The sequence below is a fragment of the Staurois parvus genome, unplaced genomic scaffold (assembly GCF_062004578.1).
Source record: "Staurois parvus isolate SC_StPar_1 unplaced genomic scaffold, SC_StPar_1.0 ptg000657l, whole genome shotgun sequence".
Lineage (NCBI taxonomy): Eukaryota > Metazoa > Chordata > Amphibia > Anura > Ranidae > Staurois > Staurois parvus.
The window spans coordinates 2,800,275-2,871,869 of record NW_028318453.1 but is presented as its reverse complement, the minus strand read 5'-3'; the positions used below and the strand labels follow the sequence as shown (position 1 = coordinate 2,871,869).

At 41.1% G+C, this 71,595-nt stretch overlaps 1 protein-coding gene across 1 annotated transcript; it reads right to left on the bottom strand.

Annotated features, from left to right (window-relative positions):
• Positions 1-32,800: 32,800 nt before the first annotated feature.
• LOC149448776 (sulfotransferase 6B1-like) lies at positions 32,801-69,786 on the bottom strand. Its single transcript, XM_089694265.1, has 7 exons — positions 69,574-69,786; positions 47,845-47,954; positions 45,870-45,959; positions 43,995-44,121; positions 43,316-43,410; positions 36,557-36,713; positions 32,801-34,961 (listed from the first exon to the last, which is right to left on the bottom strand). The coding sequence occupies exons 1-7, from the start codon at positions 69,776-69,778 to the stop codon at positions 34,831-34,833; spliced, it is 915 nt and encodes a 304-aa protein (XP_089550391.1). The 5' UTR covers positions 69,779-69,786; the 3' UTR covers positions 32,801-34,830.
• Positions 69,787-71,595: the final 1,809 nt, after the last annotated feature.

Below are 71,595 nucleotides of genomic sequence, written 5' to 3'. Positions count from 1 at the left end.
GTTTGATTCCCAGTTGAGCGAAAGTGGTTAAAATTGCATAAAAGTTTCCAGCTTTAGGTCCTGTATAAAGTAAGGTTACTAGTTTTTCAAAATTAAAGAAAGGATATCCTACTGACCCTTTCCACTTTTAAACCACTCGCGTCATCACCCCCTTTTTTTTTTAACAAGCCCTGAAACAATTGGTCACAGACCTTTAGAACAAGAGGCAGACATTCAAGGTATAAAGGCAAAATTCTTTAGACACCATTGTGGGTATGACCAAATTGTAGTAACAGTGGAAGGAGTAGTGTAGTAGAGCTCACATCAGGAGTAAGTCACACAGAGGTCAGGTCAGAGATAAGTAACCCAGAGAGAGCAGAGGTCAAGAGTAAGTCATGGAGAGAGCAGAAGTCAGGTCAGCAATAAATGATGCAGAAAGTGCAAACGTCAAATAAGGAGCAAATAACCCAGAGAGAGCAGGTCAAGTCAGGAGAAGGTTACACAGAGAGATCAGAGGTCAGGACAGGAGTAAGTCATGCAGAGGTCAAGTTAAGAGTAAGCATGGCAGAGATCAGGTCAGGAGTAGGTCATGCAGAGAAAGCAGAGGTCAGGTCAGAAATAAGTATTGCAGAGGTCAGGGGTAAGTATCACAGAGAGAGCAGAGGTCAGGTAAAGAGCACGTTATACAGAGAAAGTAGAGGTCAGGTCAAACGTATGTCTAGTAGATGTCAGGAGTGAGTATTGCAGAGGTCAGGTCAAGTGTAAGTATCTCAGAGAGAGCAGAGGTCGGGAGAAAGTAACATAGAAAAAGGAGAAGTCAGGTCAAGAATAAGTATTGCAAAGATCGCAGAGGTTGGGTCAGGAGTAAGTCACACAGAGAAAGCAGAGTTCATGTCAGGAAAAACTATCTCAGATAGAGCAGAGGTCAGGAGCAAGTAACACAGAGAGAGGAGAAGTCAAGTCAGGAGTAGGTCACAAAGAGAGAGCAGAGAACAGGTCAGAAGCAAGTAACCCAGAGAGAGCAGAGGTCAGGACAGAAATAAGACATGCAGAGAGAGAAAATGTCAGGCCAGGAGTAAGTCACACAGAGGCCAGGTCAAGAGTAAGTATTGCAGACAGAGAAGAGACAGGGCAGCAATAAGTAATGCAGAAAGTGCAGAAGTCAGATAAGGAGCAAGTAATGCAGAGAGAGAGCAGAAGTTGGGTAAAGAGTAAGTTATACAGAGAAAGTAGAGGTCAGGTCAGAAGTACATCCAGTAGATGTTAGGAGTAAGCATTGTAGAGGTCAGGTCAAGGGTAAGTATTGCTATGAGAGCAGTGGTCAAGTAAGAAGCAAGTTACGCAGAGAAAGTAGATGTCAGGAGTAAGTATTGCAGAGGTCAGGTCAAGTCTAAGTATCTCAGACAGAGCAGAGGTCAGGAGCAAGTAACACAGAGAAGGAGAAGTCAAGTCAGGAGCAGGTCACACAGAGAGAGCAGAGGACAGGTCAGGAGCAAGTAACCCAGAGAGAGCAGAGGTCAGGACAGGAGTAAGGCATGCAGAGAGAGCAAATGTCAGGCCAGGAGTAAGTCACAAGGAGGCAGGGTCAAGAGTAAATATTGCAGACAGAGCAGAGGACAGGGCAGCAATAAGTAATGCAGAAAGTGCAGAAGTCAGATAAGGAGCAAGTAACGCAGAGAGAGCAGAAGTTGGGTAAAGAGCAAGGTATACAGAGAAAGTAGAGGTCAGGTCAGAAGTACATCCAGTAGATGTTAGGAGTAAATATTGTAGAGGTCAGTTTAGAAGTACATCCAGTAGATTTTAGGAGTAAGTATTGTGGAGGTCAGGTTAAGGGTAAGTATTGCTATGAGAGCAGTGGTCAAGAAAGTAGCAAGTTACACAGAGAAAGTAGATGTCAGGAGTAAGTATTGCAGAGGTCAGGTAAAGTCTAAGTATCTCAGACAGAGCAGAGGTCAGGAGCAAGGAACACAGAGATGGGAGAAGTCTAATAGGTCACACAGAGAGAGCAGAGGACAGGTCAGGAGCAAGTAACCCAGAGAGAGCAGAGGTCAGGACAGGAGTAGGTCAGGCAGAAAGGGCAAATGTCAAGTCAGGAGTAAGTCACACAGAACGCAGGTCTAGTGTAAGCATTGCAGACAGAGCAGAGGACAGGGCAGGAGCAAGTAGCACAGAGAGAGCAGAGGTTAGGTCAGGTGTACGTCATGCAGAGAAAGCAGAGGTCAGGTCAGGAATAAGTATCGCAGAGGTCAGGTCAAGAGTACATATCGCAGAGAGAGCAGAGGTCAGGTAAAAAGCAAGTTATCCAGAGAAAGTAGAGGTCAGATCAGACGTGCATCCAGATGTTAGGAGTAAGTATTGCAGAGGTCAGCTCAAGGGTAAGCATCACTATGAGAGCAGTGGTCAGGTAAGGAGCAAGTTACACAGAGAATGTAGAGGTCAGGAGTAAGTATTGCAAAGGTCAGGCCAAGTCTAACTACCTCAAACAGAGCAGAGGTCAGGAGCAAGTAACACAGAGAGAGGAGAAGTCAAGTCAGGAGTAGGTCACACAGAGAGAGCAGGGGTCAGGTCATAAGCAAGTAACTAAGAGAGAGCAGAGGTCAGGACAGGAGTAGGTCATGCAGAGAGAGCAAATGTCAGGTCAGGAGTAAGACACAGGGGTCAGGTCAAGAGTAAGTATTAGAGAGCAGAGGTCAGGCCAGGAGCAAGTAGCACACAGAGAGCAGAGGTTAGGTCATGAGTAGGTCATGTAGAGAGAGCAGAGGTCAGGAATAAGTATCGCAGAGGTCAGGTCAAGAGTACGTATCGCAGAGAGAGCAGAGGTCAGGTAAAGAGCAAGTTACACAGAGAAAGTAGAGGTCAGGTCAGAAGTAAGTCATATAGATGTCAGGAGTAAGTATTGCCGAGGTCAGGTCAAGTGTAAGTATCTCAGAGAGAACAGAGGTCAGGGGCAAGTAACACAGAGAAAGGAGAAGCCAGGTCAGGAGTAAGTATTGTGGAGAGAGCAGAGGTCTGGCCAGGAGCAAGTAGCCCAGAGAGAGCAGAGATTAGGTCATGAGTAGGTAATGTAGAGAGAGCAGAGGTCAGGAATAAGTATCGCAGAGGTCAGGTCAAGAGTACGTATTGCAGAGAGAGCAGAGGTCAGTACAAGTCAGGAGCAAGTAACACAGGGAGAGCAGAAGTCAGGTCAGAAGTAAGTCATGTAGAGGCCAGGAATAAATATTGCAAAGAGAGCAGAGGTCAGGTAAACAGTAAGTAACACAGAAAGAACAGAACCCAGGTCATAATCAAGTACTGCAGAAAGAGCAGTGGTTAGGTCAGGAGTCAGTCACACAGAGGTCAGGTTAGTAGTAAGTATCACAGAGAGAGCAGAAGTCAGGTTAGAAGCAAGTAACACAGAAAGAGGAGATGGCAGGTCAGAAGTAAGTCACAAAGAAAGAGCAGAGGTAAGGTCAAGAGCATATAAACTAGAGGGAGCAGAGGTCAGGACAGGAGAAAGTCATGCAGAGAGAACAAATGGCAGGTCAGGAGTCAGTCACACAGAGGTCAGGTCAGTATAAAGTATCACAGAGAGAGCCGAAGTCAGGTTAGAAGCAAGTAACACAAAAAGAGGAGATGTCAGGTCAAGAATAAGTCACACAGAGTGCAGCGGTGAAGTTAGGAGTAAGTCATGCAGAGACAGCAGAGGTCAGACCAGCAGTAAGTGACAAACAGAGAGCAGAAGTCAGCTCAGTAACAAATAATGCACAGGTTGTATTTTGAAAATGTGCAGCTGCAGTATACTTAATATATTTCAAAAGTTGACTTGGTGGCTCACTGTTCTTTGTTTCTCCCACATGAAAGTCTGGCATCCATCCATCACAGAATGGGTAGGTAATGGGTATAACACAATGGGTATTGTGGCATCATCCCTGGGCAGCCAGCAGTGTAGAGTAAACCTTGCAAAGCACAGGTGCCAACTCAGCAGGAGGTGCACATACTGGCACATCAAACAGCAATATTTTGGACTGATGCTTGCTTGGTGTGTCTGTTGGTTTGGTGTCTGTGCTCTTTGAGGTTTATGATATGCTGCCATGCTACTGGGAACAATTTTCAAGTTCATGTTTCATGGAACTGACCCACCACAACAGGAACTGTTCATGGGAGACAGGGAAGGATGGTAACCTGAGTGTAGATGAGTACTGCTGCCAAATGCAAGCTCTTGCACTGGAATGCAACACAGCTGAAATGCATATTTTTGAACACAAAAGGCTGTATTTGACCTGCTTTGCCTGCGATAGAAATGCATCTCCAGTATCACACGCTATGTTTAATATAATACAACACAATGCCAAGGAGGTCACACATCTGTCATTCAAATTACACCATTGAGGTTAATGGGAAACAGATGACCTGCATTTGACTTTTGTTTCATACACAAGCCAAACTCAGGTGAACAACACCCGTTTACACAGTCCTTAGTCACACTGAAAATTGATTTTAAATGTGTAAAAAAATAAAACAAACTCCTACAAGGTAATGTCATAATGTGCCAGTATGCATCGCATACTATCACATTATGAAGGACTTACCGCAAAACAAAGACCTCCAGCTGTCACAACTGACAGGGCTTCCATCTTCACCCAATCTGCCTTCTTGGTTCGCAAGCTCCAGCCATCTGACCGGCTGAGCTGCTATAACGTCACAAGCAACAAGATTTGTCATCTATAAACGATAAAAATATGCAGCGCTATAAGATTAAACATAAATGAGTAGATAACCAATACTAAAAAAATTCAGATATGATATGGTGAGAAGCTTCTAGGTTATCATAACGTATTAACGTGACTTCTGTGATGTATCGGCATCTGGAAGACTGGAATGCTCGTGACTCTTGTGCTAATAAACTGAGAGTAGATTGCACTAACCAGATGCATATGCAAACGAAGCATGGAGTAATTAAGATCTACTCCTAGTGCTCTGGAAGTAGGTCACTGGATAGGTAGTTGTCATCTCAAAACTTGCCACTAGGTGTCATATCTCCCAGGACAGGCAAAGGCAGGAAATCCACAGACAACAGCAGCAGCCAAATGATGTATTACCCAGGATATCAGCCAGCAGATGGACAGGATATATGTAGCCACCTTCAAAAGAGGCCCGGGCTCCCTCAGTATAAGAAAAGGAGCCACAGGTCAGAAGCTTTGATAGTGTAGCAGGGTTTTATTGGTATAATAAAAAACATAGGTAGAAAACCACTTACAAAGTAAGAATATGTACACGGCCGTCCAGCAATGGCCATGCAATGAGTGAAGATATCTGGGGGGGCACCTCGCTGACGTTGACGCGTTTCGTGCACTGTGCTGGGTGAAATAGTCAGCAGGGTCAAATTTGGGTCAAGGCTGAGAGGCTCTGCAGGTCAGTTCCTTGATACCTCCCCGTGCTCTAGAATCTTGGAGAAGATTCTAGAAGCAATGGGCAGGGGTGAGGAGGGGCTGACCTACACACTTAAAGGACTTTGGCCAATCCCCAAGCAGGAGGCTTAGCATGGGGACAGGGCAGCCTTTAAGTGTTTTTAAGCCTGCTCAGCAGCAGGGTAGTTCAGGTGGAAGCTGTGAGGAAGGCTGAGATGCAGAGAGCTTGAGATTGGGCCCAGTGGGAAGGGGCCTACGTACAGGCCAGCACCTGGAAAGAAGAATCACTCAGCCCGATCAGTTCCTGGAGCACATGCGGAGCCACCAACCCAACCAGCTCACAGGCAAACACTGGGTGAGTATTCCTACAACCCCTGGGCCACCTAAGGGGAAAAGAACATTCTGGTGGGAAACCTCACTAGCTCCTTACCTGGTACTGCTTAACTTACAGTGGCAGGCTCTGGATCCCCGTGCCTAGGGAAGAGAATTTGCTATCTTGGACTTGTATATAGTTGCCAGGAAGTTGTCCTCAGTTTACTTTTCCTTGGGCATCCCATACACCCCTTGACCCATCCAAGTTCAACACCACTAAAAAAACAAAACAAAAAAAAAAGCTTGAGGATTGTTTCAATAAATAATAAGATACGTGCTTATAAATGGAAAAATGGTGACCAGGTTGTATCACAGCCTATATAAAGATAAAAAGTGCTATAGTGCCAAAAAAAGTGCAAAAAACATTTGTCCAATCTTTCTAAAAAATCAGCTGAAAACAATGTCCATCAGGTGATAAATATATTCATGCAATATGTAGTGATAATCATTAGGTGATTGGTGCCAAAATCCTCTCCTAACGGTGGCTAGATTTCCTCCTCACCTCCTCCCAGTGACCCCTAGGGGCCAGCAGGCTTGCAGGATCACCCTGGATCCTTAATTCAAATGGGCCAGCAGCTTTCCTCCTGCATTGGATTTCTTTATTGGCCTCCTATTTCCCTTGCTCAGCCAAGGTGCCTCTGAAGAAACAATGGCTCACCAGTCCAGTGAGCCAAGAAAGAAAACACCCTCTAAGTGTAGTATTAAATGACTCCTTTATTAAAAGATTCGAGTAACAACACTCACATTTCCTGGCAGTCCTCCCTCCTCACCGATGTGTGGGTACACTGCATGTGAATGGGACTTCCTAAGTGTAGTAAGATGGCGTCGCACCCCCGGAAGTGCGTCACCGCGCACCGGAAACTGCGGACTCGCGAACCTACGCGTTATGTCACTGTCTACTCATGACTTCCTCGGGGTATCGCATGACAGGCGCAGTTCCTCCCTTTATACCGGACCTATCCACACACATTAATCGCGGCCCGCCTCGTACATACTCGGCGGTAACCGCGCCATTTTCTAGAAGACTTCCCTTATTCTAATCGCGGCCATTTTCTTGGTGTCCTCATATATCATTAGTGCCGCATATCGCTCAATGGGAACATATTTATAAAAACTAATGGCATGGAAATTCTACTTATAATAATCTAAAAATCATGGAGTCCTAATAATTGTAATACTAGTATATTATATTAATATTGAAATTAAAAACTTTTTAATATATCTCAATAATTTGACCTCTTAGAAAACAGTAAAAAATAGAGAAAAATACAAAAAAAAATATTAAAATTTAGAAATAGGGGATACATGCAGTGTACCCACACATCGGTGAGGAGGGAGGACTGCCAGGAAATGTGAGTGTTGTTACTCGAATCTTTTAATAAAGGAGTCATTTAATACTACACTTAGAGGGTGTTTTCTTTCTTGGCTCACTGGACTGGTGAGCCATTGTTTCTTCAGAGGCACCTTGGCTGAGCAAGGGAAATAGGAGGCCAATAAAGAAATCCAATGCAGGAGGAAAGCTGCTGGCCCATTTGAATTAAGGATCCAGGGTGATCCTGCAAGCCTGCTGGCCCCTAGGGGTCACTGGGAGGAGGTGAGGAGGAAATCTAGCCACCGTTAGGAGAGGATTTTGGCACCAATCACCTAATGATTATCACTACATATTGCATGAATATATTTATCACCTGATGGACATTGTTTTCAGCTGATTTGTAGAAAGATTGGACAAACGTTTTTTGCACTTTTTTTGGCACTATAGCACTTTTTATCTTTATATAGGCTGTGATACAACCTGGTCACCATTTTTCCATTTATAAGCACGTATCTTATTATTTATTGAGACACTAGATTAATTTAGAGTGTGATCACTTGAGTTTTATAGGATACACAGTTATTTATGATTAATAATTTATTTAATAATTTATTTATTATTATTATTATGATATATTTGTGGAGATTTTTTAGATTGTATTATATGAATTGGTCATTTATTTATTTTGATATAAACATATTTATTTACTTATTTATTTATTTTGAGCGCCACACTATTTATTTATTTATGAAGTTTACACTGTACTAGGTATCAGTAGGTGAGTGTTGGCAGCTTAATGTTGGTTGTTTGCCATTTTTTAGCACAGGAGGATTTCTGATTTATTGAGGATTGTTTACTGTCTCTGGGATGCAAGTCTGTGGAAGATGCATGCTGCCTGGCTGTGCAGGACTATAGGGGGACCCAAATCTCCAGCAGCTCCTAAGGCAGTAGTGCTACATCTGGAATACTAAAATCAAACCTAGCCAGGTAAAAACATTGTTTGCCTACAATGTTTTCGGGTTTTTTTGAATGTTTACTGAATAATTCTGCTTCTTTGGACACAATACAATCTTCTAAGAATCTAACCTTTTGTGGTTGTCTCAGACAAGTAGTCTCATGACACAGGGCAGTGTTTTGGTACGTCCATGCACCATGAATCTCCATGTAACTCTGGTGAAACCATCTCCTAATTATCATCAATGGAAGGAAGTTATAAAACGTGAAGGAAGGAAGAGTTGCATCACTGCACAGCAAGTGTAACACTGCTAGTTTTTACAGCTCTGGTCCACCAGCTCTGCTGATCCTCTGCCACTCAGTCATCTTTCTCCGATCCCTGCTCACCTTCTGCTATAGCATTCCTATGTTGCACACCATATGTGCCATCTGCTCCGCTCTGTTGCAGACCTTGCTCACTTTCCTACTGTTCCACTCTGCACACCAGATGTGACATCTGCAGCAGACACTCCTAGAATATAAGCACATAAATCAAAAGTGACTGCTGATGATGTCTTTGTGAGAGCCAGCTGTCATACAATATCAGAAACACTCTAAAATCTCATGGAAAAGCCATGGACACATGAACATCAAGGCTTTTGGAGATACTTTTGTAACCCTTTCCAGCTTCATGCAAGTCAACAATTCTTGATCGTAGGTCTTCTGAGAGCTCTTTTCTGCGAGGCATGGTTCACATCAGACAGTGCTTCTTGAAACCAGTAAACCTAAAACAGGTGTGTGTTTTTTAAGGGCAGGACTGATTGGAGTCAAGGTTGGCTCACTCCTGGCTCCAATTAGCTCTGGGAGAAGTCATTAATCTAGGGCCTCACATACTTTTTCCTCCCTGCACTGTGAATGTTTACATGTTATGTGCAATTAAACCATGGCAACATCTAATGTTTGTGTAGTATTATGTTCATCAGACTGTGTTCTTCTATTGTTGTGACTTAGATGACGTTCAGAGCACATTTTATGCCCAATTCATGCAAAACTCCATGTAATCCCAAGGGGTTCACATACTTTTTCTTGCAACTGTATGTGTGTCTGTGGGAACGTTTAACCATTCTTTCAGAAGCACGTTTCTGAGGTCAAGTACTAATGTCGGATGAGAAGGCTTGGCTCACAGTCTCTGCTCTAATTCATCCCAAAAGTGTTCTGTCGAGATGAGGTCAGGACTGTGCAGGCCAGTCAAGTTCCTCCACCCCAAACTTTCTCATCCATGTCTTTATGGACCTTGCTTTGTGCACTGGTGCGCAGCCATGTTGGAACAGGAAGGGGCCATCCCCAAACTGTTCCCACAAAGTTGGGAGCTTGAAATTGTCCAAAATGTCTTGCTGTGCTGATGCCTTACAAAACCCCACACCATAATTCTCTCTCCACAAAACTCTACACTTGGCACAATGCAGTCAGGCAAGTACCGTTCTCCTGGCAACCACCAAACCCAGACACAGCCATTGGATTGCCAGACAGAGAAGCACAATTCACAACTCCAGAGAACACGTCTCCACTGCTCAAGAGTTCAGTGACGGCGTGTTTTATACCACTGCATTCGGCGGTTTGCATTGCACTGGGTGATGTAAGGCTTGGATGTAGCTGCTCGGCCATGAAAACCCATTCCATGAAGCCCCTCTATGCACTGTTGTTGCACTAATCTGAAGGCCAGAACACCTGAATCCAATGATTTGGAAGGGTGTCCCAATACTTTTGGCAATACACTGAAGGAAATAAGTATTTGATCCCCTGCTGATTTTAAATGTTTGCCCACTCACAAAGAAATGATCAGTCTAAAAATCAAAAGATAGGTGTACTGTAACACTGAGAGACAGAATAGCAACATTAAATTCTAAAGAAATACATGTCTAACAAATTATGCACTTATTTGCATGTTCATGAGGGAAATAAGTATTTGTTCCCCTTCACAAAACATGACCTAGTACTTGGTGGCAAATCGCTTGTTGGCAATCACAGAGGTCAGACGTTTCCTGTAGTTGGCCACCAGGTTTGCACACATCTGAGGAGGGATTTTGGCCCACTCCTCTTGGCAGATCCTCTCCAAGTCTTTAAGGTTTAGTGGCTGACATTTGGCAACTTGAACTTTCAGCTCCCTCCACAGATTTCCAATCGGATTAAGGTCTGAAGACTGGCTAGGCCACTCCAGGACCTTAATGTGCTTCTTCTTGAGCCACTCCTTTGTTTCCTTGGCCATGTGTTTTGGGTCATTGCCAATCCACAACCCATTTTCAATGCCCTGGCTGAGAGAAGAAGGTTCTCACCCAAGATTTGACGGTATATTGCCCTGTCCATCGTCCCTTTGATGCGGTGCAGTCGTCCTGTCCCCTTAGGAGAAAAACACCCCCAAAGCAGAATGTTTCCACCACCATGTTTGACAGCTAGGATGGTGTTCTTGGGGTCATAGGCAGCATTCCTCCTCCTCCAAACATGGTGAGTTGAGTTGATGCCAAAGAGCTCGATTTTGGTCTCATCTGACCACAACACTTTCAACCAATCCTCCTCTGCATCATTCAGATGTTCAGTGGCAAACTTCAGACAGGTCTGGACATGTGCTTTCTTGAGCAGAGGGCCTTACGGGCACAGCAGGATTTCAATCCTTGTCAGCGTAGTGTGTTACCAATTGTTTTCTTGGTGACTGTGGTCCCAGCTGCCTGGAGATCATTGACAAGATCCTCATGTGTAGTTCTGGAATGATTCTTCACTGTTCACATGATCATTGACACTCCACGAGGTGAGATCTTGCATGGTGCACCAGACCTAGGGAGACTAACAGTTGTTTTGTGTTTCTTCCATTTGCGAATGATTGCACCAACTGTTGTCACCTTTTCACCAAACTGCTTGGTGATAGCTTTGTAGCCCAGTCCAGCCTTGTGTAGGTCTACTATCTTGTCCCTGACATCCTTGGTCAACTCTTTGGTCTTTGCCATGGTGGAGAGTTTGGAATCTGATTGTTTGATTGCTTCTCTGGACAGGTGTCTTTTATACAGGTAACAAAATGATATTAGCAACACTCCCTTTAAGAGACTGCTTCCAATCTCAGCTTGTTACCTGTATGAAAGACACCTGGTAGTCATAAATCCTGATGAATGATAGGGGATTAAATACTTATTTCCCTCATGAACATGCAAATCAGTGCATCATTTGTTAGACATGCATTTCTTTTGAATTTTTTGCTATTCTGTCTCTTAGTGTTACAACACACCTACCATTCGATTTTTAGACTGATCATTTCTTTGTGAGTGGGCAAACATTCAAAATCAGCAGGGGATCAAATACTTATTTCCTTCACTGTATAGTATATATACAGTCAGGTCCATAAATATTGGGACATCGACACAATTCTAACATTTTTGGCTCTATACACCACCACAATGGATTTGAATAGAAACAAATAAGATGTGCTTTAACTGCAGACTGTCAGCTTTAATTTGAGGGTATTTACATCCAAATCAGGTGAACGGTGTAGGAATTACAACAGTTTGCATATCTGCCTCCCACTTGTTAAGGGACCAAAAGTAATGGGACAATTGGCTTCTCAGCTGTTCCATGGCCAGGTGTGTTTTATTCCCTCATTATCCCAATTACAATGAGCAGATAAAAGGTCCAGAGTTAATTTCAAGTGTGCTATTTGCATTTGGAATCTGTTGCTGTCAACTCTCAAGATGAGATCCAAAAAGCTGTCACTATCAGTGATCAAGCCATCATTAGGCTGAAAAAACAAAACAAACCCATCAGAGAGATAACAAAAACATTAGGCGTGGCCAAAACAACTGTATGGAACATTCTTAAAAAGAAGGAACGCACCGGTGAGCTCAGCAACACCAAAAGACCCGGAAGACCATGGAAAACAACTGCGGTGGATTACCGAAGTATTCTTTCCCTGGTGAAGAAAACACCCTTCACAACAGTTGGCCAGATCAAGAACACTCTCCAGGAGGTAGGTGTATGTGTGTGTCAAAGTCAACAATCAAGAGAAGACTTCACCAGAGTGAATACAGAGAGTTTACCACAAGATGTAAACCATTGGTGAGTCTCAAAAACAGGAAGGCCAGATTAGAGTTTGCCAAACGACATCTAAAAAAGCCTTCACAGTTCTGGAACAACATCCTATGGACAGATGAGACCAAGATCAACTTGTACCAGAGTGATGGGAAGAGAAGAGTATGGAGAAGGAAAGGATCTGCTCATGATCCTAAGCATACCACCTCATCAGTGAAGCATGGTGGTGGTAGTGTCATGGCGTGGGCATGTATGGCTGCCAATGGAACCGGTTCTCTTGTATTTATTGATGATGTGACTGCTGACAAAAGCAGCAGGATGAATTCTGAAGTGTTTTGGGCAATACTATCTGCTCATATTCAGCCAAATGCTTCACAACTCATTGGACGCCGCTTCACAGTGCAGATGGACAATGACCCACAGCATACTGCAAAAGCAACCAAAGACTTTTTTAAGGGAAAGAAGTGGAGTGTTATGCAATGGCCAAGTCAATCACCTGACCTGAATCCGATTGAGCATGCATTTCACTTGCTGAAGACAAAACTGAAGGGAAAAAGCCCCAAGAACAAGCAGGAACTGAAGACAGTTGCAATAGAGGCCTGGCAGAGCATCACCAGGGATGAAACCCAGCGTCTGGTGATGTCTATGCGTTCCAGACTTCCGGCTGTAATTGACTGCAAAGGATTTGCAACCAAGTATTAAAAAGTGAAAGTTTGATTCATGATTATTATTCTGTCCCATTACTTTTGGTTCCTTAACAAGTGGGAGGCACATATGCAAACTGTTGTAATTCCTACACCGTTCACCTGATTTGGATGTAAATACCCTCAAATTAAAGCTGACAGTCTGCAGTTAAAGCACATCTTGTTCATTTCATTTCAAATCCATTGTGGTGGTGTATAGAGCCAAAAATGTTAGAACTGTGTCAATGTCCCAATATTTATGGACCTGACTGTGTATATATATATATATATATATATATATATATATATATATATAGTAGCGTTACTCTCGTGAGGGCCGCTGAGAGATGACGGTCTCCAAGGGTTGCTCTGACCTTGCGAGCCTCCTGATACCTCTGACACCCTAGGTGCAGACATGATGCACAAGAAATCACGATTTCAAAAATACCAAATTACAGTAAACAACACAATTACTAATGGCTCTTTAGTTGCAGACAGTTAAAGAAAAAACTTCTTAAGGTAGTCACCTGATTACTAATCTCAAAGTGAAACACAAATGTACCTGCAGTAGTGAACACAACAAGTCAAACAGTATTTCAAATATACTCAAAGTGAGCTTTTGACCCCAGGTATGAAAGGGAGAAGAAAGACTTTCCTTCAGTGTCAGTTTGCTCCCTTAGAATCCTGATAAACTATGCTATAAGCAGATTCTAAATAGAGTTCCCGTTTAATTTGAGCACCAATGTGAGGTACAGAGTCCTTGGCTTGAAGAGTGGCAAAAGGGTGACTGTGGGGATCGTCGGCTTGCTTTACAACTTACCTTTTTGTGGAGTGGGTCCGGTTTCACACCGTGCGGTCGGTGTCACCCCGTGCGGTCGGTGTCACCCCGTGCGGACCGAACCCCCCCCGCACCTGCCTCAGGACACCACTGCCGGGTGGGGAATCTCAAGCCAGGACCTGATGATTGACATCCCTAGCCGCCAATGGCAGCTCAGGTAGGGCAGCGCGTGTGACCCCTACCCGGCTATGCAAATCATGTACTGTATATATACATGATTTTGTGCAGCCCTGCCACCCTGTAGCAGTAGTTCTACTATATGGCGGCAGGAATGCGGTTAACAGAAGTCAATGCAAGTTACAATGAAAAAAATAGTGCGTGAAACTTTTTTAAAGTCACTGCGACATGAGTCATGGTGATTTGAACAGTTCTGTTGCTGGCAATGGTATGCGACTTTTCATGCGATTTAAATCTTGTGACAAATCTCCCTAATGGGGACACAGACAGCAATAGAAGCAAAACAAGGGTTCTAACTACTCACCACCCCATCCAAAGCAAAAAATAAACATTTGTGTTTTAGACATACTTTAACTCATAATATTAATTTCCTGTCTGTTTTCAATGTATGGAACGTTACAGTATCAGTATTACTTCACAAGTGGTGGTGGTTGTTCCATTCATTTTTTTTATTAGGCTGTACTTAGATTTATATAGTTTGTTTAATGAATACTTTGGCACTTGGCTCCAGTGAACTCTGGACAGAGTGGCTTTTAAACTTCAGGTCAGAGATTGGGCATGGCATACCTGTGATCAGGGCTCCCTAACTGGCTTAGACTGAATCTGAAATAACTTGCTGTAAATTGCACCACAGTAAGTAAACCTTATATATTTTTATTGCCTGTCATTACATCCAAAAGCAATGTCAGTGGGACAAAAGCTGATAATCAGAGTCCATTCCTCCACTAATAAAATACATGTAGGTGGTTTTCTAATAAAATGGAATTGACCCTAATAAAAGCTTGCAAACATTTAGTTTCCATGCTACATTTATTTCATTCTCCAGTTTCAGTGACTCCAGGCTGGGATAAGGTCCATAACAACTGCATGTCATTTGTGAGGAAACTGAAGACTTCAGGTCTGCCAACGTGCACTGTAAATGTACACTCACCGGCCATTTTATTAGGTATACCTTGCTTGTACCGGGTTGGACTCCCTTTTGCTTTCAGAACTGCCTTAATTTTTCATGGCATAGCTTCATCATGGTGTTGTTCCTCAGAGATTTTAGTCCATATTGACATGAGTTACTGTAGCCTTTCTATCATCTTGAACCAGTCTGCTCATTCTGCTCTGATCTCAGACATCAACAAGGCATTTTTGTCCACACAACTGCCACTCACTGGATATTTTCTCTTTTTTGGACCATTCTCTGTAAACCCTAGAGATGGTTGTGCGTGAAAATCCCGGTAGATCAGCAGTTTTTGAAATACTCAGAACAGCCCGTCTGTCACCAACATGCATGCCATGTTCAAGGTCACTTAAAATCCCCTTTCTTCCCCATTCTGATACTCGGTTGGAACGTCAGCAAGTTGTCTTCACCAAATTTGGATGTCTAAATCCAATGAGTTGCTGCCATGTGATTAGCAATTTGTGTTACCAAGTATTTGAACAGGTGTTCCTAATAAAGTGTCTGGTGAGTAAATGTGTATGTCGGAGGGCATAAGTGCTCTGAATTTCACAGTTTCACATTATGCTCAAATTCTGCCTGTGACTAGACACAGCCTATGTAGCCCTGTCACATATGCATTCTCTGGCATCATCGCTGTTGTCAAAGCTCCAATAAAAAATGTTTGAAGTCCTTTACTACAATATTTCACTTATAGGGATGAGCGGATCTGCCCAGGTTTACTATGTGATAGGAAAATCAAATCCTGTTTGAGATCTGCAAAACCAAAACTTAGTGACTAACCACAGTGAAGTCTATGAGGCAAACCCTGATCAAGGTTAATAGGCAAACATGGGCAGGAGGAGCTGGGAAATGCCATGGCGAACATGTACCAATGCAATAAACTTAAAAAAAAAATACTGTACATTGGCAATATTGAAAACACAAAAATGATTTAAATAATTTTATTGAAAGATACCTTAAAGGTGTTATGGAACAGTATGATTGTCACAGACAGTCTCAATGACAGCGTACAATGAAAGCTCATACTTGACTGAGAAATGTATTTGTTTTATTTTTACAGTTAACTTGGCTTATACAGCAGCACCCTTATGTAATCCACTGCAGTTTGAAACTAGTAATAACAAAATGGAAAAAATGTCAAAGGGCCCCCAAAATATTCCAACCAGACCTTTTTCCAGGCATGCAGTCTGGGTGGCCAAGAAAGGGACGGCAGCCAGCATGCAACTTCTTTTCTGTACCAGACTTAGCACATGCCTTTCAAAGTTGGATGGGGGGGTTACCATGCAAAGGGAGTTGAAAGCCAACCCCCAAGGGACCAGGGGCTATTCCCACTTCTGGTCCCTCAAAAAGGAGGTAAGTATAATAGGGGGGAGACTTATAGTGGGATCTGTAAGCTCTCTTTATAATACAGGGGCAACCAGATTTCTGCACCCTCCCTGGGAAATGTCTACAGGGGTACATTAGTACCCTTTACCTATTCCCACAAAGAGTAAAAAGCAAATTAACACACACCTGAGAAACATCCTCAAATTGAAATAAATATAAAGTATATTGTATGTTACAAAGTTCCTTCTTCCTTCAGTGCCATGTGCTAGAATCCACAGCATTCCAGCATCTGACACACTTCTGGAATTCTGGCCCCACTGGGGCACCATCTAAGCCGCCCACTCCCCCCTTGGTACACCACTGGCATATGAATTACACTGGATGTATATATATAGCCAGACTCTATGTAATGCTTGATTATTTACATAATTGCTGCAACCACCTTCATCAAGTGTAAAGTTTTAAAACTGACATGGCCTAAAACATATATAGGTGATAACACTGCTAAAGTGAAAACAGTTTGCACCTGCAAGTATCTTCTGGAGTCTTCAAATTAATCTTGTGTTTCTGTGTAGTCCCTTGGATCCTAGGCATAGGTTGTAAATTGGGCTTTGACTTCAGTTCCAACTAGAAGTTAATTTCTGCCTTTACCAGTACTAAGCTCCATTACCTATCATTTACCAATCCAATGGCTGACCTTGTGGGTACAAGACAAGACCCCTGTGCAGCCTGGGGCTAAGATCGAGGCTGTGCCAAAACTAGGGGGGAATGGTAGGGGGAACATGTGCCCCAGGCGCCGCAATGAGAGTGGCGCCACTGGGCAGAGCTGAGACAAGGAGGAGTAGAAGGGGCACGAGGGAGGGACGGGATTTCCTGGGTGAGGGTCCCTCTTATAACCCCCCTGCACTCCTCCTAGCTGGTGATCTTCTTTAACTGGAAGGGGGAGGGAGGAGAGTTCCTGGTTGGGGGTCCCCTCTTATCACCCCCTGCAGTCTTCTTTAATTGGAGAGGTAAGGGAGGAGGATTCTTGTGTAGCCAGGTGCTGAGTATATAATTATGTCTTTCAGGAATATTTGCAAATGAGATTATAATAAATCCTTTTCCCCCTAGTGCCCAGTACTTGGACTGCTACATCACTTCCTGTTAGCGTGGATCCAGTTCTTCTGACAGCAGAGGATCTTGGGACCTGTAATCCTATAGCCAATACATACTGTATTACTGAGTGCTGATTGAACTACAACTGCCAGAGAATTGGCAAACCAGAAGGCTGCTAGAAGAGCAGATATAATCTACAGCAAGGTACTGTCTCTCTATCGATACAGAATTCAGAGCTGAGCACAGGGGGACTGCCGTTCTCCTCCAGAGACAGATTGCTGCCCTACTGCTGCGGGACGCTCCATATCAACTCAGCACAGCAGTGACGCCATACCAGTGATTGCCATACCAGGATCATATCAACTTCTCTGCATGGGGACTGTCACTGTCTGATTTTCACACAGGCCTATGTGCTCGCCAGGCTGCCAGGCCGTCAGGTGGTATCTCTGCACATCCCTGCAAACAGCCAAGAGCCTGGGCAAGAACTCTTGTTTCTAGGAGGCTGTGCTAACTATAGGATTTGTGAGAGAGTGGATGCCCAACCTCTTTCTGTCATCACTCTAGAGACACTGGTTGTAGACATCTTTACACCTCAGTTACCAGGAGACCTTTGATTTGATCAGTGCCACTAGGTTAAATAGGTTATCTGTTTAACCTAATTGAATTACCAGTATTCATTAATGCTTATGGGTCCCACCATTGCTAGCAGAAGACAACTTTAAACATCACAGCAGGACTCAAGTTTCAATCTCCAGTTAAAGGGACCTTTTCTCTTCTAATGCCATTGTTCTTCAATTTGGGTTATTTATATCTATTTATGCCGGAGTATACATTTACATAATTCCTATTTTACCATTGATCTGCTTTTATGTGTAAACTGGAGTTGTATATCCTAAACTTATTATTCCTGTAGCCTACTCTTTTGAACAAGTCTAATATAGAGGTGTTACTAAAGAATTGTGTATTTTGCATTATTATTCTATACTATTGAAATATGTCTGAACTCAGTGGCAGAGGTGTCGTGAGGCTTGCAAGGTCAGGGTAACCACTGGGGATTAGCATTATTAAGCAGTCCCTACAGGGGTAGTGCTACACTTGTATTCCTGGATAGGGAACCCCCTTACAGCCCTCCTAGCTGAAGGTCTTCTTTATCTGGATGGGGAGGGGAATTCCTGTATTCCTAGATCGGGGGGGTCCCCTCTTATCACCCCCCTGCAGTTCTTCCTACCTGGGGGGTCTTCTTTATCTGGAAGGGGGAAGGAGACAACTTTCTTCATTCTTGTATGGGGGTCCATCTCTTATCACCCCCCTGCAGTTCTCCTATCCAGGGGTCTCCTTTAACTGGAAGGGGGGGGGGGTTCCTGTATTCTTAGATTGGGTCCCCTCTATTTCTCTGTATTCCTGGATACATGAGAGGGTGTCTCTTCTATTTATCCCCATGCACTCCTCCTATTAAGGGGTCTCCTTTTCCTGGAGGGGAGTCAGTATTTCTGGATGGGAGAGAGGGGTCCCTCTGATTCCCCCACCCCCCTTATGTTTCCCTTGTACACCTGGAAATGTGTGTGTGTGTGTGTGTGTGTGTGTGTGTGTGTGTATGTGTAGAAGGGTTTCCTGGACTCCGTTTACCAGTCCCCTCCTTTTCTGAATGAACACAGTGAGTGATTAGTACTGATCACTCACTGTGTTTGTTGATAACTAAAGCATAGTAAACAGTGTTTACTATGCTCCAGTTTGCAAATGAACAGGAAGCTGCTCAGCAGCGAGCACTTTGCATTCATTCACTGTCCAGTGCAGCTGAGGCTGCAGAGAAAGGAGAATCAGTCTTCAGTCCTTTTCTCTATTTCAAGAGCTAGATATTAGGGAGTCTGTTTTGACCCCTGATATTTCACCAAAAAAACCCAACACAGCTCCTAAAAATTGTAAAATAAATAAATAAAATGAATATTGTAAAATATAAAACATTTGTAAAAAAATAACAGAAAAATAAAATAATAGAAATAAAAAATTACTGACCCTGTCCACTGCCCTGCTGACACCAACCTTTGCCCTACTGACTCAGTCCTCTTAAGGGAGTTTTTTTCTGTATTTGCTGAAAATGTTATTAGCTTGAAAAAAAAAAGAAAACTAATGCTGCCATCACATCTACAGAATGCAAGCTGCAATAGATTTAATTTTTGTTCTTGGGTTTAGTTATTCTTTAAAGACTCTGTCTCTACCTTTTGATAAAAGCAAAAAAAAAGTTTATCTATCTGGAATCACATTTTGGTTCACATTTATAAACCTGATAAAAATCTAATCTCACTGATCAACTGACTATGTAACTTCATGTTTAGTGATTAAGCCTGATCAATTATATTAAAAATGATATCACTACATCTACTTACCACATTTTGGAGAGCTGGCAATCAATAAATCATCCTCCCTGGCTTCAAATGTTTCCAGCGCCTCAAACACCTCCTTACTACAGCAGCAGGCTACAGAATCCCTTTATAATTAAACAATAAATCCTCGTCTGTTTTGTTTGGTGCCTGTAACAGGTCCAGAACTATTCCTGATCTGTTTGCTTTGAATGAGCCATGTCTCACTCTTGGAGATAATACCTGAAATGGTTAGGTCTTGTACAGCTCCTTGTTTTTATATGCAAAGAGTGCATTTGTACATTGTGGCAAAGGACATCCTGCCAGATGCCAAAAATGCTCTTTGCCAAGGGAATACAAGTTCAGGTCCAAAAAATATTTTACCGCTGAAATAGTATTCATCATAAATCATAATCCATCACTATCTAATGATTTAAGTCAGGTCCATAAATAATGGGACATCAACACAAGTCTAACATTTATGGCTCTATATACCACCACAATGGATTTGAAATGAAACAAACAAGATGTGCTTAAACTGCAGACTGTCATCTTTAATTTGAGGGTATTTACATCCAAATCAGGTGAACGGTGCAGGAATTACAACAGTTTGCATATGTGCCTCCCACTTGTTAAGGGACCAAAAGTAATGGGACAGAATAATAATCATAAATCAAACTTTCACTTAATACTTGTTTGCAAATCCTTTGCAGTCAATTACAGCCTGAAGTCTGGAACGCATAGACATCACCAGATGCTGGGTTTCATCCCTGGTGATGCTCTGCTAGGCCTCTACTGCAACTGTCTTCAGTTCCTGCTTGTTCTTGGGGCATTTTCCCTTCAGTAAGTGAAATGCATGCTCAATCGGATTCAGGTCAGGTGATTGACTTGGCCATTGCATAACATTGCACTTCTTTCCCTTAAAAAACTCTTTGGTTGCTTTTGCAGTATGCTTTGGGTCATTGTCCATCTGCACTGTGAAGCGGCGTCCAATGAGTTCTGAAGCATTTGGCTGAATATGAGCAGATAACACTTCAGAATTCATCCTGTTGCTTTTGTCAGCAGTCACATCATCAATAAATACAAGAGAACCGGTTCCATTGGCAGCCATACATGCCCACGCCATGACACTACCACCACCATGCTTCACTGATGAGGTGGTATGCTTAGGATCATGAGCAGTTCCTTTCCTTCTCCATACTCTTCTCTTCCCATCACTCTGGTACAAGTTGATCTTGGTCTCATCTGTCCATAGGATGTTGTTCCAGAACTGTGAAGGCTTTTTTAGATGTCATTTGGCAAACTCTAATCTGGCCTTCCTGTTTTTGAGGCTCACCAATGGTTTCCATCTTGTGGTGAACCCTCTGTATTCACTCTGGTGAAGTCTTCTCTTGATTGTTGACTTTGACACACATACACCTACCTCCTGGAGAGTGTTCTTGATCTGGCCAACTGTTGTGAAGGGTGTTTTCTTCACCAGGGAAAGAATTCTTTGGTCATCCACCACAGTTGTTTTCCATGGTCTTCCGGGTCTTTTGGTGTTGCTGAGCTCACCAGTGCGTTCCTTCTTTTTAAGAATGTTCCAAACAGTTGTTTTGGCCACACTTAATGTTTTTGCTATCTCTCTGATGGGTTTGTTTTGTTTTTTTTTCAGCCTAATGATGGCTTGCTTCACTGATAGTGACAGCTATTTGGATCTCATCTTGAGAGTTGACAGCAACAGATTCCAAATGCAAATAGCACACTTGAAATGAACTCTGGACCTTTTATCTGCTCATTGTAATTGGGATAATGAGGGAATAACACACACCTGGCCATGGAACAGCTGAGAAGCCAATTGTCCCATTACTTTTGGTCCCTTAACAAGTGGGAGGCACATATGCAAACTGTTGTAATGCCTACACCGTTCACCTGATTTGGATGTAAATACCCTCAAATTAAAGCTGACAGTCTGCAGTTAAAGCACATCTTGTTCGTTTCATTTCAAATCCATTGTGGTGGTGTATAGAGCCAAAAATATTAGAATTGTGTCGATGTCCCAGTATTTATGGACCTGACTTTACACAATTATAAGAGCAGAAAATATTAAGCAGGCCCTATGGTACATGTTGCAGGCATACCTTAATTGCAGGATAAGCAAAAGAGCATTACCTAATATGCAATATGTGTAATTTAACACTGGATTATTTATAGTTCATTTTCAAATCTTTTGTTCTAATGAATCATATGAACATTTTCATACTGAATATTGAAATTCTGTATGCTAAAAACAGCTTAACATATTTTCAGGTATACAAAATACCAAAATTCCATGGTTTATCTATTTGGGGCTAAACAGAGCACAAACAGCTGGATTTTTATCCCATCATAACTAATTATTAGATAGTCAATTTACCAGAACTGATCTGCAGAGAATCGGGCTATTTCACGTGAGTTAAACATTTACAAAGTTTAGACAGTAAAACTCACACCATGTTCCTTCCATGTGTGTACTTTTCAGTGTTTGGCAGGTTCCCCACACCTAGAACATTTTCTGTACATCAACTGTTCACAACATCAACTCCTTCGGCAAAAATAAAAAAGGGGCCTTGTATGCTACCATACTTCTTCAGTAGCATCTTAATAGAATGGTGGATCTAAAGCAAATATAAACATTCCACGCGCACCTGAGCCTCTTTCTTGTGCAGTCTTTTTCTTTCTTGGATTGATATTCCATGTACTGCCCTTGGCAACCTTTTTGGATTCGCTTGTCTATTGTCTATCTATTGTCTGTCCTAACCATGGGCCTATATTCTGGTCTTCCTTCATCTCCACTGTGTTCCAACCTCTCCAGAGAGGTCCAGAGTCCTGCTGCCTAGTCCAGTCCAGAATGCTCCTGACACTTTGTCTGGTTTGCATTTCATGAATACTCTCCTGATGTGTTGTCACAGTCCTGCTGCCTGGTCTGGTACACTGTTTCCTCCTGTACACTGCTGTTCCATGTTCCATCTTGCTCTGGTGTGTCCACAGCCTTTTTACTTGGGTGCCCCTGCTCTCATCTGCTTCTGCAAGTGTGGATTAGTCAGCAAACATTAGATCAGAATGGACTTAGGGCTCATGAACTAGGGTCAGCATGCAGCTACTTCCAAACCTCCATGAAGGGGTTCTTGGTGGAACACCAGCTGGCCTTCAGTCTTTGCACCTGGAGTATTCAAAAGCACCTGCTTACACAATAATTTACTTAATTTACCTTTGTGACAGCCATGAGTTTATTGAGGTCCAAATGATGCAACTTTCCATCAACATGTGGTAGCCTTATCTGTCCTCCTCTGCCACATTTACCTAGGCACCTCGCCTATTCTACTACTGCTCAGATCTTGCAAAGTTTTCAAACTTCTTTTTCTTGAAATGAAGAAAAGTGGAGCTCTTCAGTCCTTCCGCCATGAGCACAAGGGGATCTTGTCCATCCTCTTCCAGCCATGAGCATATAGGGTCCTTGTTTTTCTCCTCCTGATATGAACACGTGGGGGCCTAGTTTATCCTACTCTTGTCACAAACATGTGGAGTTCTCATTTGTCTTCCTCCAGGCACAAGTGTTTAGAGCCTTATCCATCTTCCTACTGCCACTAGCACTTGGGGTCATGGACTGTCCTCATTACAATGCAAACACACAAGAACCTCATATATTCTCCTTCTGCTATGGATACACAAGAGTCATGAATATGGTTTGTCCTCATGAGGAGACATGCAATTCTGTGTGTCCTGCTGCATTAATGAACACAAGGCCTTCAGGTGGGGCGTTCATGCATCCTCCTACTCTCACCAACATACAACCCCCTCATTCTTAAACATTCAGGGGCCTTTTTTTCTTTCTCTTGCCACAAACATATAGCAGACTTGCCTGCCCACTTCCTGCCATGGCAATTTCCCTTTCGCTACATACACATGGGGGTCTCATCCCTCCCTCATGTTTCTTTTTTCATCACCCACCTTCCATAAACACACAGGAACCTTGTAATGGTGTCTCCTGGAGCCCTCCAGCCATTAACAGCAAGCTTCTTCTGTCCCTTCCCTATAGAATAACAAAAAGAAAGACAAACTGCCACAGCACACAACAAGTCCCAGCATCCAAAGTCCAATAGACTGGCTATAGAAGAATGTCCCAAGAAAAGAGGAAACTTGCTAGGTGATGTGAATTCCAGGGTCCTGCAGCTTCCAAGATAGATCCGGGCTGATCCAACCAGAACTCAAAGACAGAAAGGACAAGAGCACTGAAATCCAATTAAAATTCACAATATAATTTTATAAATAAAAAGCACACTTACATCTAAGTAACTGTACATAAGCAGGAATGATAGAGATGGTAGAGACCAGGAAGTCGCATCAGAGAAGTTATACACAGTGGCAGCTGCTCACAGTCCCAATGCCGGCTCAGAGGGACCAGCTCAGTATATATTCAGATGTCCTCTGCCTCTGGTCTACTTTTTGGCCAGGCTCAACGTCAATCAGGAGGGGCAGTAACATATTTCGAAGGAGTATCTGTTTTTTGTCAAACATGCCCCACACAGTAACAAGAGTTTAGGATTGGGAGTAGCTGAGGCTTGCGGTCTGTTTGTAGCTGACATTGGGACTCTACACTAGCACAGCCACATTTACATTTGCCATCACAAAATGAATTACCTTACAGGAATTATTTATCCATTTGGGAAACATACGTATGTTGTTTGGTCATGATAAATCCTATATATAAATGAATAGACCTTATTTATAAATTAGGCAGATCTATACAGTTATAGATGGAAAACTGCATTTTCTTTGACAATTCGTATGGTGAAACACAATTTAGGAGCCACACCCTCTGATACATTGTTTCCCATAGACTTTCTGAAGTCACTAACAGATAAATACCTCATGAATTTGTGCTTGAAAATAAGTCATGCAGTTTTTATCTTAAAAGTATTTTATTCACTAAAAACATGTATTAGTTAACATATACTTTAAATATGTATATTCTGCAAAAGAGGTTTAATAAATGCCCCCTACATACAGCAAGGACCCTTTCACACCAATGTCCTTTTGATGTGTTCCCATTGACTGGCAATGAAAGGTGTCTTTTTGGTGCAGTTTTGAAAAACTGCAGCAAAGATGCAGGATGCAGGACTTTTCAAAGCACAGTGCACCTGCAGTGTGAATAGTTTCATAGGATTTAATGGGGCATAGTTTACATATGCTTTTGTCACAAAAGTGCACCTGTGTGAAAGGGGAAGTCTGAAAGTTCTGGTATATACAGCAAAATACTGCACACATTGCTTCAACCTTGGTGCAGTATTTGTCCAGCCAAAACTTTTTTCATTAGTTTTGGATACAGTGGAAAAGGAATAGCACTTTAGGAAGGATTAATTAAAAAAAAAATAGTGTTATTGTCAGTTAGGGGTTTATTTACTAAAGCTGGAGAGTCCAAAATCAGACTCCCTTCTGCATAGAAACCAATCAGCTTCTAACCTCAGCTTGTTCAATGAAGCTTTGGCAATGAAACCTGGAAGCTGATTGGTTTCTATGCAGAAGGGAGTCTGATTTTGGACTCTCCAGCTTTAGTAAATAAACCCCTATGTGTCACTAAAAGATAAATACTCCATGAATTTTTACGTGAAAATAACTTGTGTCATATTTATCGTAGAAGTGGTCAATGCACTAGAAAAAAATGCATTATTTAATATATTATATATTTATATTCTGCAATATTTAGTTTCAGTAGTTAAGTTTTAATTTTTTTACAGGCAAATACTGCCTCGTAGGAAAACAGTTCTGTGAGTGCACACAGAAATATTAACTATGTCAGTAGTGTACTAAATAAAAAGATTTAAACAGTGCTCCCCAACACCATATTAATATGCTTATACCAAATTGTTATAGATATACTTATGTAATTATACTTAAGTGTAAAAAATACTAAAGTGCAATATAAACAAAGTGCTCTATGCAAAACAACCCCTATAAGAGTATTATGTATGTCAAACCATTATCAGCATATTCTAATAAATATGACAAATCATAGAACACCCCCTATCATAAAAAATAGAACATAGATGTGCCAATTTGTGCAAATATATATATATATATATATATATATATATATATAAAACAATAGTGGTCGATATGTGCAAAAACAATATGTATTTATCTTTATAGTCCATAACACATCATGATACAAGAAAAAGAAGTCCTTCATATATTTATGTATTTTTGATTCTTGTGTTTCCTAAAGAATCACCACCACACCATGCTTATCCACCTCCAAATAAATTGAACAAACTTACCAGAGCTCCAGGATGGTCAAATTATAAACCAGCTACTGTGCATTGGCTTTGGGAGCAACGATCAGCAGAGATGTCAATGACTCCTATAACCTTTTAGCTGGACATCCTTCAAGCTACGGCTCCTGGAGGACTATGAATGACGAAACGCATAGGGAGGGGCTTTCGGAGGCCACATTACCACATGTTATGGTTGAGCTTTTCGGTGATTGCAGTGACTGGAATCTACACATTTTTTATATATGCCAATCATACCACTTTTGGTGATGACACTGAGAAATGTGAGTGTGATGTGGATCTTTTAAATGGTTTTACACTATGGAGTTCCCTCTTTCTTTCCTTCCATATGGTTCAAAGTATATGAATGTTCTATGTTTTATGATGGGGGTGTTCTATGATTTGCCATATTTATTAGAATATGTTGATATTGGTTTGACTTTTGACATACATAATACTCTCATAGGGGTTGTTTTGCATACAGCACTTTGTTTATTTTGCACTTTTTGTACTTTAGTACTTTTTACCCTTGAGTATATTTACGGTCTGTATATCTATACTATTTTGGTATAAGAATATTTAATAGAGTGTTGGGGAGCGCTGTTTAATCTCTTTATTTAGTATATAGCTTTGGGTTTCCAGAGAGGAGACAGCTGCTTCCCCATTTTTTCCTTTTTTTCCTTTCTTTTGGGGCTAGCACTCTATATATGTCCAGTGGCGCCGTCTATTAGAAGTAATTTCTGTTTGTATGTCAGTAGTGTGCCTTCACTCAGAGTTCAGATGAAATGTTACAATTTAATTACATCCCTGAGCTCAGGACAGAACATTTCCACATTGATACATTGTATACTTTTATCTTATCGGCCCCCCTCATTGTTATTTTGTACATTTTGTACTAAAATATGGACTGCCTGTAAAATAATAAATGTGTTTTTTTCGTGAATTGACTTTAAAGCGATATTAAACCTGAAGACATTTTTTACCTTAATGCTTTGCTTGCATTAAGGTAAAATTTTTAAAGTGCTACTGAACCCACAACAGTAAAATGCGATGGAAAAGGATGTTTGATTCTCTCTTCTCTGATCCTCCCCTTCCTCCAGTGTCTCCTAAATATCTCCTGATATAATGGAGGCTAGGGATAAGCTGCATATGCTCAGTTTGGTGTATATTGCTTGACAGCTTTTTTTTTGGTCTTGGGAGAGTGCATGTGATCAGCACAGAGCAAATCATCACTGTCCAGACAGAGGTCAGGGGTTCTGCATCCTCCTAGAGCAGAATGAAAACTCTTCCTACAAGCTGTAATTAGTGCTGGACACTGATAGAAATCACAAGACTTGTATATACTGCTGATGAGAAAAGGTATTTAACAGTTTACAAAAATAATTGCATTTCAATTATCTGTGTACTGTGGGAGACTGGATATAGTGAATGCAGGGTCCTGGGTTTAGTAACACTTTAAGTTCCCTGTGCTCCCACTTCCCTGTGTGAAGCAGAAGAGAGGGGAGAAGAGATAAGCACTGTGTACAGTTGCATCTCTTCTCCCCTCTCTTCCTCTTCACACAGGAACTCGAACAGCAGCAGGAGCCATTGGCTCTTGTTGTTGTCAATCAAGTGCAATGAAGTGGAAGTGGGAAGGGCGGGTCTAAGTTCTGCTGTGTGTGTGTCTTTGGAGCGCGACTCCGTAGACAAGCAGGGCGGGAGCAAGCAGACAGCGTTTGTCCCCATAGCAAATGGTTTGCTATGGAGACACACAAAGAAGAGGAGAAGCCTAGATTGCCGGAGGGGGACTCGAGAAGAGAAGGATTGGGGTCACTCTGTGCAATACCACTGCACAGAACAGGTGAGTATAACATGTTTGTTATTTTATTTAAAAAATAAAAACCTGGCTTTAGTAACACTTTAATGATTTATCTAATTCTTTATACTTACCTCGCATTCAATATTTCACTTTCATGAATTGTCTCTCTTATTATCTCATGCAATATTTATAAAAGTAAACAAAAGCACAAATGTCACATTCAATATCCATTAGTGAATTGAGCCCTGTGTGTTTTAGGTAAGTTAAAAAAAAATCAAAATGCACAATAATTTTTCTGAGCCCTACTACTGGTACAAGCCAAAAATAACATACACATGGGGTTTTGTTTACTATTTTTGTCAGTTTACTATTGTAAATATAAAAGAAAAGTAGGAGATATCCATTAACACTTACCCTCAAATGAAAGGCCAATTTGTCCTGAAAAAAACTAGTTATAATCCACCTGGATACACTACATAGTTGCAATGATATGTATAGTTTTACTAACACATGTCAAAGTTTCAAAACTGGTTTCAGACATTAAGTCCCTGGTCACACTGGATGCAAATTGGCATGCAATTCGCATGCCTTGCAACTTGCAAATCACACCCTATTGTCCGCAATTAGAGCAGTTATATTGGTGCAGGTCCAACTTGGTCGGAGCCTCACCGATTTCTACTACTTTTGGTGCATAGACATGTGTGTCAGATGTTTTGCAAATCGCACCTGAAGTCGGCATCTCACCCGACTTTGAAATCGTGCAGCTTCATCTTTTTCCAGGAAATAGTCCTCAATGCAGTTAAGGGGCCCCAGTAGATATTAAAAATCTGTGCAGCTTTGTAAAATGATTATTCATTCTATTACTGTTTATTATTGTTTTACCTGTAGGCAATTTGGGTCCATTCAGAAGCCTGGCTAAAAAACTCCTAGCTAGCAACCCCCACATCCTCACATGTTGATGTTGGTTGATCTTTACTATGAATAAATGTGAAACATCATTTTTTTTTATATTTCTATGAATACATGTGAAACATTTCTGTTATATATATATATATATATATATATATATATATATATAAAATAGCCTATTTCAAAATGTTCAGATATTTTAAATATTCTGAAACATTTATATATTTTTCTTTGGTACTTTGGTCATTAGAAAAATGACATGTTTTATTGTGTTCCCCCTTTGCCAGCAAACACAGTCCTCACATGGGCTTATGCTATAAGCCTGTGTGAATGAGGCCTAAAGCCAACCATAGATGGATGAATCCTGACCGATTCGGCAGGGACTTTTTTCATGCGAATATTGCCAGCGGCTGCAGCCGCTAGCAGCAATAATCACTGTATTCTCCTGCCAGGGATGGTCCCTCCCGCACCCTCCAGCCAGGAGAACACACTAGCTCTGCGGGAAGGAGTTCCCCATCAACACTGACAACCCAGGAAAATATATCACACTGTGAAGCTTATAACTGCAGAAAAGAAAATTGCTTCATCTGTGGCTGGCTCACATGTACATGAGCAGCTCCTAAACTCAAGTTTAGGACCTTTTGGCATTTTTGTGTCAAAGCTCCTAAACTCAATTCCATAAAAGCATATGTGTCCATGTACATATAGGCTTTAAGCAGAGTTTTTGGAGCTGTCACATTTAGGTGAGGTTAAACCTCCATCTCCTGAAAGTGTAAGAATTGTGTTCAGGATAGGAACGTTTTGACCACCGACCACGGAAAAACGCAAAATGCGGCAAAGCCACGGCCACAGTTTGCCGAGTTTCGCTTTTTCCATGGTCACTGGTTAGGGTAGGCTTGTGTAGATGGAGCCTTAAAGGTATTTATTACATCTCACAGAGATCACAGTACCTTCCCTGACAATGATCTTATCTGCAGTTTAGTCGTCCTCAGATAACCCTAATGCCCAATTTAGTTCAGCAAGCATTGACCATACTTGTCACTGTGGGTCAGTCTATACTATCAGGACAGGCAAGGACATGTCACTTTAGTGCATGCTATGTACAAAATATATCATACATAAACATAGCATACAATGACAGAATCATACAGTGAGCAACATCTCGTTTAACAATTTGAACTCTGTATGTAAGGTTCACTGCACTGAAATACATGATCTGTTCTGATCAGTTAATGTGGTATGCCTAAAGTTGTCTCGATAAACCATCACAACTCTGAAAATAAAAGAAATACTATGGCTGCAATTCCTGGCCTGCTTCTGAAAATGCTAGTTGCCTGACTGTTTTATTAACACACTGGTTTCCATATTTGCTGAGTCAATAACTTGGAACAAGCATAAAAGCAGGAAAGCTGGAGACACTTATCTGCATACTTGTTCCTAACTAGAGAAGACTTTAGTGCCTCTGTTGTGAATGATGTGATGTCAAATTGCACAGTGCCTGCAGTTACCAAGGTTGGTGAGGGTTTTAAATGCTTGCCAAGAATATGTAAATAATTAAATGCTCATAGTCTGGTTGCAGGTTCACTTATACCATAAAGTAATATCAAAGTATATCACAGCACAACGTGTATAATGAAACGTGCGAGTTAAAAGCAACATAGATTTTAATTTGGTTTATATTGATTCTGTTTGACTTTGTATATTTCATGAGAAATTGATACATGCTTGCAAATTGAAGATTTATCACTGATACTCACAGGTTTTCTTTCCTCTGGATACACAAGAAGCTGGACTTCATCATCATAAAGCATAGAGAGTGACTGACTGATTCATTTACAAAAATAATTTGACCTTTTACTTATTTTTTGTAACTCCCAAGTCATTAAAAGCAGTTTTACTCTGCCCAATACATGTGTAGAAAGGTGGTGTGGTGATTGTAACAGATTAACTTTTTGCACTCTTCAGGCTGGTTCACACCAGGATGGTGTGGGAACTGCAATATTATGTCATTTGGTGCCTGTAAACGCACTGCATTTGGGATGCCATTAACAATACATTGACATCAACATGCAGATCACAAGGTCAGCATATTTCCTGCACTGCATTCTGGTGTGAACCAGCCATTAGGGATCAAGATTTGTAGAGACACTTTGCCCCGCATAGACAAGGTGAAAGTATCTATACACTGCGATCATTTCATTTAATTCCTGCTATACTAGTTCATGAATGCTGTAATTTTTGGAGTTACTACAGGTTACGTCTGAGCATGAGGAATGTTTCATATAGTATATGGTGTATATTTTGGAATATGTTACTTTTGATTAAATGAATATTACAACTAAAGTGGGCAGAGGGGGAAACGAGCAGGAATTCTCTGAAATGGATTAACATGATAAAGTCATCATCTGGAAAATAGTGCAGCATTGTCTGAGAACTGTAATTCATCATACCCTACCAATACGGATGAGAGAATTGGTCTGGGTTCAGTTGATGAGGAGTTCGTTGAACTCATTTTAATGTAACACTAAGTTTTTTTTTTTTATCACAAACATGTCATAATTACCTGACCTACCTTCCCTGTGGACAGCAGCCCCAATCCTCCTATTCTCGAGTCCCCCACCAGCGCTCCTGGCCCCTCCCCCCTGCTGAGCACCCCCAGAGCAAGCTGCATACTCTGGGGGCACTCATGCAAGCTCACTCCTGAGTCCTGCTCTGTGTGTCCTGCTCCCTCCTCACTGGTTTTGATTGGCAGCAGCGGGAGCCAATGGCTCCTGCTGCTGTCTCAGCCAATGAGAAGAGAGAGAGAGACCTGGAAAAGCCAATGCTCCCATGCACTGCGCTGGATCGAGATGGTGCTCAGGTAAGTATTGGGGGGTTGTGGGGGGGCGCAACGTACAGAAGGTTTTGTTTACTTTCAGCCTTTACAACCACTTTAAAGTCCAAAAGCTGTAACTTGAATTTAGACCATTTAAAGGCTCTTGAAAATCAATTCTGACCATTTTCAAGGCTTTTAGGCAAGGAATTGTCAAACAAAAGGCATGTTGAGCTGTACAGTGGGGAAAGGGTCTTCCTTTGTTAATGACTTTGAGTGTGCCATTGGAAAGACTGTATATTGTGTTACAATTTCCATGGGCGGTGTCAGTGACACTGTATTCTGGCATTATATATTATCTATGTATAAGTGAATGTTTTAAACATTATTGTTTGGCTTAAATACAACATCAGCATCCCAATCTGATTCATTTAAAGACAATTTAAGTAGTTTTGGCTGTGACTCCTGAATTTTATGAAGCAGTAATAGGCTGAAATTGGCTGAAACTAAACAATGGAAGTAGCAACTACAAGAGATTTAAAACCTATAGGAAAGTGCACTTGTCACAGTATCACACTGCACTGTAATAAAGGTTTAATAAAATGTGAAAATAGAGTCCACGTAAAAACTTCAAAATCACAACCCTACAGTCCAGGACCAGCTTTCTAAATGCTTTCTTTAAAGGAGAGGTTCACCTTTTGGGGCATGTTATATGTTACACCCATGAGATGTAATGTGTAAAATGCTCCATCACACGTCCTCCCCACCCCCACATTCAATTTGATAGCAGATGGGGATCCTCTCTCCATGAATGTAAAAACGACAAGTCCCATCTGCCACTGTGGCAGATGGCTTGTGGTTCCTAATGAACTTGGAGGGGACTAATGAGCACCCTTGTAGTTCATTCATAAGCTCTGCAGCTTTCAAACTGACAGCCTGTACAGATATACAGCCTGAAAGCTGCAGGACTTGTCTGCAGAAGCTTGACGTTGCACCCATGATCCACTGATCATGGGTGCAATGCTTTGCAGGCTCATGCGGGAAAAAAACTAAAATGCACCTATTTTTTTTTGGCAACAATATGTGCATTTATTACTTTTTTCAAAAGCTGAACTTAACCTTTAATATATTGAGTGGGTTATAGTAAACCACTTATTGGGAATAAAAGCCTCAAACAGAATACAGAGATTAGGCTTGGGAAAGGGTGTGTGCCCACAAAACACATTACCAAGCCATTTCCACGTAAAGCTGATAACCTGGTTTTAACATTGAAGTTCGCTTGAGGTGATTGTAGCCGTATTAGTGCATTTGCGACAGAAACAATTGAGTACTGTCCATGATACTTTTTTATTTGCACTAGCATACAATTTTGAGGACAAGCTTTTGGGGTATGTCCCCTTCTTCAAAGTCCAAGCAGTACTATTACAAATCACAAAGTTTAAGCAGAATGTTAGAAGGGATGAAAAAAAATATTGAAGTTCCAAACTGAAGAAGAACAGCCAAACTTAGTGATTTTACAGCTATAATTTTTTTTTTTAATTTCAGTTCACAATCCAGATATCTTAAAATACATTTACTTTAGCTCAGTCAATGCATGTGTTTGTATAATTAGATATGCAACCTGCTTAATCTAGTAGCATTGTAATTACACATTGTTTAAAGCTGAACTCCAGGCAAACAGATGAATACACAGTTAAATAAATTTCTGAAAACATTTTTACCTGCAAAAGGATTTGTATATCTGTCCAGCTAGTCCTAAAATATATAGATTAATACCAGACAGCACAAGTTTGGTGACTAGTCTTTTATTTACTGGAATTAAACTAGATGATAAGACTAACTTTAACTGCTCTTAAAACTCCCTCCTTCTCCAACCAGTATAAAAAAAACCTGCGTTATTACATATTTTTAATCTGGTTCAATCTTACATAATCCAGCAGCACTGGCTTCCCTGTGTCAGTGAGCAGCTGCTGCAGGGGAGAGGAGGGAGTGCTGACAACAGAGGAGCAGTGGAAAACTATGAGTGATGTCACGGCTCCAGGAATTCATAGCCATTGTCCAGCACTCCCACACACAGGGAGCTGCTGAATTACATGACATGACCTGATCAGAATAAAAAAGGTACACAGATCTTTTTTTTTTACTGTGTATGCAGGCAGGTAGGTAGGTAGGAGGAGGAGGGAACATTTTAAGGAATCATTAAAGTTATATATATATAATAAGTAATACAGCTTAGCCACCTCCCTGTCTCCTGCCTCTGATTAAACACGGAGGAACCAGAAGTAGCACAATGATGAGTCATTCCTCTATTTGCTCTGCTCTCTCCTCCTGCCAAAGTATTCCTTGCCAGCTGGATTGGGTTCACGTACACTGCAGCTGATAAACTCACGTTTAGGAGCTTTTCTGCATTTTTTTTTAGCAGCCCCTGAACTCTCCCTAATGTTTTCCTATGTATCCATGTACACTATGTGGTTTACAGGTAGTTGAGTTTACAGTCGTTTTTTTGAACGCACCAAACTTGCGTTCAGGAGTAGATTTTATCAGCGTTTCAAACGCCAAACGCTTGTAAACATGTGTAAACACGTGTAAACGCAGTTAACCCCGTTTATAAGTGTTTGCGTTTAGAAGCGTTTTTTAACTGTTCCATATCCAGATGCTGTCCAGAGCCTTTTTTCATCATCAGAAATGCATGCAAAGTGTTTTCCATGTATTCATATGGACCTAGTACACCAGTGCAGTCAGTTCCAGGTTTCTCATGAAGGAAAAAATGGTAGAACGTGCCGCATTATTCTCATGATGGGATCCATAGTGAATACAACCAGAAAAAAAGGTCATCTCAACACATACTGCTCTCTCTGCTTCTGCTCTCACTATTTCTCTCAAAATGTCTGAAATAGTTAATTTTGTACTGTTTTTAGTGCATTCTGGGCATTTTGGAAGGTCTCCTGAGGTTATCTTAAAAAACACTCCTAAACGCAAACAAGCATAAACGCGTATGCAAACACGGCTAAACAGACGTTTTTTAACCTACGTTTTCCAGCAGTCAGTTTCCATCATTCAGAAGTGTTTTCCAAACGTCCCGTGTACATGGAGCCTGCTCTCTCTCTTTCATAAACACTAGCAGCTCCTAAACTTGAGTTTGAGAGCTTTTGGTATATTTTTTCCAAAGCTCCTAAACTCAACTCCATGACAGCCTTTGTGTCCATGTACACATAGGCTTTTAGCAGAGTTCAGGAGCTGCCGCGTTTAGGTGAGGTTAAACCTCCCTCTCCTGAACGCGGGAGAAACGTGTTCAGAATAGGAATGCTTTGACCGCCAGAAAACACGAAACGCGGCAAAACCTCAGCAACTGCAGTACCGTGTTTATGCCACAATTTGCGTTTTTCCGTGGCCGGCGGTCAGGGTAGGCACATGTACATGAAGCCTTAGTGCTGCTTTTCAGGTGATTAAAAGAGACTGATACCAAGTGAAACTGCCTTGATTGCTGTTTCTTTAATAAATGCCTGTAATTCAGCTTTACACTTAATTCATTTCTGTGATGTCTAGAATTCACAGTATTTTGCATAGTTCAGCAAATCTCCCAGCTTTGTCCCTGCAAGATATTGCTGGAATTTTGCATCCACCTCTTTGCTCTGTTCTTCCGTGAAGAGGCTCTTCCAGTCTCCAATTTGTCCTGTTCAAAAACAAAAATAAATCTTATCATGAAACATCACAAACAGAGACAAAGGATTCATTGTAGGAACAAGTCTGTATTACCTAGGTTATTTTCAATATAGTATTGATTAGGGCTTTTTTTCAGCAGGAACGCAGGGGAACGCAGTTCTGGCACCTCCAGCACTGAATGTCTGAAATGGGAAATGGGAAGGGGTGCTGGAGGGTCTATTGATGCTGACTGCTGGGGGATCTATTGTTGCTAGGTGGGGGGTATCTTAATAAGGGAGGGGTCTATTGTTGCTGAATGGTCAATTGTTGCTGGGAGGGATCTATTTTGAAGGAGGAGGTCTGCTGTTGCTGGCTGCTGGGGGATCTATTGTTGCTGGAGTGGGTCTTTTGTTGCTGGGGGCTATTTTGTTGCTGCCAGCAGGTGATCTATTTTACTGCTTTTTATTCTTCTTTTCGAGCTATGCTGTACAGGAACTGCAAGATAGTGATACCAAGTCACATTCAGGTACAGATTCTGCTTGTATTATGGTGGTATTCCCGAGTGTAGCTCGGGGTAATGTTTCAGTACCACAAGCGGTAACCCCGAGCTACACTCGGGAATACCATGCGGAGCTGCTCCGCGATGCCTCGATTACTTACCTTGTCCTGCGCTCCCGCGATGTCCCTCCTGCAGTGTCCCTTGCAATGTAATCCGGCGAATGCCGGCATCTGTCATCTGGGTTCCATCCCTGAGAGCGTCGGGATGTACGGGGGACGGAACGGCGGGAAATTTGAAAATGACAAAAAGTGACATTCACTAAAATCACTAAAATCACATAGTAAAACATTACTATATCAAGCCATTTCACATACATTTTGTTCCTAGTGCTTTGTCCTGTGCCCTGCCTACATTTTTACTGTTCTTTCTGCCTGCAAACTGAAAAACGTCCATGGTGTCCAAAAAGCGTCCCTTTAGGTCAAAAGTGGTTTTAGACCAGCTAGAGAACAGCGAAAAAATTAGTAAATTAGAACCACTTGCAGAATTGAGTGATAATGATTTGTGGGAAATTCGTCATCAGACACTGAAAACGATTTTGCGACTAAGATCAGTGATGTGCGAACTTGGCGTTATATTTCAAATTTCTGTGTTTTTGGTTTGATTATATTATTGAATACCATTTATTATTATTATATTATTATTTTTTATGATTATTTATTAAATTACAGTTTATGATTTCGTGTTTCAAGTTTTATCCTACCCAGGATGTTTACTAGACTCTTGTTCGGACAGATTTCAGTGAGTTATTCCTAAAAATTACAGGCCTACAATAAAAAAAAAATACATATTTCCATGCAAAAAAATTTACCGCTTTGAGCTCAGAAATATGGACATAATCAGTCCGCTAGGGAGGTTAATGAATACAGAACTTTTTTAATTCATGTTGTTTTAATCTGCTTGCAGTTCACCTTTAACATTGTCACCTTCACATATTTAATAACAACAAAATAGCAGTAGAAGTTATCTAAAATATATTTAGGTTAAAGATCCTGATTTAAAGATTTCTGATACCCAGAAACTGAACTCGTGTTATTCTATTCTTGTCCATACTTTAAAAATGTTGCTACCTTTTCTGAAGAAAGCATCACCAAGTTTCCCATGTGTGTCTTCAGATTTCTCTTTCATAGACATAAAGGAAGTTCGACTTTCTACTGTACGAATTTGTTCCTCTGTCAAAGGAAGTCCAAAAAAATCTGATATTTTTTTCAGTTGTGTTGGAAAATCCTTCAAGTGAAAATAAACAAATTATAATTTTTTTACATCAGGTAGAATGATGACAAGTCTAAATTTTTCTATTTGATTACTGGAGAACAGTGGCATCCCGAGGCAGGTGCGGGGGGTGCAGTCCACACCGGGTGACACCTACCGCACGGGGTGACATCGGACCCACTCCACAAAAAAGGTAAGCTGTAAAGCAAGCCAACGATCCCAGCAAGATGGATCCGATCTTGCCTTTTCTTGGAGCGGGTCCGGTATAACTGCATATAGGTTGCATGCCGAGGATCCTGGGGGGGATCGTCGGCATACAACCATATGGGGTGACACCGGTGTAGCGGCAAGATGTGTCTCCAATGTAGATATATCCCCCCTGAAGCAACTGTGCATGTTCCGGTTTCAGACATAAGGAGCCGATCGCCGATCACCAACTGTAGTACAGAGCTGCCACAGTTAACCCCTTTTAGGCTACACCGCTGATTATTTGGGAGCATAATGGATTGGAGAGAGGACAGTTACATGGGGGTGGGGAGTGACATGGGGAGTACAGATATATGTGGGGAGGACAGTGACATGGGAGGGGGAGTGACATGGGGAGAACGGTGACATGTGGGGGGCCAGTGACATGGGGGGGCCGTTGTAGTGGCAAGATGTGTCTCCCATGTAGATATGTCCCCCTGAAGCAAATTGGCATGGAATGGGTTACTTCACCAAAAGTACATGGTCAGATACAGTAGTTCTATCATCGATTGATCATGCCTGAAACTGGGACATGCGCAGTTGCTTCAGGGGGGACATATCTACATGGGAGCCACATCTTGCCGCTACACCCGGACCCACTCCAAGAAACGGTAAGTTGTAAAGAAAGCTGATGATCCTCGCAAGATGGATCGGATCTGCGGATTGAGTATAAAGGATCGGAGTCCGATCCATTATGCTCAATCCACAGATCCGATCCATTCTGCGGTGATCGTCGGAGGGGGTGTCACCAAGTGTTACCGCACCGGGTGACACCAACCCTAGGGATGCCTCTGCTGGAGAATTCCAGAAAATGGAGAAACCCCTGTTTTCCGTTTCCCTCCAATTTATAAAAAAAGAGAGCAATCCCTCCCTCGCAAAGCTAATGGACTTTACTTGAACTATATATATAATGTAGGTTATGGACTGTGCATTATTAATACAAGAATAAAGTGTATGTTACTCTAAATATTTTTTCTATATTTCTGTTCACATATGTATATTTTATAAATCATAATTTATATTATTTTTATGTACTTCTTCCACCTGAAGTATCTGTTTATCCTGCCAGTCACCATTTTTCCTTGTTCTAAACTGACCACACAAACCACAGGAACTGATCTCTGTTAGTGAAAAAATCAAGACCCAAAGAGATTACCCAAAAATAAAAATTAGCAAATATATATAAAAGAACAAAAATAAAATAAAGTCCCAATATGCAAAGTGTCCAAATAATGTGTCCAAACAAAGATCAATTTCTTGATAGGAAGACGCTTCCTACTCCACTGAAGAAGATGCAAATCAATCACAGGTGCTCTTCAAATACCTCAAAAAACAAAATCTCAACATAGTATATTACCTTTTAAATCCCAGAACTAAAGTGCCACACGTGTATCATGCAAAAAAAACACTCCAGTGTCACAGCACCCATGTGAAAAAAAAAAATAAAAAAATTGATAAATATCACTGCAAACTATATATAAAGTGCATAATTACCCTAAAACAAACAGATTCCAGCTTGTAATCAACCACATATGTACAGAGTGTCCTTAGATTGGTATCCTCTTGTTCCGCAGGACCTCACAAACAGACCAGGAATCAGTATGTGAATTATAATCATATATAAAATTTATTGTAGCCACTTACATATAAAAACGATAAGATCAGCAAGACAGCATCAAACTCCTCATGCCCAGTATACGATCCCCTTTCCGTGTGTAGAGGGTCTCCCGATCACCAGGTAATTCCCCCTTGCTACTCCTATCCAGCACTATCACTTTGTAGCTCTGGGGGACACCTGAAGTGCACCGTTACTCTCCAGACCTCCAACACACAGGGATTACAGAATCCAAAATGGCTGCCGCAGCACTTCCGGGAACGTCACATACCCTGGACGCGTTTCGTCTCTTCCGGACTTTGTCAACAAGGATACGGACATAAGGTTCCAGTTCTTTAAGTACCCACTCCTAACCTGGCGGAAATACCTCAGCGGCCATCTTACAAAGTGGAAAATTGAGATGAATGACTACCAAAGCTGATATACCATGCTAGATAGTCCATAGAGGAAGCAATATTACATCCCCACCCCATAGCTCTCATCCCTAAGTTATCCTCAAGCCATACTTCAGTCCCAAGGATAATTATACCACCTGCAGCCATTTTGGAAACTGAAAGAACAATTTTAAATAACCATAAGGTCGGGGGTAACACCACCCCTTCGCCATTGATTACAAAAATCTACAAATAATAAAATCATTCACAAAAATTATAAAATATTAAAGAATATTAAAAGTACATACTAAAAATCAAAATTAAAAAAAAAAAAAAAAAAAAAAACTTTAAAAATTAAAATTACAAATCAGAAATAAAACAATTTAAATCCAAATCAATATTAAGACCCCTAGGTTTCAAGGTGTTAAGTTTAAAGATCCAGAAAGTTTCATTACGGGATATTTCCTGTACTTTATTACATCCCCTCCAATGAGTATCAAGAATATCAATACCACAAAAACTCAGAACACTAGGATCCGAATTGGTATTGATATTCTTGATACTCATTGGAGGGGATGTAATAAAGTCAGTGGGAGGAATAGTGCCCCATCATTAGTCAGTGGGAGGAATAGTGCCCCATCGTTGGTGTCAGTGGGGAGGAGGAATAGTGCCCCATTGTTGGTGTCAGTGGGGAGGAGGAATAGTGCCCCATGGTTGGTGTCAGTGGGGGAGGAATAGTGCCCCATCATTGGTGTCAGTGGGGAGAATAGTGTCCCATCATTGGTATCAGTGGGGAGAAAAGTGCCCCATCATTGGTGTCAGTGGGGGAGGAATAGTGCCCCATCATTGGTGTCAGTGGGGAGAATAGTGCCCCATCATTGGTGTCAGTGTGGAGGAGGAATGGTGCCCCATCGTTAGTGTCAGTGGGGGAGAGGAGCGGCTGCTCCTTCTTTCAGTTCGGCAGCTTGATTTTCACGGGGCCGTTCGGCTCCGCCTCCTCGCCGGTGATTGGTCGCCTGTGTGCGCTGGCGCCCAATCACCGGTGAGGAGGCGGAGTCGAGTGGCCGCGCGACCATCGAGCGGCCGAACTGAAAGAAGGAGCAGCCGCGCTTCCCGGACCGGATCATCGTGGGACCGGGACCGGAGCCAGGTAAGGTACAGCAGCCCCTCTGCCCACCCCTGTACTTAGTGTCCGTTGGAGGACACCACCCCTGGAAAAAGTGCCACCCTGACAAACCGGCTCGCCGTATACCGGCGTATAAGACGACCCCCGACTTTTCAGAAGATTTTCAGGGGTTGAAAAGTCGTCTTATACGCCGGCAAATACAGTACTTTTTGTTATCCTGTTAGAGACTCACCCTAGGTTCACATCTGTGCAGGTGATGCCGCTGCGGATCCGCAAGAGAATCTGTGCAGCCGCACCACCCGCACAGAGAAATGCGGACCCACGGCGGGTGCCATTAGTTCTGCACTGGAAAACGCAACCGTACATGGAACCGAGGTTCCCGCGCTGGCTGCGTTTTCCAAAGCAGTGACTTGTTCCCTGCGTGTCACGGGCACGGGAGTCCATTCAAACGAATGGGCTCTCGTTCCCGTGCAAAATGCGGCCCGCACAGCCACATATACGTGAACTGGGGGTTAAAGAGCGACCTTCACCGAGGATCATATCATCACATTTGAAGTTTCAAGTTATACCAAAGTCTTTCTTTGAAAAGAGGACTAAAGTAAGTGGTATTTTTCATGATTAGCTGTTTCCCAAAGGCAGTGATATTTAAATGATGTCTTACAATGTGTGCGGAATATTAAAGTTCATTAAAAAAAAAGTTTTTAAGTGATTGCAGTCATGAATTCATGAAGTGGGGTACAGTACAATAATTTCACTTAAATACAGCTGTACTGGACTGCTTAAACTTGTTAATGATAGCAAAAAAAAGCAGGAAAAATAGCTACCCCTGCAGCCAACAATAGATCCTACCCAGCAACATTAGACCCACAGAAACAATAGATCCCCCCACAACTATGGAAATCCCTACAATAGACCCTCCCCCACAACAAAATAACACCTTAACAACAATCAATCCACCCCAGCGACAATAGACTCCCAGCAACAACAACAGATCTCCCAGCAGGCAGCATCAATAGACCCTCCAGCAGCCAGCATCAATAGACCTCTCCCTCAACAGTAGATCCCTCCCAGCAATAACTGTTTCCCCCAGCAACAGAAGACCCCCTTAGTAACAAATATCCACTAACAGCAACAATAGACCTCCTCAGCAAAAACAGATTCCCCGTTAGCATCAGTAGACCCTCCAGCACACCTCAGAATCACTTTCTATTAACATACATTCAGTGCTGAAGGTACCGAAACTGCGTTCCCCCGCATTCCTTCTGAAAAAAAGCACTGCACACTGAATATTTAATTTAACCCTAAAAAGCCACTTGATGGAGCTGATAATACAGGATTTGATCTATTAGAAACAAAGGGAAAATTCTGTTCAGCTTACACAATAGCTTCTAACATTCAGCCAATGAGTGTTCTATAAACAGACCCCTAAGTGTTACAAAGAAGTTTAAACATTCAGGGTGCACTTAGATTTTAAGATTTGCCTCCAATAACTTTATCAGAGGCCTGAAAAAGCTGATCCGACTCAAAATTGTGCAATGGAAAGCTGAATGTGGCATTCCTCACATACTGAAAAGCGCTGAAACTAACACAAATACCTAACCTAACAATATCCATGTAGATGTAACCTAACAATATCCATGTTTTCAAACATCTTTTTAAAACACAGGTTTAACATTTCAGACAGAAGTACATTTTTGCCAAAGTTCAATGAATGTGACATTCACTGTATTATAAATAATATGAATTGCAGAGTAACCAGCATTTTCCTCAGAAAAACAGATAATGGTAAATGTCAGACAATACTAGAGGAGATTTACTAAAATGTGATCACAATCTGGTGCAGTTCTGCATAGAAACCAATCAGCTTCCAGGTTTTATTGTAAAAACCTAATTGAACAAGCTGAAGGTAGAAGCTGATTGGCTACCATGCACAGCTGCACCAGATTCTGAGTGCCCCAATTTTAGTAAATCTCCCCTACAGTATGACTCGCCAACTGTGCATTTTAAAAGTGGTCAGTGATTCAAAAGCACAGTGGCTAAGTGGTTAGCACTTCTGCCTGGCCGTACTAGGGTTGTCAGTTTGAATCCCAACCACGGCACCACCTGCCTGGGGTTTGCATGTTCTCCTGGTGCCTGCATGGGTTTCCCCTGGGTAGTCTGGTTTACTCCCACACTCCAAAGACATGTTGGCAGGCTAATTGGCTCCTCACTAAATTGACCCTAGTATGTGTATGTATGAATGTGAGGAGTTAAGGACCTTAGATTGTACGCCCCTTGAGGGTTAGGGACTGATGTGAATGTACTATATATATATATATATATATATATATATATATATATATATATATGTAAAGCGCTGTGTAAATTGATGGCGCTATATAAGTACCTGTAATAAAATAAATAAAAGACCCGATGCAGCGTTATGTTATCTACCTTATAAATGTTGCAATTGAGTTCACTAAAGATACATCTGTATTGATTTAGAAAGGGTAGAATTGGTGGTGCCCCTAGTAAGTCAGCACCCAGGGAAATATGATTTACATATGCAGAGCTAGATTTCCATCACTTCTTTAAAGCCTGGTACACACAATGAGGTTTCAGCCCACTGAGGAACTTGCGAGGAGCACGCTGTACTAACTATGCAATCTCCCTGCTGAGCTATAGTGTTGTTATAGGGGGGCAGTCCCCCTATAAGAACACTATAGCTGTGAGCGTTGATCAGATGCCGGTTGGCAGATGTTTTTCCAGCATGCCCATTTGACAGAAGCTGGATGTTTGGCTGGTTTGTCAGACAGACTGCTGTACACACATTTTGTTGAACCAGCCAATACAACCTGATATTTATCCCATGTGTGCCAGGCTTTAGAAACACTCCTCTAGGATTAGCTTGTAGGAAAAAATGTGTGGCTTATAACTATGCAGGGTAAAAGCCTTTAGTTTTCCATTGTCACTTTAGGCACAGGATGACTGCTTCCAGTCCCCTAAAGGGATTTGGGGATTGACATGTGCTAACAATATTTATACAACCTTAAATATTTTTTTGCTTGTATCTGACTGATGGAAGTCAGCAGAGCTTCATCTCATTCACTAAGCTAAGTGAAAATTCCTTTGCAAGGTGATTGGCCTATTTGCCTTTAGAAAATTCAACCCTTTCATCTCAAACAATGGTCACAGTTACATGTGGAAGGAAATGAATTGGTTGTGAAGAAGTGAATCAAGTTGAGAGAACAAAAAACTGTACAAAAACTGAACTTACAATTTTCATATCTTCAAATGTAACTGCCATCACTTTATCATCATCGACGTGTTTGTTCCATTCAACTATGTAATCAAAATATGATCCATAACACACTAAAACACAAAAGAAAACATGTGGGACACACAAAATGGATTAAATCAATGTATTGTAATATACTTATATATTATTCTATTCCTTGTATTTATTGTTACCAATAAATGAAAGAGTTTCCATTGTAAGAGACTAAACCTAAAAAGACCTGTTTCCTTGTTTGCACAGCTTAGAGCAGCCTTTATCAACCAGGGTTCAGTGGAACCCTAGGGTTCCTCCAGACACTGCCAGGGGTTCCTTGAGCAATCTCTAAGAAGGGGGATATTTCCCATCGACCAGAAATGCAAGGAGTGTTTTTCTTCTTGGCCATCACACTAATGTACAGTGAGCTGTAGATGGTGTAATCTTTAGCAGAGGTTCCATGAGAGCAGAACATTATTTCTAGGGTTCCCCAGGTTTAAAAAAGGTTGAGAAAGGCTGGCTTAGAGTCACCATTTCCCTGAGCATGACCAGCATCCATTTGTTAGTTATTATACATTTTCAATCATTAAAATTAGTTTTGATTTTCACTAATTTTGGAAAGAAAAAGGTGATCTGCCCTTTATTTTAAAAATTGAACCTTAAATATGTTGAAGTAATAAATTACCATTCCCATGTATGAAGTCCTTAAAAAACAAATTCCAAGATTCATAAGTGGGAAGTGCTGGCATGTTTTTATAAAAGTTGAAAAACGATATGGCTGCATCTTTTGGGTTGCGAATAACCATCAAAATCTGTAGAAAAACAAAAACAAAACACAAGTAAATACATTTTCCATTACCACAAGTATTTCCTCTGTGATGTCCACACAGTAAATAAAGAAACATTTGTAAATTGTGTATTATATTTTGTCTGCTGTTCATAAATCACATTAAATTTACCCAGTATGGATCCACTTTAACTGGTATATAATCATAAATGACAAGATAAACTCAACTGCTTTTGATTTATTAACACTTCATTAGTGTCATTGGACTTTAAATGATAGATTCCATGCTCCCACAAGGTCTCAAGGACACTGAAAACAAATGATCAGTTCTAGCGGTTTATAGTTTATAATAGTTCTGAATTGTTATAATGTCCATATGATGAGTGTGCTTAGGTCACCGTAGCTTGGCCGCTCTTGGCAGCACTCTCGTCCTCGTGTCTGGGCAATGAGCACAGTGCCCACTCTGCGTTACTTGGATTATTGACTTTTCTGCCTGTTTTGACTTCAGACTGATATTGGTCTATGCTTATCTGCCACCCACCCTGACCTTGGAATCATCTTTCCACTGCCTGCCCTAACCTTAGACTCTCCAGCAGTGCCACATACCCTGGCCTGACCTACCTCTAGACCAGTGTTTCTCAACCTTTTTTTCAGTCAAGGCACCCTTTAAAATTATGTATAATCTCAAGGCACCCTTTAAAATTTTGCACAATCTCAAGGCACCCCAATCTAAAATGTAAAAAACTATTCTGCACACCCAATGTTAGAGGTGATTTATTCTTCCAAAGCAAATACACCTTTGAACACTGGTACTGACTAGTATTCCAGTGTGTCGCATGTTCTCTCCCTCACTTTGCTAATGTGACCCCAGAGCTGATGGAGGTGGGCAGGAGAGGGCCAAACAAGGATGAGGTGCATGCACCTGACCTCCTCCTTATCAACCGATTAAGTCTTTGGTTGTTAGGATGCTGATATCTTTTGGGCATTTTGCCAAAGCACCCCTGAAGAAGCCTGAAGGCACCAATTAGCTTCCAGGTTTTATTTTCAAAGCTTAATTGAACAAGCTGAAATTAGAAGTTGATTGGCTACCATGTACAGCTGCACCAAATTTTGCACTCTTCAGTTTTAGTAAATCAACCCAAGTGTGTACTAAGACATGAAGGCAACCAAGCACCAGTAGGTTTGCCTGCTTTAAAGGAACGGGGGGCTGTTATAGGCAGAAAAACACTTGATAGCTATAGTTTTTTAACTAGGCATTAGGATGTGCGTTACAGCCCAGATGGATTTAAGATGCTAACATGATGGTATTAGTATCTTGTAACATCAAGTTAATGTGTCATCTCTACAGTTTTGATTTTTACAATAACTGGGATACATACTTTATACAGGCCTGTTCATTAAGGGAGTAAAAATTACAATGAGCTAATTACAGCCCACAACAGAAAATCAAATTATTTTTGATGATTAAAGCAAAAGGAAATCTATTTGTTTTTATGGAACATGGTACTTTGTGTACTTTGTGCGTACATCATCATTGCTCTTCATACTGACACTTCTGTACTAGTAAAAACTAGATGTGGCAATATCAGTCAAGCAGTTCAGTAAAGCAGTATTTAAGTTAAATTATTGAACCGTTCCTCACTTCATGATTTTATGACTGCAGTCACTTAAAACTCTTTTTTTAATGAACTTTAATATTCCGCAGACATTGTAAGTCATCATTTAAATATTACTGCCTTTGGGAAGCAGCTAATCATGAAAAATAGCACTTACTTTAGTCCTCTTTTCAAAGAAAGACTTTGGTATAACTTGAAACCTCAAATGTGATGATATGATCCTCGGTGAAGGTCGCTCTTTAAGTCTCTAACAGGATAACAAAAAGTAGGGGTTTTAGGGGTAATCTGAAATATTCTGGCTAAAAAGAGTAAAGGATTGTTCATTAAAGCAGCATAAAGTTCACTGACTTTGTCCAAACTACCATAACACGTGGAAATGCAGTACATTAGTATTCATCTTAACTTCTGTAATACATGGCAACTCATCAGCATTCTTCTTACTGTAACTACAATGACTACAGTAGATTAATAATCTTTTACCATGAATTAGTGCAGTTTGTATGTAGCAATTGATTGTTATGAACTGTACTTTGTACCTGCTCTGTTTATTATAGTCTGCATTGTGTTATTGTACAACATGATTGCCTGTAAATTCATGGCATTTCTTAAAGCTAAACTCTTTGAACTCTGCTCCTGCTCTTTTGTGTATAGTGGGACCAGGTAAACAATTTTACTTATTGGATTCTCCACTTTTAGACCAGTCCCCATAGTCAATTTTCCCCTATACTCTCACAGATGCCTTTGAGCAATATTTATGCAGGAGTCGGACCATAGCCCTGCATTGAATGGAAGCTGATTGTCAGTCCACTGCCGGAGCTTAGGAGAGCTCCATTTCCCAAGGGAGCACAGGATCAGGTAAGTAAAAGTGCTTTTACCATCCTCTAGATTCAATGAGCATTTAACCCTTCCAGTGCAAATGCAGCCTCACTGCAAGGGAGGAATTTTATTCTGAAAAATTGCTGAAAATCCTTTGCCAGTTACCCATCCTTTAATATAGAGTTTTGTGGACTCCTTTCTATATTTAGTAAAACATAAATAAATTAGTTCTAGTACAATTTAAATAGTTAGATATTTTTAATCCTTATAGTTTGGAAAATGATGCAATAAAATAAGGGCTCATTATGTCTCATTATGTGTCTTTATCACAAATATGTTTTGTATGTCTTTATGACTCTTTGGATGATTTTCCATTTCTATTCCTGATCCAGTGACAATTCAAAATTCAAACATTTCTCACTCACCTTGATTCCTTGTTTTGGCACCAGGACAAATAGAAAGGGTGAATCTCCCTAGTGGGAAAGCAGTAATAAAATCCAGACAGGGGTTCTAACTTTCTCCACTCTGTCCAATTAAATTCTTAAACTGAAAAATTTAAAATATCAGATAACGTGGGCAGCACAGTGGCTCAATGGTTTGCAGTTCCACCTGGCAGTACTAGGGTCATTGGTTCAAATACCAACCACAGCACCACCTACCTGGAGTTTGCATGTTCTCCCTGTGCTTGCATAGGTTTCCCCAAGGCATTCCAGCTTCCCCCCACACTCCAAAGACATGCTGGCAGGTTAATTGGATCCTTTCTAACCCCCAGTTCACATATATGCGGCCAAGTGGGCCACCTTTTGCACAGGCACGAGAGCCCATTCATTTGAATGGACTCTCATGCCCGTGACACGCAGGGAAGAAGTCCCTGCACTTCTGTGGAAAATGCAGCCCGCAGGGGAACCTCAGTTCCCAGTACGGTTGCATTTTACAGTGCGGGCGGCATGCCATTAGAATTAATGGCACCCACCCGCGAGTCCACATTTCTCTGTGCGGCTGCACGGATTTTCATGCGGATCTGCAGCGGCACCACCCACACAGATGTGAACCTAGGGTAAATTAGCCCTAGTATATGAATGTAGGATAGGGACCTTAGATTGTACACTCCTTGAGGGTTAGGGACTGATGTGAACATACAGTATATATGTAAAGTGCTGCATAAATTGACAGCACTATATAAGTACCTATAAAGAAAACAAAGAGCTCTTACATAAGCAATTAATAAAAAAATATTTTAGGTACCTCTCCTCCAACAGTACATCTGTCTAACAACATTTAAATAGCTATTAAATAAATTATAATTTTATACCAACCTCTAACATCTGTGGACTTCCAAATTCAATCATTGGTTGGTCTAGAACCATTTCTTGATTTGTAATCATGCTCACAACTTCATGTAGTATTTGGATTACCCAATTAGTCCCTAAAACCAATGGAATAAGAACATTAAAATACTAAAATATCTGTGCACATCTTGGCTTCTGTTCAGTGTTTTCTAAACCTGTCCTTGATTCCCATATACATTTCCTTTTTTGCTTCTAACATTCTATCTCTGTTTCTACATAAAAATAAATGTATAATGTTCTATATAAGTGTAGTACCCTCTAGTGTTCTACTAGAATAGTGTAGAGTATTATAGGCAAAATCATTGTCTATGACTCAAGGTAGTTCTGTGAATCATGTGATTAAGGTCAGGCTATTGCAGGTCATCTGGATGACTCAACAGGTTGTGGCTCTATCGCTTCCTCCTGAATCTGGAGGACCATAGAAACTTCTCAATGTCATAAAGTAGAAAGAGGTGCAGGCCTAATTTGCATATTCATGGGGGTTCGGCCAATCCCAGGTTCAGAGGCTCTGGTAGAGTGGTGGACTGCCCCATAAATATGGGTGAGTAAGGCTGACAGAGGAGTCGGGCGGAAGATGGAATGCTGAGGAGACTGTCGGTGCCTAGGAGGGGTCCCCTAGGTTTGGGGGACGGCCTCTAGTCTGGCCTTGGGCTGGCTCAGGAGGATACATTCTGTGGAGAGGCATGAATGGGATCAAGGCCTGGAGCAGCAGGAAGAAAGGAGTACAGCAGTACACTATGGGGAGAAACTGACATGTTTAAGGACAGCGCTGGGCTTAATCCTTGTACCGGGAGATCTTTCAAAAAGCCAGGAGGGCTGGTAGTGCTTTCAGGCTGTGGAGCTGGTAGCAACTCTATAAGGGGAGAGAAGATGTCTCTGCATGTGGCTACAAGAAGTAAAATAATTTTTGAGGGACTCCTAGTTCCTTGCCCATAAAAGGCAGTTGCTACTGATTCCCAACAACTGACGACTTTCAGGAAAAAAAAAACAGTCCAGGATTTGCCTTTATACGTAGGAAGGAAACGCCCCCATCCATTGATTCAAGCCAAACTAGGCATCCTATATACCCTATTTCCCTATCCAAGTTGATTTCCCCTAATAAAACTTCAAAACCAAGCCCATGCCATTGTCTTTGGATGCCAGTCTATGTGAGAAATATCTGTTGCCTTACTGTGCAGAGAGGCTTAGGGATACCCATTACACAGCAGCCCTAAAGAGGGTAGCGCTACATACAGTAGTTTTCATTTATTTATTTATATTAAGGAATATAATTTAAAATGTAAAACTTTGTAAACATTTTTAGACCAGTAAATATGAAATGTAGCACATACAGTTGGCATTGTTTGTAAATATATATATATATATATATATATACATACACACAAATGAATACAACTTCTAGCAAACAAATGGAGCTCTGGGGTCACATGTTTACCAAGCAGACCATAACTGCTTTGCTAAAAAAATGTGTTGTTTATAGGGTTGAATAGCTGGAAGTCAAATTGCATACACAGCTGAGAAAGTCAGAGAAGTCTCTTCCCCACCTTTACTGCTTGGTCTGCTCAAAGGGCACCATATAGCGATTCAGTTACAGAGAGACAATTACAAAGAGATGTGGTCCAAAATGCTCTGCAAAATGGGTGTTATTGGTGCACCCTGTATTAAATGGTACTTGTAAAAAAAATAGGTTTTTATGGGTTTTTATTGTGAGCCACCATGGGATATGTTATTATGAATATAGATGCATGTTTATGTGTGTACATATATGTATGTAAGGTTTTCTTTTTTACAGGCAGATACTGTTAGATAATGAGTTTATGTGAAATCTCCATTAATAGATGTAAATAATATTATAATTAGAGATGAGCGAATTTCTCAAAAATTCGATTCGGCTGATTCGGCGAATTCCAGTGTGAAATTCGATTCGATGCGAATTTCTTCGCTACGAAGATGACTTATAAAAAGGGTTTCTAGGCTTCAGAGAGCCTTTAAATTAGTGCAGAACACTGTACCTTTAATTTAAATGCCCTTGGAGATGAGGAAAGAGAAGGAGAAGGAGAAGGAGAAGGATGAGAAGAAGGAGAAGGATGAGAAGAAGGAGAAGGATGAGAAGAAGGAGAAGGAGAAGGATGAGAAGAAGGAGAAGGAGAAGGATGAGAAGAAGGAGAAGGAGAAGAAGGATGAGAAGAAGGAGAAGGAGAAGGATGAGAAGAAGGAGAAGGATGAGAAGAAAGAGAAGGATGAGAAGGAGAAGGATGAGAAGAAGGAGAAGGAGAAGGATGAGAAGAAGGAGAAGGAGAAGGATGAGAAGAAGGAGAAGGATGAGAAGAAGGATGAGAAGAAGGAGAAGGATGAGAAGAAGGAGAAGGATGAGAAGAAGGATGAGAAGAAGGATGAGAAGAAGGAGAAGGATGAGAAGAAGGAGAAGGAGAAGGATGAGAAGGAGAAGGATGAGAAGAAGGAGAAGGATGAGAAGAAGGAGAAGGAGAAGGATGAGAAGAAGGAGAAGGATGAGAAGAAGGAGAAGGATGAGAAGAAGGATGAGAAGAAGGAGAAGGATGAGAAGAAGGAGAAGGATGAGAAGAAGGAGAAGGATGAGAAGGAGAAGGATGAGAAGACGGAGAAGGAGAAGCAGAAGGAGAAGGATGAGAAGAAGGAAAAGGAGAAGGATGAGAAGATGGAGAAGGAGAAGGATGAGAAGATGGAGAAGGAGAAGGATGAGAAGAAGGAGAAGGAGAAGGATGAGAAGAAGGAGAAGGATGAGAAGAAGGATGAGAAGAAGGAGAAGGAGAAGGATGAGAAGAAGGAGAAGGAGAAGGATGAGAAGAAGGAGAAGGAGAAGGATGAGGAGAAGGAGAAGGATGAGAAGAAGGAGAAGGATGAGAAGAAGGAGAAGGAGAAGGATGAGAAGAAGGAGAAGGAGAAGGATGAGGAGAAGGAGAAGGATGAGAAGAAGGAGAAGGATGAGAAGAAGGAGAAGGAGAAGGATGAGAAGAAGGAGAAGGATGAGAAGAAGGAGAAGGAGAAGGATGAGAAGATGGAGAAGGAGAAGGATGAGAAGAAGGAGAAGGAGAAGGATGAGAAGAAGGAGAAGGAGAAGGATGAGAAGAAGGAGAAGGATGAGGAGAAGGATGAGAAGAAGGAGAAGGATGAGAAGAAGGAGAAGGATGAGAAGAAGGAGAAGGATGAGAAGAAGGAGAAGGAGAAGGATGAGAAGAAGGAGAAGGATGAGAAGAAGGAGAAGGATGAGAAGAAGGAGAAGGATGAGAAGAAGGAGAAGGAGAAGGAGAAGCAGAAGGAGAAGGATGAGAAGAAGGAAAAGGAGAAGGATGAGAAGATGGAGAAGGAGAAGGATGAGAAGAAGGAGAAGGAGAAGGATGAGAAGATGGAGAAGGAGAAGGATGAGAAGAAGGAGAAGGATGAGAAGAAGGAGAAGGATGAGAAGATGGAGAAGGAGAAGGATGAGAAGAAGGAGAAATGGGGGGAGGGAATGAGAAGAAGGAGAAGGAGAAGGATGAGAAGAAGGAGAAGGAGAAGGATGAGAAGAAGGAGAAGGAGAAGGATGAGAAGAAGGAGAAGGATGAGAAGAAGGAGAAGGAGAAGGATGAGAAGAAGGAGAAGGAGAAGGATGAGAAGAAGGAGAAGGATGAGAAGAAGGAGAAGGATGAGAAGAAGAAGGATGAGAAGAAGGATGAGAAGAAGGAGAAGGATGAGAAGAAGGACAGTTCTGTGACAGTTTCTGTCTATTTCTGACAGTTCTGGGACATTCACTCCATACAGCTGTTTCAACCGCTGTATGGAGGGAATGTCATGGAACTGTCAGAAATAGACTATTAATGACAGTTCTGGGACTGTCCTTCCATGCAGCGGTTGAAACATTGTATGTATTTGTTTCCATAAATGGATCCATTTATGGAAACAAATACATACAATGTTTCAACCGCTGTATGGAAGGACAGTCCCAGAACTGTCATTAATAGTCTATTTCTGACAGTTCTATGACATTCCCTCCATACAGCGGTTGAAACAGCTGTATGGAGTGAATGTCCCAGAACTGTCAGAAATAGACTATTTATGACAGTTCTGGGACTGTCCTTCCATACAGCGGTTGAAACATTGTATGTATTTGTTTCCATAAATGGATCCATTTATGGAAACAAATACATACAATGTTTCAACCGCTGTATGGAAGGACAGTCCCAGAACTGTCATTAATAGTCTATTTCTGACAGTTCTATGACATTCCCTCCATACAGCGGTTGAAACAGCTGTATGGAGTGAATGTCCCACAACTGTCAGAAATAGACTATTTATGACAGTTCTGGGACTGTCCTTCCATACAGCGGTTGAAACATTGTATCTATTTTTTTCCATAAATGACATTCTGCAAATACACTTAGAGGAGCGCTGCAGATACACTTTTTGCCGCCGGCTTGGATTTAATCTTATTTTCATCCTACTTCTTCTTCTTCATCCTCATCCTCATAAGAAGAAAAAGAAGAAGTAGGATGAAAATAAGAATAATTCCAAGCCGGCAAAAAGTGTATCTGCAGCGCTCCTCTAAGTGTATCTGCAGAATGTCATTTATGGAAAAAAATAGATACAATGTTTCAACCGCTGTATGGAGTGAATGTCCCAGAACTGTCATAAATAGTCTATTTCTGACAGTTCTGGGACATTCACTCCATACAGCTGTTTCAACCGCTGTATGGAGGGAATGTCATAGAACTGTCAGAAATAGACTATTAATGACAGTTCTGGGACTGTCCTTCCATACAGCGGTTGAAACATTGTATCTATTTGTTTCCATAAATGGATCCATTTATGGAAACAAATAGATACAATGTTTCAACCGCTGTATGGAAGGACAGTCCCAGAACTGTCATTAATAGTCTATTTCTGACAGTTCTATGACATTCCCTCCATACAGCGGTTGAAACAGCTGTATGGAGTGAATGTCCCAGAACTGTCAGAAATAGACTATTTCTGACAGTTCTGGGACTGTCCTTCCATACAGCGGTTGAAACATTGTATGTATTTGTTTCCATAAATGGATCCATTTATGGAAACAAATACATACAATGTTTCAACCGCTGTATGGAAGGACAGTCCCAGAACTGTCATTAATAGTCTATTTCTGACAGTTCCATGACATTCCCTCCATACAGCGGTTGAAACAGCTGTATGGAGTGATTGTCCCAGAACTGTCAGAAATAGTCTATTTCTGACAGTTCTGGGACATTCACTCCATACAGCTGTTTCAACCGCTGTATGGAGGGAATGTCATGGAACTGTCAGAAATAGACTATTAATGACAGTTCTGGGACTGTCCTTCCATACAGCGGTTGAAACATTGTATGTATTTGTTTCCATAAATGGATCCATTTATGGAAACAAATACATACAATGTTTCAACCGCTGTATGGAAGGACAGTCCCAGAACTGTCATTAATAGTCTATTTCTGACAGTTCTATGACATTCCCTCCATACAGCGGTTGAAACAGCTGTATGGAGTGAATGTCCCACAACTGTCAGAAATAGACTATTTATGACAGTTCTGGGACTGTCCTTCCATACAGCGGTTGAAACATTGTATCTATTTTTTTCCATAAATGACATTCTGCAAATACACTTAGAGGAGCGCTGCAGATACACTTTTTGCCGCCGGCTTGGAATTAATCTTATTTTCATCCTACTTCTTCTTCTTCATCCTCATCCTCATAAGAAGAAAAAGAAGAAGTAGGATGAAAATAAGAATAATTCCAAGCCGGCAAAAAGTGTATCTGCAGCGCTCCTCTAAGTGTATCTGCAGAATGTCATTTATGGAAAAAAATAGATACAATGTTTCAACCGCTGTATGGAGTGAATGTCCCAGAACTGTCATAAATAGTCTATTTCTGACAGTTGTGGGACATTCACTCCATACAGCTGTTTCAACCGCTGTATGGAGGGAATGTCATAGAACTGTCAGAAATAGACTATTAATGACAGTTCTGGGACTGTCCTTCCATACAGCAGTTGAAACATTGTATCTATTTGTTTCCATAAATGGATCCATTTATGGAAACAAATAGATACAATGTTTCATCCGCTGTATGGAAGGACAGTCCCAGAACTGTCATTAATAGTCTATTTCTGACAGTTCTATGACATTCCCTCCATACAGCGGTTGAAACAGCTGTATGGAGTGAATGTCCCAGAACTGTCAGAAATAGACTATTTATGACAGTTCTGGGACATTCCCTCCATACAGCGGTTTCCGGCAAAAAGTGTATGTGCAGAGTTCCTCTATTCTGCAGATACACTTAGAGGAGCTCTGCAGATACACTTAGAGGAGCTCTGCACATACACTTTTTGCCGGCTTGGAATTATTCTTATTTTCATCCTACTTCTTCTTCTTCTTCTTCTTCTTCTTCATCCTCATCCTCATCCTCTTCTTCTTCTTCTGAGGATGAGGATGAGGATGAAGAAGAAGAAGAAGAAGAAGAAGTAGGATGAAAATAAGATTAATTCCAAGCCGGCAAAAAGTGTATGTGCAGAGCTCCTCTAAGTGTATCTGCAGAGCTCCTCTAAGTGTATCTGCAGAATAGAGGAACTCTGCACATACACTTTTTGCCGGCTTGCAATTATTCTTATTTTCATCCTACTTCTTCTTCTTCTTCTTCTTCTTCTTCTTCTTCTTCTTCTTCTTCATCCTCTTCTTCTTCTTCTGAGGATGAGGATAAAGAAGAAGAAGAAGAAGAAGAAGTAGGATGAAAATAAGATTAATTCCAAACAGGCAAAAAGTGTATGTGCAGAGCTCCTCTAAGTGTATCTGCAGAATAGAGGAACTCTGCACATACACTTTTTGCCGGCTTGGAATTATTCTTATTTTCATCCTACTGCTTCTTCTTCTTCTTCATCCTCATCCTCATCCTCAGAAGAAGAGGATGAGGATGAGGATGAAGAAGAAGAAGAAGAAGAAGAAGAAGAAGTAGGATGAAAAGAAGAATAATTCCAAGCCGGCAAAAAGTGTATGTGCAGAGTTCCTCTATTTCTGACAGTTCTCTCACAGCTTCTTCACATTTACAGCGGTTGAAACATCTGTATCCTAAATGGAAACTAATAGATACAAATTGTATCTATTAGTTTCCATTTAGGATACAGATGTTTCAACCGCTGTACATGTGAAGAAGCTGTGAGAGAACTGTCAGAAATAGAGGAACTCTGCACATACACTTTTTGCCGGCTTGGAATTATTCTTCTTTTCATCCTACTTCTTCTTCTTCTTCTTCATCCTCATCCTCTTCTTCTGAGGATGAAGATGAAGAAGAAGAAGAAGTAGGATGAAAAGAAGAATAATTCCAAGCCGGCAAAAAGTGTATGTGCAGAGTTCCTCTATTTCTGACAGTTCTCTCACAGCTTCTTCACATGAACAGTAGTTGAAACATCTGTATCCTAAATGTAAACTAATAGATACAATGTTTCAACCGCTAAACATGTGTTCCTTCTGTCAGAGAACTGTCAGAAATAGCGGAGCTCACTGCAGGGACACTTTTGCCGGATGATCGGGAAATGTTCGATTCGCGCACCCGAAGTAGGCAAAATTTCGGTTTCGCCGCGAATCGAATATTTCCTGAAATTCGACTCGAATTCCGGTTCGCCTGGTTCGATTCGCTCATCTCTAATTATAATTACAAGTATATTTTAATTAGATGAAAATATACAGTATTTAAACCATTGAGTGTCTTGCAGCATCATACTTTCTAGCTTCCATACTGGTGTGAATATATATAGAGTTTTCCACAAGTTCATGCCCTTTGTTGTCCCCTTAGCATATCTCACGAGTGGTAAACAGCAGCCTTCTTTGAAGTTCCAATCAGGCTGTGCCCAATATACATTGGCTAGGTACAGTGTCCAATTAGTGAGCATTATATTAGCCACAGTACAGAAAGGAGGTGGGGATATAAGACCCGGTCACCCAGCTGGGGGTCTCTTTGTGTTGGGACACACAGCAAGCAGGATGACTAGACCTGAAGTTGAGAGGTAAACTAACTTCATACTTGTATTGTACATTGTATTTAAAACATGGTTTTGTGGGTAAATTGTAAATATCGTAGAAGTCAAGAGACTTAAACTGTACATTGTGTTGTAAATACTGATTAGCATGTAATTTGTATATATTATGTACCTCTATCAATAAATTTTAATTTAAATATTTATTGATTTTCCAGTTTAAATACATATTTCCATCATCTTTCAGAAATTATTTCTCTATCCCTCCCTCCTACCCCCCCTCTCCACCCCCAGCCCCCCTCCCTGCATTTTCTCCCAATCTTCTTACTAAAGCAAGTGGATTTTATCCTACCTTCCTATATTTCGTGTATAATCTGGCTTTTTCACATTTCCCCCATTTCGCATAATAAGCCTCCATCTTGTCTTCCTGAATATGATAGAGTTTTTCCATCTTTCTAATCTGCTCCACTCTTTCTATCCAATCCTCCTCTCGGCACTTCTGTTTTCCGCCAAAACTTGGGTATCAGACCCTTTTCAGTATTAAGATAGTACCATATGCCTGATTCTTTATATTTATTCACTGTTATATCTGTATTATGCAAGATACATAATTCTGGGTCTAACCCTACATCTATTTCAGTTATCATTCCTATCAGATAGATTATTGTCCTCCAAAATACTTGGATTTTTGGGCACCCCCACCATACATGGTATACCGTACCTATCTCTCCACATCCCCTCCAACACCACGGTGAATTTTCTCCACACATCTAATGTTCTACATTTGGTGTAATGTGCCATCTTATTAAACACTTATAAATTATTTCTACCTCCTTCATACTTACATTTTTGTGAGTTAATCTATATATTTTCTTCTGTTTTTCCTCATCTATCACAACTCCCATATCACTTTCCCATTTTACTATATATGTTGGTTTTGTGTTTGTGTCTAATTCAGTGAGAATTTTATAAACTTTAGCAATCCCATGTTTCCCATCACCTTGTGTCCCCAACAGCTTTTCAAACAAATTCCACTTATCTCTTGTCCTTAGGGGTTTTGAAAGATTTCCAACAAAACATCTCAATTGAAAATAACGCCATTCATCTAACTTAGTGAATATCTCTCCTTTTTTTTTTCCAAGTCCTTAAATGATCCCAATTTACCCTCCACCATAACATCCCTCAGTTGAACCTCTTCTTTTTTTAAACCATCTACCTGCTATCTCTTCTCTACCTGGGGGAAAAAAACTCTGTGTTTCTCAGTGGCATCAATATTGAGTTGAAGTCCCACTTCATACTTTTGTGCAGATTATCCCAAACCCTTAAGACATTTAAAATGTATATATTTACATTATCTTTTAAACCTCTATATTGTGTTGGCACCCACACCACTCTGCCTAGATTTGTTCCGCTGAGTTTATTTTCAATTCTCACCCAACTTTTCTTGTGGTTATATGTCCAGTCCAGTCTATAATTCTTGCCAATATTACTGCTTTATAGTATCTTCTAAAGTCTGGAATCCCCAATCCACCCTTCTCTTTATTCCTACTCAACAACTCATAGGATACTCTTGGTTTTTTATTCCTCCATATATATCTTATCATTTTCTTAATTACTTTAAAAAAGGCTTCTGGGAGTTTGATTGGGATCATTTGAAATCTATATAAGATTTTAGGTACAATTACCATTTTTACCAGATTTATTTGCCCTATCCATGTCGGGCTTCCTCCTTCTGATATTTTTAGTTCCTCTCTGATCTCATTTAGCAATGAAATATAGTTTAGTTTATATAAATGTTTATATGAAGCTGTAAGTTTTACTCCTAAGTATTTTATATCTCTATCCTTCCATATAAAGGGGAATTCCTTTTGTATCTTTTCTCTTTCAATTTTTAAAATATTTATGTTTAAAATCTCAGTTTTTGTTGGATTAATCTTTAAATTTGATAATTCCCCATATTCCCTCAATAGCTTCATTAGGTTTGGCAGTGTTATCCTGGGATTTCCTACATAGAACAGCAGGTCATCCGCAAAGGCAGCCACTTTATGTTCTATATCATCTATCTGAATTCCCTTTACATCTCTATTCTGACAGAAGATACAGCAATGGGGACAGTGGGCATCCCTGTCTCGTTCCATTTGACATCTCAATGGGTTTCGACTTCTCCCCATTCACCACAATAATTGCGGAGGGATATCTATACAACTTTCCTATCCACTCTCTCATTCTAGCCCCAATTCCCAGAGCTTCCAGGGTATCCATCATGAATCCCCGATCCACTCTATCAAATGCTTTCTCGGCATCAATCGAGAGTACCACGACCGGGTCTTTTCCCTTTCTACTTTTTTGGATAAGCATCAATGATCTTAACCCATTATCTTTGCCCTCCCCGGAACAAAACCAACCTGATCCCCATGTATCCATTCGGGCATTAACTCTTTCAATCTATTTGCTAAAACCTTTGCATATAACTTAGTATCAGTATTCAATAATGAGATAGGTCTATATCTCGAACATTGAGAGGCGTATTTTCCTTCCTTATGAATAAGTACCACATGAGCCTGTAACAATTCTCTTCTTACTTCCATCCCTCCTCCCAGAGCATTCATATATCGTCTGAGCTTTGGTATTAATATTTCGCTATATTTTTTATAGTATCTCACCGTGTAGCCATCTGGTCCTGGGCTTTTCCCTGACGCTGTATTTTTTAATGCTGTTTTTATTTCTTCCTGTGAAATTTCTGCATCTAGGGAATTCAGTTGTTCCTCACTTAATTTTGGTAACCCAGCCTTCTCCAGATATATCTTTCTTTTTTGGAAATAAATGTATATTGCAGAGGGAACTACCTCTTTTGTGTAGGAACTCTCAGATCTAGCTGGATATATGTAAATACTCCTACAAGGATTGGGGTGCATTCACAAATACACGTAACCTAGTCAACAATACTTATCCATCACACCATACCATAAGGGATTATTGTGATTGACCCCAAATGTATTCTGCAGCAGGAAAATAACCCCAAATGTACAGCCAATTTCATGAAGAACTATCTTCAGCGTAAAGGAGAACAAGGAGTCCTGGAAGTGATAGATTGGCTTTCACAGAGCCCTGATCTCAACATCATGGAGTATGTCAGAGATGAGAGACAGAAGGATTTGAGGAAGCCTACATCCACCAAAGATCTTTTATTAGTTCTCCACAATGTTTGGAACAACCTACCTGCCAAGTTCCTTCAAAAACTGTGTGTAAGTGTAACTAGAAGAACTGAAGAATTGATGCTGTTTTGAAGCATTTTTTATTTGGATTTCTCTTCTGTTCATTTACTTTTTTTTTTTACAAATTTTTTGTTAATTGATAAAAATAAACTATTAACACTTCTATTTCTGAAAGCTTTCTTAGTTTACAGCATTTTTTCACACCTGCTTAAAACTTTTCCATAGTACTGTATTTATAAATAAAATTATGATATAAGTAGTGTATCTTTATTTGGGCTGTTTCTGTTTGATGTGCAGGACAGGAAAATGGATATGAAATGTTCACAAGAAGGATACAAATGGCAGTAAAAACTTGACTGGGTTACAACCTTTTCTCGCTCTAGCCAGAACTAAAACAACATATGTTTTGACTGGAGACTTCAAGTACTCTCAAAATCTAAATAAAATACATAGTGAAAGGGTTAATCTTACATAACCATTTCATGCTTTCAAGTGCACCTGTGCCTTATTCCATTATCAAACAGTAACTTGATCTTGTTTTTGACATCTCTAATTATCAAGATTATCTTCTTACACTGAACTGTTCCCAGGCATATCACCTTTTCCATCCTCTTCAAAATTCTTTAGCATGTTATGCATCAATGTACTAATACCAAAATGTGCTTTCAGTTGTGTTTCCTCGGTTGAAAGTTCAGACTCATGCTGACCACACAAGGAAAAATTCATATGACTAATGTGGCCATTTCTGGTAACAGTTAATATGTCAACTGTGTATTTCAAAAAGAAAGTCCTGTTTCTTGAAGTAATAAAGCTTAAAAATTTAGAATGGTTTGAATAAATGTAGAGGATTATGGTGGGGTTTGGCAAGTATATGTGGGTGAATGTCTTAAAGGTATCTTACTTAAATGTGCATAGACCACAAAGGATGTTTGACAAAGTTCCATATCATTTGGGAAAAGGTAGTGATGAATCACTTCACAGCCCTTTAGATAAAATATTTTCTCTTACCCATCGGTTTAACTGTTTCCCAAAACAGAGCATGCCCAGAATGAAGACTGTCATATTTGCTTTTGCCCTCAACCTGTCAAGCCATCAAATGGCTGATTTCATAACTGATCACATGTGCAGCACCATTGCAACTGCAGATCAAACAAAGGCAAATGTGGCTGCCTCCTTCGCTGAAAAGTATTGGAGAGTTTAGTTCAGCTTTAAAATGGAACTTTAAGCAACAAATAAAATGGGTAGACAGGCAGGATTTTTAATGCAGAAGAGACATGCATTGTCTCTTCTGCATTAAAGCTCCTTACCTGCCTGTCCGTCCCTGTAGATCATTGCACAAATTCGGCAATGCTGTACATGACGGAACTCCCATGCATGTGCAGAAGTGATGTCATCTCTGCTCATTCAATGACAGTAGCTGGCAATTGAGACCCAAAAGCCGGCCGCCCAAAGAAGGCAGCAGCCGGCGGGGAGTTCCGCTTTAAAGTCCAAATGATCTCAAACCAAAAATTGGCAAAAGTGGTTGGTTTTAAAGTACATTGGAAAGGGGTATGCCTATTTCAGAAGTCCATCTAGTTCAACCAATAGAAAACCTCCATATACACATTTCTATAACCACAGTTGATCCAGAGGAAAGCAAAAAAAAACCAATAACACATTATCTAATTTACTGCATGGGGGAAAAAAATCTTCTTGATCCCCCAAGAGGCAATTTTATATTTCCTGAATTTGTAAATGCTAGTATCATGGTCTATTTTGTGCATTTAAGAATGCATCCAGCTCTTTTCTTTTTAAACGATCTACTGAGCGGCCCAGAACTAGTTCTTGAGAGAGTCTAATCAACATTTTCACAGCTCTTACTGTAAAGAAGCTTTTCAGTATATGGAGGTTAAATCTCTTTTCTTCCAAATATAAAGAGTACCTTCTTTTCCTTTGTAATGACCTGAAAGGAAATAATGCAACACCAAGTTCACTATGTGGACCATTTACCGTATTTTTCGCTCCATAAGACGCACTTTTTTCCCCCAAAAAAGGGGGGAAAATGTCAGTGCGTTTTATGGAGCGAATATGGAGCGGCCGGTCCGGTATTTCCACTGCCGCCGTGTCAGAATACCGGGCCGGCCGCTCAGCTCTACAGCGGGACCTTATAGAGATGACTGCTGACCTTTGGGGAGGGAGGGGGAGCGGGTACCTGAATTTGACAGATACCCGCTCCCACTTCCGTGGAGTTGTTCTTTCATCTTACCCGTTCCTCTATCCAGCGGCGCGGTCTTCCCGGCTTCTGTAGTGTGGGCATGACAGCCGGGTGCCAAGTGCGCATGCGCAAGAAGCGGTGCTTTTTGTGAATGGTAAGGCGGCACCTGGGACACATGACAGATCCCAGAAGCCGCCGGACCAATCACAAAGCGCAAGTGCTTCTCTCTCATGCGCACTGGGCACCCGGCTGTCATGCCGAGCGCCATTACAGAAGCCGGGAAGACAGCGCGCGGCTGGATAGAGGAACAGGTAAGATGAAAGAACAACTCCGCGGAAGTGGGAGCGGGTATCTGTCAAATTCAGGTACCCGCTCCCCCCCTCCCCAAAGGTCAGCAGTCATCCCCTGTACTATCCACAGTCTCTGGTCATCCCTGTGCTGTCCGCATTTCTCTGGTCATCCCTGTGCTGTCCGCAGTCTCTGGTCATCCCTGTGCTGTCCGCAGTCTCTGGTCATCCCTGTGCTGTCCGCAGTCTCTGGTCATCCCTGTGCTGTCCGCATTTCTCTGGTCATCCCTGTGCTGTCCGCAGTCTCTGGTCATCCCTGTGCTGTCCGCAGTCTCTGGTCATCCCTGTGCTGTCCGCAGTCTCTGGTCATCCCTGTACTGTGTCCGCAGTCTCTGGTCATCCCCTGTACTGTGTCCGCAGTCTCTGGTCGTCCCCTGTACTGTGTCCGCAGTCTCTGGTCGTCTCCTGTACTGTGTCCGCAGTCTCTGGTCGTCTCCTGTACTGTGTCCGCAGTCTCTGGTCGTCTCCTGTACTGTGTCCGCAGTCTCTGGTCGTCTCCTGTACTGTGTCCGCAGTCTCTGGTCGTCTCCTGTACTGTGTTCGCAGTCTCTGGTCGTCTCCTGTACTGTGTCCGCAGTCTCTGGTCGTCTCCTGTACTGTGTCCGCAGTCTCTGGTCGTCTCCTGTACTGTGTCCGCAGTCTCTGGTCGTCTCCTGTACTGTGTCCGCAGTCTCTGGTCGTCTCCTGTACTGTGTCCGCAGTCTCTGGTCATCTCCTGTACTGTGTCCGCAGTCTCTGGTCATCTCCTGTACTGTGTCCGCAGTCTCTGGTCATCTCCTGTACTGTGTCCGCAGTCTCTGGTCATCTCCTGTACTATGTCCGCAGTCTCTGGTCATCTCCTGTACTATGTCTGCAGTCCATTAGTTCAGAATTTTTTTTTCCTGTTTTCTGCCTCTAAATCCTAGGTGCGTCTTATGGTCAGGTGCGTCTTATGGAGCGAAAAATATGGTATATATTTGTACATGGTGATCATATCCCCCTTAATCTCCTCTTCTCAAGAAAGAATAAATTCAGTTTTTCTAATCATTCCTCATAGCTGAGGTCCTCCATGCCTGTTATTAGTTTGGTTGCCCTTGACATATAAAAAAATCAGCGAGCGCCTAAATATGAAAGCAGCTATGCACTAAAAGGAAACCTCAAAACCTTCAGAAATATAATATATATATAAATATAATCCTGATAAGTGTGAATTAAATATCATAAAAATATATCTATTTCCAGTTCGTAATAAATGTGAATAGAATAAAATCCTGATGTATATAGCTCATATGTCACATAAATAAATTTAAAGTCCGTAATCAAAATATGGATGAATAAAATCAAGATTAAGGCCCAAGGTGACACAATAATTCCCGGTAGTATATCAATCAGCAAGATTTGGTGGGTGGCGATAAATAGATAAAATGCGCACTCACTAGATGCGCAAAGGTATTACACAATATATTAATCAATGGAGGTCTGCCAGGAATCTCTCTTTAAGGTGGTACAGGAATCAGCCGAGGAAAGGTGAATATCATCAGTGTTGTAAGGTGGCGTTAAAACCGGAGGTACCCTTTAACCTCCCTGGCGGTATTCCCGAGTGTAGCTCGGGGTAAAGTTTCAGTACCACAAGCGGTAACCCCGAGCTACACTCGGGCTTACCATGCGGCGCTGCTCCGCAATCCCTCAATCACTTACCTTGTCCTGCGCTCCCGCGATGTCCCTCCTGCAGTGTCCCCGGCAATGTAATCTGGCGGATGCTGGCATCTCTCATCTGGGTTCCGTCCCCTGCGAGCGTCAGGTTGTACAGGAATGGAACGGCGGGAAATTTGAAAATGACAAAAAGTGACATTCACTAAAATCACTAAAATCACGTAGTATAACATTACTGTACCAAACCATTTCACATACATTTTGTCCCGAGTGCTTTGTCCTGTGCCCTGCCAGCATTTTTACTGTTCTTTCTGCCTGGAAACTGAGAAACGTCCATGGCGTCCAAAAAGCGTCCCTTTAGGTCAAAAGTGGTTTTAGACCAGCTAGAGAACAGCGATAGTAAATCAGAACCACTTGCAGAATTGAGTGATAATGATTCGCGGGGAAATTCGTCATCAGACACTGAAAACGATTTTGCGACTTTGCTCAGTGATGTGCAAACTTGGCACTATATTTCAAATTTCAGTGTTTTTGGTTTGATTATATTATTGAATTAAATTTATTATTATTATATTATTATTTTTTATGATTATTTATTAAATTATAATTTATGATTTTGTGTTTCAAGTTTTATCCTACCCGGGATGTTTAATAGACTCTTGTTCGAACAGATTTCAGTGAGTTATTCCTAAAAATTACAGGCCTACAATAAAAAAAACATATTTCCATGCAAAAAAATGTACCGCTTTGAGCACAGAAATATGGACATAATCAGACCGATAGGGAGGTTAAGGACGTCTGTGCAGCCTCTTCCAAACACAGGGATGGTAACCAAGGGGAGCTCTTTCTGGGTAGTTCTCTGTCCTCCACATTTTCTCTAAATAAGCTTTTTTTCTCTGAGCTCTTAATTCTTGACTTGTTCTTCTTTGTTGACATATTTACTCCTTACCGACTCACGTTTTGTAGAATTAAGACATATTGTTTCTGTGGTTGGGCATGGTTCTTAATCTCCACACTTTGAATTCTGTGGAGCCCGCTAGTTCCCTCGGACTCATCCATTTTCTGCATTTTCTTCAGTTCACAAATACAGTGGCATCACTAGGGCCGGTGTCACCTGGTGTGGTAAAACATGGTGCCACCCCCCCCCCCCCCAAACTGGCCCCTGTAAATGATGCAGTCTGTGCCAGCGCGCCCATCTGTGCACTGTCATGGATAGGGGTGACACCATCATGGTTAGATATCACTTTCTACTTGATGGTGTCACCCAGGGCTGCCATTAGAAGTCACAGGGCCCCATACAGCCTTCCTGACAGCCCCCTTCCTATAATTTAAAAAAACAAATTTTCTACTTTAAAAACGTATTTTTAATGGGGAACCAGGTGTGGACAGCACAGGGAGGGGGGATCAGTGCACCGGAAAGGATGGACAATTACAGAGCGTATGCCCTGTGTCTCTGTCTCTCCCTCCCGCAGTTGAAAGCTGAGGTCCTATTAATGATTTTTAGGTGGGGCAAAATTATCTCTGTCTCTGTAGTCTTTACCTTTTTTAACACAAGAACAAATTTTGCTCGCTTTAAAACTCCAGCTTGGCATTGCATGCTATTAGAGGTTTATGATCTACCAGAACTCCCAGATCCTGCTCCAACATTGACTTCCCCAGCTGTTCTCCCCCTAGAATTCATGATGCATGCATGTTTTTGGTTCCTATGTGCATAAATTTACATTTATCAACATTAAAACTCATGTGCCACATAGTTGCCCAATTAAATGGTTCATTGAAGTCGGCTTGTAAGTTGGACATATACTGTAAGGATTGTTTTCTACTACATAACTTGTTGTCATTTACAAACACTGAAATGGCACTTTTATTTCCAAACTCTATATTTTTTATAAATAGGTTAAAAAGTAAGGGTCCCAACACTGAACCTTGGGGTACACCAATAATAACCCACAATAACCCACAACAGTGATCAAACTGCAACCCAAAACCCACATATTTATCGCAAAGTGCCAACACTGCAATTAAACCTGAATACTGAGGTTTTAGTTTAGAAAAAACAACCCATACATTAACATCTTAAAACAAAAACATAATAACAGAGCTTCCAGTGACCACCAGCACAAGGCGGCAAAATTCCACTGACCAAAAGCACAAGGAGGCAAAGTTCCACTGCCCACCAGCTCAAGGGGGCAAAGTTCATTGACCACCAGCACAAGCTAAAATCTTGTGTCAATAAAAACGAATGTATTAAAACTCACAGCCAGTCCAATATATATATATCCTTGGCAGCGCGCTGACCGGCCATGCGAAAGTTTAGATGAGTAGCGGAATGAGTCGTGTCTCGTGATGTCATCGCCTGGTACTGCAACTCTTTTCTGGTCATGCGCGTGGCCCCTATGTGTGCTGTTATCCGATTCTTGGCTGCTGGGGCGATGCTGGGCCAACTTTGCTCGCATGCAGACAGAAAAGGCTTTGCGTGCGCCACCACTGCCCTAGACTATTCGGAGTATGAATCATTAATCTAACACATATCTAAGTGGATCCAGAATAATGTACACATTCAGGTCAAATGATATAAACACTTAATAAAACCTTCTCATTCATTCAATTTATATATTTGTTAAGACTCCTTACAAGAACAGAACAATGGACTTATACAGCGTTGGACTTTTATATTTCACACCCAAGTCAACAGTAGAGCATCGTTTCTCATTTTCAGTTACGAACATAGTTTTTAGCTTTTCAACAAACATGTTTATATAAAGAATGGTTGTTTAGTGGAATAAATATTTCCAGCACTGCTTCAACCAACCCTCAAACCTAACATTAGAGTCGCCATATATTTGACATTTAAAACATTGTGGCACTCTGCTGGATGTTTATATAGACTTCAGTGGTAGGGTAAAAGATCTTAGTGTTGTCAGATTTAAGGTACTATAGTGGCTCTAATGTTAGGTTCCATATTTTTCGCTCCATAAGACGCACTTTTTCCCCAAAAAATGGGGGGAAATTTCTGTTCGTCTTGTGGAGTGGCCGGCCCGGTATTCCCACTGCCGCCATGTTAGAATACCGGGCCGGCCACTCGGCTCTACTGTGCAGAAGAACCCGCTCCTCGGTCCTACCTGTTCCTTGGTCCAGTGGTGTCCTGCTCTCACTGTCCGTCTTCTCTCCTTCGCACCGGCTTCTTCAGTGTGGGCACCCGGCTGTGACAACTTGCGGCTTCACAGCCTGGTGCCCACTGCACATGCGCGAGAAGCACTATGCTTTGTGAATGGCCCTGCAGTCTTCTGGGACCTGTCACGTGTCCCAGAAGACAACGGGGAGGGAGAGGGGGAAAACAACTCCGTGGAAATGGGAGCAAGTACCTGTCAGATCCATGTAATCGCCCCCCCAAAGGTCTGCAGTTTCTGGTCATCTCCTGTACTATGTCCGCAGTCTCTGGTTATCTCCTGTAGTATGACGGCAGTCTCTGGTCATCCCCTGTACTGTGTCCGCAGTCTCTGGTTATCTTCTGTATTATGTCCGCAGTCTCTGGTCATCTCCTGTACTGTGTCCGCAGTCTCTTGTCATCTCCTGTAGTGTGTCCACAGTCTCTGGTCATCTCCTGTACTATGTCCGCAGTCTCTGGTCATCTCCTGTAGTATGTCTGCAGTCTCTGGTCATCTCCTGTACTATGTCCTCAGGCTTTGGTTATCTCCTGTAGTATGTCCGAAGTCTCTGATCATCTTCTGTAGTATGTCCGCAGTCTCTGGTCATCTCCTGTACTGTGTCCGCAGTCTCTGGTCATCTCCTGTACTGTGTCCGCAGTCTCTGGTCATCTCCTGTAGTATGTCCGCAGTCTCTGGTCATCTCCTGTACTGTGGTCGCAGTCTCTGGTCATCTCCTGTAGTATGTCCACAGTCTCTGGCCATCTCCTGTAGTATGTCCGCAGTTTCTGGTCATCTGCTGTAGTACTTCTGCAGTCTCTGGTCATCACCTGTAGTATGTCCGCAGTCTCTGGTCATCTCCTGTAGTACGTCTGCAGTCACTGTACATCTCCTGTAGTATGTCCACAGTCTTTAGTCATTTGTAGTATGTCCACAGTCTCTGGTCATCTCCTGTACTATGTCTGCAGTCTCTGGTCATCTCCTGTAGTAAGTCTGCAGTCTCTGGTCATCCTCTGTACTTTTAAAAAAAAGCGCTCACTTATCTTTTTACTTTATTTCCTGTACTATGTCCGCAGTCTCTGGTCATCTCCTGTACTGTGTCAGCAGTCTCTGGTCATCTCCTGTACTATGTCTGCAGTCTCTGGTCATCTCCTGTACTATGTCTGCAGTCTCTGGTCATCTCCTGTACCAGGTCTGCAATCCATTGATTCAGAATATTTTTTTCTTGTTTTTCTCCTCTAAAATCTAGGTGCATCTTATGGTCAGGTGAGTCTTATGGAGTGAAAAATACGGTATTCTAAACATCCTAGTGAGCACACCATGCCACCAGCGAACTATATTTCCAAAGAAAGCAAAAAGAAGCCAGCAATGTATCAACGTTTATCTAATGGAATAAGCAACATTTAGCAATAAAAAGGCAGTTATTGTGTACAACACACTTCAGGGGAAAAGTTGCTATATAAGTATGACACATTGCTGTAGAAAGGTGATAATATACAGCAGCACCCTGTCAGTAAGTGTATAGCAATATAGCAACACTAGATTGGTGTGTTAAAGTTAGCTTGTTTTGACATCTATATTGCTATACAATAACCTCCTAGGGAATGGGGGTCTCCAAACTCTAAACAAAGGGCCAGCTTAGTGTGGTTCAGTCTTTAGGGGGGGGCAAACTGTGCCCAGTGGGGGAAATCAATTTTACATATTTGGTAGTAGTTGGAGGAATAGTGCCCCATTGTTGATGTCAGTGGGAGAAATATTGCCACATCGTTGGTGTCAATGGGAGGAATTGTGCCAGATTGTTGATGTCAGTGGAAGGAATTATGTTCCATTGCTGGTGTCAATGGGAGGAACAGTGCCCTATTGTTGGTGTCAGTGGCAGGAATAATGCCTCAAGGGACAGATAAAGGCAAGCAAAGGGCCACATCCGGCCCCCGGTCTGCAGTTTGGAGACCACTGACCTAGGGTATATCTTTCAATTACTGTTTTTTTCCCATACATGCTTCTCTACACTATTTGCTGAGGGTTTATTTGTTGCTAGACACAATTCCTCTTTTTTGAAAAGTTCACTGATGTTATGGGATGAACACAAGCATTATTGAAATACCTCACAATAAAGCTGCTGCATCACTCCACATCTAACATTTAAAACATTGTGGCCCGTTTTTGGATATGTGTATATATCTCAATGGTGGGGGCAGAGATCCCATTGCTGAGTTAAATTTTTTTTACTAACAAAGTTTCAGCACTAAGAAGAATGTAAGCAAATGAATGTTAGAGCATATCTTTATTTTACTATTTCAATGTTCTGTGAGCAGGGAGTTTTATGAGCAGACTGAGGAGGGATGTAATGTCACCTGAGAATGTCAGGTGGCCAGAGACAGATGTGTTGCATTAATTACTAGCCGTATTCACTTTTAGGCTACGTTTTGATGTGCATTCCTCAAGATAGTGAGGTATTTTTGACTGGATATGGTGATATATGGGGCTTGTCCATTAGAGGATGACATTAAGGCCCGTGGATGAGTGTATTCTAATTACATATCTGTAGCAAGACAGATTATACTATCAAATTAGTTTTGTCCATGGGGTAACTTTTTCTCCTTAATAGAGATTATATATTCCATCTGATAGGTTTATGATCAAACTAATGTTTTTTTATGCAGCAACTTCATCTAGATTGGTATGTATTTGATCTGGTCTGGTGTTTTGGATGTAAGGTAAATAATTGTAATGGTATCCAGTCATATTGTTGTGCACAGTACATTCCACTCCAATAGGCACTAATTGCAGCTTAGCATACATTTTATATATATCTGAATAAAGGTTATAATTTAGATTCATCAATTGGCCAGATGGTGTTTAGGGACACACACCCTCGTCCGGTGTAGATTTGTTATTTGCCAAAGATGATGAAAACTGAAACTAACTTTCTAACTGAAAGCCTGTACAAAGGTATGGGCAGAAAGCTGGAGGGAGTGTATAGGAAACTGATATTGCACCTGAAATCCACTGATGGTGAGTGCAACACTTTGCGGGCTCCTATGTAAAAAATAAATAAACCTTTATTTTACCCGCAAAAATATGTTAATTTATTACATTTTACTAAAAGATGAACTTAGCCTTTAAAATGTAAAATTGTATTGTTTTATTCAGTAAGACTACTCACCACATTTGGGGTAGGTGATAATCAATAAGTCATCATCTCTGGCTTCAAATGTTTCCAATGCCTCAAACAACTCCTTACTGCAGATGGTGCTAGGGTACAGAACACCTTTATAATTAAACAGTAAATCCTCAGTTGATGTTTTGCTGATTTCCTGCAGTGTGTCCAGTAACATTTCCCGATCTGTTGTCTGCTTAGAGTGAGCCATGTTTCCCTATTGTGAATAATGCCTGGAATAGTCAGTAATTGTAGAGCTCCCTTTTTATACAGGCAAAGGGTGTGTTTGTACAATGTGGACAAAGATATTTACGGTCAGGTGCCAAAACTGCTCTCTCTTTTTGCCAAGGTAAAAAATATCCTATTAAGAAATGTTATCCATCATAAATTATTATGCATTACAACATCTTTTTGTAATCAAGTATTTTTTTGTTTGAACAGTTCAATTTACATAGTTTTTATTAACCATAGAGTTTACATTAAAAAGGAGAGATTCTTTAGGATCACTTTAAAATAAGAATAGAAAAAAGGGAAGGGGAGTATTAAATAGATCAAGCTCTACATCCAATGCTTCTGGTTACCTTAATATAAGAGCGAATACACAAAATACCAGTAAAGACTTAAGACTGTCAGTCCTCTTGTGTATAAAAACTGGGGTCAATATGTTATTACAGATAGTGGGCTCCATTCACAAAGTGGTATTTTTCTCTTTAAAATTTGCAGTAAAATACCTCATAGCATTTTTCAAAATTTTTTTTGGCATTCACAAACAAACACTACAAAAATAGGGCATGCAGTAGTTCATCGAAATATGTGATATTTATATCGTGAAATCATGCGGTATTTTATCTTATGCGATATGCAATGGGATGGAAACAGTGGACAAGAATTAGAAACCTTATCGGTGTTTATTGCTAAGAAATAGCTAAAATGGTTTAAATCATAGAAATATGCCAGCTCACTAAGTCAGTGCAATCCCTGCAGTGCACTATATGTATTAATAAAAAGGAAAAAAGGTGACTAGAATACTAGTCAAAGGGAAAGTGCTTTCACAGAACACCCATGGTGTATCAAAAACAACTGATTTAAATTAGGTAAATATATATATATATATATATATATATATATATATATATATATATTTCTAAGTGTCAAATGAATAAACATAGATTAAAAAATCACACACATATATAAACACCCTTCTTCTACAACGTTGTCTTTTTTATTGGTGGAAGAAGGGTAATTATAGAAATGTGTGTGATTTTTTTAATACTATTTTCTTTCAATATCTGACATTTAGAAAGATATTTTGTATTTACTTAATGTATATCTAAAAAACTGTTGTTTTGGATAGAGTGAAGAGGTATTAGAACACCTATTAGATTTTTATATTGCTGTCCCTTCCCCCCGTTAGGGAGATTCACCCTCTCTATTCATCCTGTTTACCATTATCATTAAAAGTGAAATGAAAAGAAAATCTAAAATTTGGGGTTCTCCCCATAAAAGTAATAGAGGGGACATCTTCCAATGGGGCCACATATGGCAAGAAATTAAAAAAAACTCACAGGGGTTATAACCCTCCATTACTCTATCCAAAATGAGAAAAAAGTGCTGCCCATAGTTACACTTTCAAACAGCCTTTTTCAACCCTTTCAACACAGAGGAACCCTTTCAATATTTTTACAGTCTCTAGAAACCCCTACTAAAAATTACTGTATCTGCAGCTCATGATACATTGGTGTGATGGTCAGTGGAAAGAATTACCAACTTATACTGTAGATACACTATATTGCTAAAAGTATTGGGACGCCTGCCTTTACTCGCACATGAACTTTAATGGCATCCCAGTCTTAGTCTGTAAAGTTCAATATTGAGTTGGCCCACCATTTGCAGCTATAACAGCTTCAACTCTTCTGGGAAGGTTGTCCACAGGGTTTAAGAGTGTGTCTATGGGAATGTTTGACCATTCTTCCAGAAGCGCATTTGTGAGGTCAGGCACTAGTGTCGGACAAGAAGACCTGCTTCACA

What these genes read in the sequence shown, in the direction of transcription:
- LOC149448776 (XM_089694265.1), bottom strand. Translation starts at nt 69,778, where the DNA reads ATGGCTCACTCTAAGCAGACAACAGATCGGGAAATGTTACTGGACACA. An exon ending in TCTTTGAAAAGAGGACTAAA is followed by an intron (nt 44,122 to 45,869) that starts GTAAGTGCTATT and finishes GTTTTTCTACAG; the next exon opens with ATTTTGATGGTTATTCGCAA. An exon ending in CATTTGAAGATATGAAAATT is followed by an intron (nt 36,714 to 43,315) that starts GTAAGTTCAGTT and finishes TTTCACTTGAAG; the next exon opens with GATTTTCCAACACAACTGAA.